The sequence below is a fragment of the Spermophilus citellus genome (assembly GCF_964194105.1).
Source record: "Spermophilus citellus genome assembly, chromosome: 11".
Classification (NCBI taxonomy): domain Eukaryota; kingdom Metazoa; phylum Chordata; class Mammalia; order Rodentia; family Sciuridae; genus Spermophilus; species Spermophilus citellus.
The window spans coordinates 98,577,425-98,649,513 of NC_138192.1; the positions used below are offsets into that span (position 1 = coordinate 98,577,425).

The 72,089-nt window shown below is 37.5% G+C and overlaps 1 protein-coding gene across 4 annotated transcripts; it reads right to left on the bottom strand.

The window, feature by feature from the left end:
* Nucleotides 1-10,786: 10,786 nt before the first annotated feature.
* On the bottom strand, nt 10,787-52,666 carry SF3B1 (splicing factor 3b subunit 1). Of its 4 annotated transcripts, XM_081261867.1 has the most exons (25): nt 52,518-52,666; nt 37,832-37,998; nt 36,612-36,716; nt 36,084-36,198; nt 34,169-34,248; nt 32,300-32,470; nt 28,441-28,678; nt 27,166-27,378; nt 26,812-26,933; nt 24,336-24,533; nt 24,142-24,243; nt 23,039-23,218; nt 22,312-22,398; nt 21,916-22,186; nt 21,475-21,620; nt 21,230-21,376; nt 20,953-21,078; nt 20,285-20,506; nt 19,584-19,766; nt 19,388-19,499; nt 17,670-17,790; nt 17,161-17,292; nt 15,504-15,776; nt 13,290-13,506; nt 10,787-12,489 (listed from the first exon to the last, which is right to left on the bottom strand). In XM_081261867.1, exons 1-25 carry the CDS (start codon nt 52,543-52,545, stop codon nt 12,331-12,333), a joined length of 3,915 nt encoding a protein of 1,304 aa, XP_081117993.1. In that variant the 5' UTR covers nt 52,546-52,666; the 3' UTR covers nt 10,787-12,330. The 4 variants fall into 4 exon arrangements, 3 of the variants coding, with proteins under 3 accessions (XP_081117993.1, XP_081117994.1, XP_081117995.1); XR_014018093.1 differs by lacking the exons at nt 10,787-12,489; nt 13,290-13,506; nt 15,504-15,776 and adding an exon at nt 18,196-18,265 and having other exon boundaries at nt 17,265-17,292; XM_081261868.1 differs by lacking the exons at nt 36,084-36,198; nt 36,612-36,716; nt 37,832-37,998; nt 52,518-52,666 and adding an exon at nt 34,555-36,036.
* Nucleotides 52,667-72,089: the final 19,423 nt, after the last annotated feature.

A 72,089-nucleotide genomic window follows, 5' to 3' on the forward strand; every position in this document is an offset into this window, starting at 1 on the left:
CCCAGAACTCTGACCCTGAGCACAGAGCTCACTTGTCCCTAACCTTTACAATGTTCTCTCTTGTTAGACTGGAGACACGTGAGTCGGAGCCTGACTGGGCAATTCTGGGTTCCAGAAAAAACTATCTTGGAAGACGCAGAATAAAGTGATGCTAAGAATATATGTGGGCTCTTGACACCAGACTTCCTGGGAATAAATGCGTGGGCTTCACCTCCTAAGGGCTAAGTGACATTAGATAATTCCTGGGGCTTCCTTCATGTGGTGCGGCATGTGAATTGCATCCCATGTGAATGGTACCCCTAGAGGTGTTCAGTATAGTTTTCTTGGGCATTCCTTGATCTCCTTGTGACTCAATAGTCCCACCTGAGAAAGAGATATAACACCACTTGCAAGGCTGTTGTGGCAACTAAATAAAATAAAACGTGTAAATCCTGACCTAGCAACAGATGCCCCCAAATGTCCTGTGCCCTTTGAGGACTATTTCCCTCATCCTCAGCCCCTTGGGTAATCTCCACACTCCTTTCTGTGGAAATGTTTGCTTTAGTGAAAGTCTTCCCTCCCATCGTCCACACTCTGTACAACTTGTGGGGCCAGGACACCACCTGATACTCACTGTAGCAGTGTGCCACGTAGCAAAGATCACACCATGTTGAGGCCTGCACCAAGTCAAAGCCTGCATGCTCTCTCTTGATCTCCATGATCAGGATTCCCACCCACTCAGGACTAATCCAGACCCCATTGATGAATAAGCATCATGAGTTGCTCCAAGGGAACCTGGGTTCTGCCATGAACAATAAGCCAGGTGACCAAACAAGCCCAGGACATGCTCTCTGTGAGTCTCATGGAATTCATCTGCCAGGAGAGGTGTCTTAATATCTGTCCTATCCCTTAAGAGAACTGCTATCTCTATAACAGGATGAATCATGTGAAACTGCTACATAAATGGAAAAAGAAAAGCATGAATTTCACGTAAGAGGTTCTGAGTTATTGTTAAAAGAAATGATGAAGCTCCTACTAAGTGACAAGAACCCAGTTTTTAAAATTGACCTCAGGGGTCTGGGAATGTGGCTCAGTGGTAGAGCACTTGCCTGGCAAGCATGAGGTTCTGGACTTGATCCCCAGAACTACAAAAAATTAAAAAACAAAAGTTGACTTCTGGGAAGTTCAAGCAGAATTTAACAGGGACTGGAGATAAGGATCTATCCACATACACATGAGAAAATGGAAAGATTCATGCAATGTGCCGCAATGATGCTGGGAAAAGGAACAAGAGCTGAACTACCCTGGTGGGTCTTCTAAACCAAGAGGGGGAAGGAACATCAGAACAGCTTAGGAGACCCCGCAGACCTCTTTGGTACTCACTTTCAAGCTGACTGTGTGGGCTGTCAACCAGATCCAGCCCGTCTGAATAGCCTTTACTTGTGCAAACCATGGAATATTGTCCTTTGTTGTACTCTTTTGAATAGTTTTACATAATGGAAAAGAAGCAAAGTTCCTGAAACCAGACATGGGGTTGGTGATCGTGGTTCTAAAGGCAAATTCCTCCTTTGAGTGTCTTTATGGGACAAGTGGATGTAATACATGACTTGGGGACTCCCCTGGGGAACTAGATGTGGTTGGACCAGATGCATTCCTTCAATTTCTCACATTCGCTGATACCTGTTACCAAATGCCAGGCCTATGCTGGGCAGTGGGCACAGAAAGAGACGTAAGGCATGAGTCCAGGCCTCTGAGGGCTCATGCTGTGATGGGTGGGCAGAGGGGACTTAGGTTCTGACTATTAGCTTCAGTTATCTCAACTTGCTTTTTTTTTTTTTTTTTTTTTTTTTTTTTGCGGTGCTAGGGATTGAACCCAGGGCCTTATGCATGTGAGGCAAGCACTCTACCAACTGAGCTACATCCTCAGCCCTATCTTAACTGCTTTCATTGTTTTGTTTTTTCTTATTTACTTTTGTCTTTCCCCCCAGAGAGGAAAGGGCTGGTTGAAAGTGAGGGAATGCATCTCGTCATAATTTATCTTATCACGACTGGAAATATTTCATGCTCTGGCAAGATTTTATGAGTTACTTGCAAAAAATAAGCACCTATTTTAAAAAATGTTTAATAAAACAAGAAAGATGATTATTTGTTTTGGTACCAAAGATTGAACCCAGGAGTGCTTAACCACTGAGTCATATCCCCAGCCCTTTTTATATTTTATTTAGAGACAGGGTCTCACTGAGTTGTTTAGGGCCTTACAAAATTGCTGAAGCTGACTTTGAACTCTGATCCTCCTGCCTTAGCCTCCTGAGCTGCTGGAATTTCAGGCATTGTGCCACCATGCCCAGCCTACTTATATTATTTTTAATGCCCTTTTAAAAAAAAAGAACATTTGGGGTGCCTTCAAAGAATATTAAGTTGATAAAAGTTAGCCTTTACATGGAAGACTTTATTCAACTGTGAAATTTATCAGATATCAAGGGCTGTTTTTTTCTAAAAATTGTGAAAGATCTAGCTCCAGGTTTTCAAGCCACCACTGGTTCAAAGGCACCAGCCTTCCTTTTCCTGGGTTCTGCTGCCCCCTGTCAAAAGCTAAGAGTAGTGGACTCAGATGTTTTGAACAAAGCTTTTCCCAGAACAGATGATGAAATAAGATATTCTCATATCTTGTGAACTAAGGCCAAAGAAATGTTTGTTTAGAAATATGCCTACGGGCTGGGGATGTGGCCCAAGCGGTAGTGCGCTCGCCTGTCATGCGTGCGGCCCGGGTTCGATCCTCAGCACCACATACAAAGATGTTGTGTCCGCCAAATACTAAAAAATGAATAAAATAAAATAAAAATATGCCTACTTGATTTTTTGCTTAGAAGTTCTTATGTAACTCCCAGCAGTAATAATTTGTCTGAAATAATTGAGGGTGCAGCTTTAATTTCCTGAGTCCCTCAGCATGTGTACCTGAAGAGCAGACAGGTGCTGGGGACCTGAGGATGAATCGTGGGCCCAGTCCCTTTCCTCAGGCCATTTAGAGACCATCAGGGAAGACACAAATAAACAGACATTCAACCAAGGTGTGAGTGACAAGCACAGTGTAGGTACCAGGTACTGGGGGAGCATGTCAACGCAGCATTTTAGTCAGCAGAGCCCAGATGAAGTCAAAGGAGCCCATTCTTGAAGCTCTAACAGTTCTACATCTTGAATATCTAGCCTGAAGAGAAAACCCAGTTAGCACCAACTGTCTAAGCCTCAGCAAGACAACCTGAAAGAGGACAATAAGTTCAGGCAGTTGCAAAAGAGGAACTGAACTATGTGGTGAGTCTAATCTGAGCCCCCCAGCTGCTACTCTTCTGCCTGATGACTTCTCATTGCCTCAGAATATGGTCATGTTGTCAGAGATCACAAAGCAGAGCAAAAGGGATCCCTGGGGTGATCAGATGAGAAGAAAAAAACCACTAAATGCTAGCATTGCCCTATGTTCTGCATGTGTACTGTCTACATACACAAGAGCTCCTTTTGTTATCTAATTGAAGATGCTATCTGAAGACCTGAGGGAAAGTGGGGGCTAGTAAACTAACAATAAAGCTCTGTACATAATCAGAGCTACTTTTCACAAGACAACAGAAAGAAACACCATGTGGGGAAAAATACCAGATCATCTATGGAACTGGAAAACTCAAACCTACAGGAAACACTTCAACTTTAGTGCCTATTAAGCTATTTCCTCTCAGTGTTGGACATATTGCTTAACTACACGAAAGCTATGTGACAAAAAAGTTTTGTACTCATCAAAATACACATGCACTGAGACATTATATTTGTCTATAATTTATCTCATATCCATTTAATGCCTCACTTTTCAATGAGCCACATTTGAAAAGCCTTTTAGCAAAATTTTTCTGTTTTTTTTTTCCTTTCCCATTAGTTTACTCTCTATCAAACATTAAATATTCACTTATTTCTATATTCTACAGTAAGGTTTCCCTCCTACTCTCCTGATTACTTCTTTGATTTTTTTCAGTCCTAGAAGATTTGGGAAAGAAAATTACCTATAAAAAGTGATATAAGCTGAGTGCGGTGGTGCATGCCTGTAATCCCAGAGGCTCTGGAGGCTAAGACAGGAGGATCACAAGTTCAAAGCCAGCCTCAGCAAAGGCAAGGCACTAAGCAACTGAGACCCTGTCTCTAGTAAAATACAAGACAGGGCTGGGTATGTGGCTCAATGGTTGAGTCACCCTGAGTTCAATCCCTGGTACCACACACACACACACACACACACACACAAAAAGGTGATATAGTCTCATTAGTATAGAACATCAGAGTCAAAAATTAATTTTGAAAGTTAAAATAGTCAAAAATAACACTGAATATGTGCATCAATGGAAAGAGATATTCTGGCTTGGAGTCAGACCAGCTATGGTTCAAATAACGGTCCTACAAATCTCTCAAAGCCCTAATTGTATCCTCTTTGTTTAAAACATAAGTATCTACTCCTTAAAGTTTTGTGAGCAATGATGCTAAAGCCTTTGGAAATTATGAAGCATGTATCATAGATAAAGTGTTGTTAAATTGCTTATGAATGTAGGTTTCATAATTTTTCCTTTGAACACAAAGGTTTTAATCATGATGACATTCTTTATTAGCCCACATCTCTCCAAAATTAGAAACTATTCTCTTCTTTTTGTTAGGCCCTAGTAAATTGATTCTTATTAAAACAACAAGACAAAAAAAACAGGCCACATTACATTCAAAAAGGATTTTCATGTAGGTTTTTAGAATCAGGGTCTTGCTGTGCTGCCCAAGCTGGCCTTGAACTTCTATGCTCAAACAATTCTGCAGCTTCAGCCTCCCTAATAGCTGGGGACTACAGACAACTGCCACTGTGCCCAGATTGCTCTTTTCTTTTATCCAAGGTTAAGTATCAATTGGCTATCACCCATCCCTTTTCATCCCACTCCTTTTCTGTTTACCTCAAAAGTCCAAATTATTTGGTACCCTTGATTTCACATAGCTCAAAGAGACTATGGAAAAACTTTCATGGACTGGACTCAGTAACTACAGCACAGGGGCTCAATAGCTTGAACCCCTTTAATAACATTTCTTGGATAGAGATGACTGATAAATTTAACATGTAATTACAAACTTGCACATATGAGGTCCTGGATTCAATCCCAAATATTGCAAAAAGAAAAATAAAAGTAGGGTCCATATATAATTTCATATGGAGATAGGTATATCTTCAAAATTTGCAAAGCGTTGTCCATTTTCCTTGCCTTGCTACAACATATACACGTGCTCTCTTGAGGTGGCCAGCCAGAGTGCTACAATGTCACACTCCAGGAAAACACTGGAGCAGCTCATCCAGTCCGTTCCTCACATGGAAAGTGTCCAGAAAGCCCTTCAGCCTGCGCATCAGATTAGCCCAGGTCTTTTACAACAGTTGCTATTTCACCCTGAAAAATACAGAACATTCTAGATCCCTTTGTAGTACCAAAAGTCAGTTTTCTAATGAACACCTCGTAGACCTCTGAAGATTAGACTTTTAGAGGGAAAAGCAAAGAAGCAATCATTTGAAGAACAAAATCAGTTTGCAATGTTTCCCTCCCACACTTGGCTCATGTTCTTGGACGGTGTTTGGCTAGCTTTGAGGCCATTCCAGCGGGATCACAGCATCACAATTAAGGGAGTGGGAGCAAGGGGCTGGGTTGGGGACATGATTTGGTTAGTCTGGGTGTCTTCTCTGAACTGATTCTGCTCTAGGAATGCTTATTTTATGTAACTCTGTTATGGATCAAGAAAATTAACTAGTGATATTTATTTTCCTGCAAGCACAGTTAAATTCATGCCATTTCTCTACTTTAAAAACTTCAGGGGCTGGGGATGTGGCTCGAGCGGTAGTGCGCTCGCCCGGCATGCATGCAGCCCGGGTTGGATCCTCAGCACCACATACAAAGATGTTGTGTCTGCCGAAAACTAAAAAATAAATATTAAAATTCTCTCTCTCCCTTAAAAAAAAAAAAACTTCAGTAGATATTTGTGGGATAAGTAAATGTCAAATAGTCAGTGGTTACCCATTACCTACAAAATATAAAGAATGGCCTATAGAGAGGCTTTTCATAATCTGAATCCACGTACAGGGAAGGTACTTTGGTACTGGAGGTTCAGATTTGAACCTGGCATATTCTGGCCCTGACTTTAGAACTCCATCTGAGTCTCCACTTTTCTACTCAGCTGCCCTCCAGCTCACTTTCCCACTTCCATTCCTCTACCAAGGCTCTTCACCTCCCTGTCAAGAACATACATACAATTCCAACTCTTCCCTAAGTTAAATCTCAGTGAAGTAAGCCACCTCCGCAGAGTCCCTCCTAATCACACTGGCTCTTCTTCCCCTCCCACATGAAGAATTGTCATGAACTTGCTCAGAGTTTGACCTGCACCCTTGTTTTGGCATTCTCTCCTCTCTAATGTTATTTGAATATTTTTTCTTCCACCGCTTTTCTAAGATACTTATAGCAGCTAAGTGCCTTATAGACATGTGGTACCTAGTTATTTGTCAAACAAATGGGTAAAGTCCTCATGGCTCAAGTGGTAGATACTATGTTTATACCCCAGAATACATTTCTAAAACTTCCTTAAACTCACAAGCCAAGTAGATAATTTGTTCATGATTACTCAGTGCAACAAACATGCAAGGCCCATCAGAAAATAAAAATGTATTGGATTTCATATCTCATTTAAATATTGTGGTCAGAGTCATACCACTATCCCCAGAAAAATTAAATTTGAGGAGTATGCTTCTGAAGTACTGAGTGACCTAGCTCCTTCCAAAGCAAATGAAAAGCAAACCCGCTTCCAAGTCTTCAAGTGCACTAACACCAATCCCTGATCTTTTTTCCTTCTTCTACACCTGCAGGATACTAAATCAAATGTTCTCCAGCCACCTGGGCTCTTAGGCAACACTGGAGAAGACTCTGCAATCCCTCGGGATTGCCAGGCAATCCTAATGTCCCTGTTGAGTTTCTTATTCCTCAAGCCACCTACCAATCTCTATCTACTCTGTCAGCAATGTCAAGAGATCTGTCTTCTCTCTCATGATAAAAATAATAAATGTGGGCTGGGGATGTGGCTCAAGCAGTAACGCGCTCGCCTAGCATGCGCGGGGCGCTGGGTTCAATCTTCAGCACCACATAAAAATAAAATAAAGATGTTGTGTCCACCGAAAACTGAAAAATAAATATTAAATATAAATCCAGGATTAACTCCAGAGCCAACTGTTTAAGCCTGTATTGTGTTGACTCCTTGTTCTACTTGGGGTAAATGCAGGGAGGATTCCCAACAGGTTGCCTGTTTTCTCAGGTCAGTTTACTACCTGAATTGAGTAAACTTCTTCCAGTTCAATGTTTTCCAACAATCAATGTCATCTAGTCAGTAGCAGGAAAAGTAATGCAAATGCACGCCTGAGGTTTATTCACTCCATCAACTGACCAAATTTCAAGTAATTTTCTAGGCACTGCTGCCTAAAGAAGCAAAACCCAGAAATTTCTCATTCCTTCCCAATCTCATTGCAGGTTTTTAAAGAACATCTTCCTGGAGGTGTTCTAACTACCTGTTGGCTGTGTCAATAGTCCCACCTGTTTACATGCAAGGCATTTCTGTCCCTTTTATCACTATTATCATCACCATATTGGGAGTGGAGTGGTATCCTTCCTATAACTTCTTACAACCTTAATGCACATAAAACCACCTGGGGATCTTTGTAAAATACAGCTTCTCACTAAGCAGGGCTGGGGTGGAGCCTGAGAGTTTATTTCTCAAAAAAATGTGACACTGACCGGGCACCGTGGCACATGCCTTTAATCCCAATGGCCTGGGAAGTTGAGGCAGGAGATAACAAGGTCAAAGCCAGCCTCAGCAAGTTAGCAAGATCCTGTCTCAAAATAAAATATAAAAAGGATTGGGGATGTGGCTCAGTGGTTAAGCACCCCTGGGTTCAATCCCCAGTATCAAAAACAAATCATGTGACACTGATGCTGATCTCTGGACCACACCTGGAGTATCAATAACCTAGATGTTTGGCACAGGAACAACTCCTCCTTGAAGATCATCTTGGTGCGAAGTCATTTTCTTCCCCAATGTTTATATTCTGATTAAAAGTATACACAGTATGAGTATCTAGTTATACATTATACACTTTACCAACCAGAGACATGGATATTAAAATAATCAGGGGAGGGTAGGATGGAAAAGTGGGAGGGAAAAGGGGGTAATCATGAACTGAATGCATTGCCATGCATTTCTGAGTTTGTCAGGATGAATCCAACCACTATGAACTATACAGCTCTAATTTTTAAAAATTAACTAGGTTTGCTGTTTGAATTCTTTACACAATTTACTTTGTCTACTTATTTAATATTTTTTTAGTTGTCAATAGACCTTTATTTTATTTATTTATATGCGGTGCTGAGAATCATGCTAAGCAAGCACTCTACTACTGAACCACAACCAAAACCCGATGTCTACTTATTTCTGAAGCACTAAAAAATATTTTAACTTGGAACACCCTGACATGCCAAGGACAAATTTGACTTACCTACATCACACTGTAATTTCTCCCTCAAGAAAAGATGATTCTCTTCTTATCTAAAAAATCTTTCAATTTCATCAGAAATTCATCAGGCAGTGATCCACTTCACTTAGTTCATCAGCCTCATCTATTTTACCTAGCCTCAAATTTCTCTTCAGTAATTGAAGATTGTTTCATGAGATTATACTAAATACTGAATCTAGGTGGAAGACACACCTGTCCTTATTATACTAGTCTTTAAACTTTTCAATAAACTTTAAGCTGGGGGGCGGGGGATAAGATACAGAAGTAAATTAACAATTTGCAAGCTTATTTCCTAGCAAAAACATATCCCAGGATAACTTCAGACTAACCCTAATCACAAAGCTCTCAGCTAACTTGTTTAAAGTCTCCTTCCCAGGGCTGAGAATGAAACTCAATGGTAGAATGCCTTATCTAGCACACTTGAGGACCTGGTTTCAATAAAAATCAAGGTCCCCCAAATTAATATTATTTGTTCAACGTAATACCCAACTATGTCTTTATAATTTTTTAAACCCAAACTAAGAAATTTTAGAACTCAAATTTTTCCAAAAGGAACACCATAGATGTCATTGTTTAGATGTTATTCTCTAAACTTACTCCCTCAGGTGTACAAATCCTAGCTGCCTTGCAAACCTAAATTCTCAACCAAATCACCTTACATTCTATAGCTTCCCATGCAAATGTCTTGAAAAGGGTCTCTAACCCCTCTGCCTGCCTTCCTTCCCCATATATCCGTTCATTGTCAAATGAACTGTGAGAACACATCTCCTAAGGATCAGCATTCTATGTGTCACACCCAGCTATTTCAGGTGTTGCACACCTATCTCCAACTTTGCCACAAGATGTTCTAGAACCAGAGGGGTCAACCCCTTAAGATGTTTTTGTGGCTTGCTTTCCCCAGGAATCATATGAGGAAACTACATACTCCAAGATAGGTAAGTTTAAATATTTGCTAAATACTATTTCAAGTAATTTCCTAGGCACTGCTCCTAAAATTAAAGACTTTGTACACCATACTTTTTTATCATATTTTTATCAGATCTGAGTCCTGCTTAAAACCGTATGAGGCTAGCTCCATGGTTCTCAACCTAGGGAGACTGTGCCCAACAAGGGACATAGATCATGCCTGGAGGCATTTTAAGTTGTCCTGGGTTGGGAGGTGCTACTGGAAGCTGTTCCTCCCACAATGCATAAGACAGCTCCCAACAATATATTCATCTAACCCAGGCTGAGAAACTCTAGGATAATTGTAGTTTTTGCTTCTTTTTGAGCCACTGGAAACCAAAGAGCCAAACAACTGAACCCACACAGCTGTAATTATCTCTTCTGTCTCTTACCACATATTTTTTTTTAAAAAACACTTAAGTTCCTTTGTTTGGAAAACAACCCAAAGAGCTCAATATTATTAATGGCACAACCACAAGAGGGCATAGTGTGGTGACAATACAGAGTCAACTAAGATTAAAAATTGGTCTACTAAGACTTTAGATATAATAAGTTTTATTTATCTGGTGGTACTTGATGCTCACACGGCACCGTACAACAAATTTTAAAAAATACAATATGAAAAAAATCAAACAGCCAAAGAGATTAATTCCATTTGAGGGCAATGGCCCACAGAAAAACCAACAAAAGCCCACAGAAAAACCCACCCTCTGTCCCCTTAACATTAATTTCTTCCTGCTTAAGTTTGGCTTTAAGAAACATCAAAACAAAGTGCAAAAGAAAAGGTCTTTGAGAAGAGTTAAAACTTCACATAGCGTCTTTCACTTATCACAAAATGCTTTCCTTATGCAATAATAAGCTCATAAAATAATCCAAACATCTGTGAGCCTCTATTTGGTCCCAATTTTTTAGGTCACAGCCTTCAGTATTTTTCTCCTCTCTAACCTCAAATTATTTTGTCAGCAAAAAGTCAGTCAGGGGTGTTAGTCTCCTTTGTTCCATATTTCCACTACAAAGCTTATTATCCATAAATAGTAAGAGGCCAAGCAAACTGAAGCCATGAAAATACTTGAATTGAAAATATAAATTTCCCAAGAGTTATTTAAAATCAAATTTTGGCTCTGTATCTATTTAATTCATGATTAATAATTACTCAGAGTCATTCAAAATTAACCATAGAGAAAACAAGATTTAAAATGCATAGGGTGGGAAGACAAGACAATTTTAAAGATCAGATATAGGTGATTGGGGAATTTGTTTTAATTTTACTACATAATGACAAATATTGTCATAAAATTACACCATACAAGGAATAAGAAGTTACACGTTCTGCTTGGGTACTATTGATGCTCAGTTTCAATTTTGTAAAAGCCAATTTATAAGCCTATTCTCATTTAAGCTTCCAAAGTAGGGAGCCCTACACACTAATAGTAGGAGTTACATACTCTAGTCCCCAAGAACTTACTTATAATAGCAGGGTCATTGTGTGCTAACACTGCTTGCAGAATTTCTTTTCCCTTTAGAGTTCAAAAGAACGTAGGGAGACCCCCACCCAAAAAACAAAACAAAACAAACAAACAACAACAACAAAAACAGCTATGGGTAGTAACAGGTCTAAAACCAAGAAATTTGGGGCCATAAAATAAAATTAGAAGTCAAGATGATTCTTAAAATATTTGCCAAGAACATTAATAACTGCCTCAATGCTTGGCTCCAGAATTAAATGGCATTTCAGTCGATGCCACACAGAGATCAATTTATCATCTAATTACTATACACAAAACTAAACAAACCAAGACTCATTAGCTGCAGTCATTGTGCAATGTCATAGCACCCAAAGACTCTTCAATGATCGTGAGCCCCCTTCCATTGTACTAGTTAGTAAGGGTAAAGGGAAGGTCATACCTTTGTATCCCCTGCATCTAAGCACAGTGGTATTCAACAGATACTTACTAAATACATCTTTGAATAGTGGCTTAAGACACAGAAAGAGCCCAAAGATTGTCTTCTTCTATTAGTAGAACTTAAGTAGCCTTGCTCCCAACAGGCAGAAAGTAGTTTTGAAATAAAGATAGCTTTCCCACAAACACAGACCAGTCAAGAGTTGGACATAGATCGCTTCCTTTAAACATGTTTGTAAAGCATTTTGAGAAATCATGAGGTGAAAGGTGCTATGTAAGTACAAAATAATAATATTCAAGACAGTTTAGCAAAGATGCTATTTTCCTATGGTAATGGAATCGTTGTGCTAGACTGAGGGGACACCCCCCCCCCCCCCGCAAAGCTACTCTTCTCACTGTCATCATCAACAGAACAATGGAATTTTGACAAAGATGCCATCACTTTATATACTTTGTATTCTGCTAAATACTTTCTAGAAACCAGGTGACAGAAAATGAAATTAAACCACTTAGTCTACACAGACCAATACTTTATCAAACTTCCGCATTTTACAAGTCAAGTTCAAAAAACACACACAAATTAGCATTTTGTACACAAATGTTTATTTCTCAATTAAACATTCCCTTTAAATACAAGGAATGAATTCTAAATCTTCATAAAGATGAATTAAAAATGAAATCTCTCCAGTATAGTGTGTGCAATCACTGTGTTCTTGGTCACTACTGGCATTTACTGTTTAACATCAAAAAACGAAGACAGGTTATTTAAAAATCATGCTACTGGATTTCTAGCTCTTCCTCTATGACCAGCTCTTACTGATCTGCAATGTTTAAAAGTTTATATCACCAAATCAAAGCAAGTTTAAGATGTGAAACAGCTGTGCATTAAACACAAAAACAAAATTACAAGATATAGTCAAGTTCATAACGAATATAGGTGTTTTTATCATCATTGTAGATTCTTGGATAATGTGCTATGAGAGCATCCTGTGAACCAATGTAGATGGAGTTGTAAATTTTCCAGTACACATCTCTGACTTTCCGAGCCGGATGAAAAAGACCCTAGAATAATTGAAAGATTCCATTATTTCAATTTCTAAGAATATATATAACTTGAACAGAATTTTTTAAAGGCCATAAAATTATGATTAAAAATATTTCCCTTTAAGAAATGCAAATCAAGGGGCTGGGGTTGTGGCTCAGCGGTAGAGTGTTCACCTCACACGTATGCGACCCTGGGTTCAATCCTCAGCACCACATAAAAATAAATGATATTGTGTCCAATTACAACTAAAAAATGAATATTAAAAAAAAGAAATGCAATCAAAACTACACTGAGGTTTTATCTCATGCCAGTTAGAATGACAGCCATCAATACAAATAAATACTAGAGAAGATGTGGGGGGGGGGTAGGTGGAGGAGGAACACTTTTTACACTGTTGGTAGGATTGTAAATTAGTACACTCACTATGGAAATCAGTATGAATGTTACTCAAAAGGGTCCGGGGAGGAAAAGGGGAAAGAAATACTGAGGAATGAAACTGAATTATATTCTTTTACTGTGTGCATGTATAACTGTATAAACACAAATCCCACATTATGTACAACTATAATGCACCAACAAAAAAAATTTGAAAAATATAATGAAAAACAACAAAACAAAATACTTCCCTTTAAAGGGGAAGAAAAAAATCTGGCAATTACACAAAATTGCAATGGGCAAAATCAAAATCTAATTCTCACCATATACCTATTTTCCCATATGGCACAATACACACACCCTATTGATAATTAGGAACGGTAACTTAATTCTATATCAAATTACTTTTCTAATAGAATAATCTTAAAAATCTTTAACTTACCTGTAAACAATACTGCAACATTCTGCATGGTCCAATAGCAACTCTCAGGCCTTCCAGGGCACCCATAACTGCCTGGATTACATGGGGAGATGTCTCGAAAACATTGGGCCATACATAGTTCAACAAGTGATTCAGGGAATCTTCACAACCAAATCCATAAACCCCAAGTGACATGTGCTGTACCACTGCACTAGCTGTCTGTCTGTGTACAAGGTCCCTGTAATGGAGGGCGGGGGGAGAGTTCTGTTAAGAAGCAAATCTTTGTTTTACAGAAAATATTCATCTGCCCCTTAGGAACTAAATCATTAATTCAACGTACTGACCAAATACGAAGTCATTCCAACACCTTATGATCTCATATATCCTTTATAATGATTCCATTTGAAATCTTTTGCTTTAATAACTCAAACCTCACAAAGTTTCAAAAATAATTCACATTTCCTAATTAACTTTTAAAAGGAATATGAGCAAAAGCCCTTAGTTTCAAAATGCTGCTGAAGTGGAGGCCTATGACTCTTACATACAAATGATTAACAGTAATATCTCATTTTAAACTATAGACTTAAAATGTTGGTAGAAATTCAGATGCTTGGGGCTGGGGTTGTGGCTCAGTGGTAGAGTGCTTGCCTAGCATGTGAAAGTCTGGGTTCGATCCTCAGCACCACATAAAAATAAACAAAATAAAAGTATTGTTTCCAACTACAACTAAAAAAAGAGAGAAAGAAATTTAAATGCTAGAATATAACAGATAACTAAATTAAAATTAAGTCTGTTCTCATGTAGACACTTTCATTTCAAAAACTCAACTTGGGAAGAGGAAGATGTAATTTTTTTCAAACCTACAGAAATAAGATCTCTTCATCTCTTGTGCTATCTGAATTTATGCTTATGATAAATCAATTGAATCATTCATTCCAAAGTTATTCTGAGTATGAGCCCAGAATAATACACATTGGGGTCACACACTTAGCCCCAAAGACAGAATAGTTCAAAGAAAAAAGATATGTACTTACTAACATCCTTAATTCTCTTAATGTCTAATTTATTCACCATAGTGAAGCAGTATTTCTCATTAATAATTTTCCAACATTGTTTCATTTAGTAATTTTCAATGGAGTTACTACCTCAACTTATTAGTACACAGAACATAATTTATAGCCACAGGTCATACATACCCATGACTATAATAGGATGCTCAGGAACTTCTCACTAAAGAATATGAAATGAGGGTGATTGATCCCCTCTTTGGCACAAGGAAGCCAGTTTTTTTGGCAAGTGGGTGGTGTCCTGGGGACTGTACCCAGGGCCTCACTCATGCTACGCAAGCACTCTACCACTGAGCTACAATCCCAGTCATTTTTTCTTTTGAGATAAGGTCTCATTAAGTTGCCAAGGTTGACCCCACACTTGTGGCCTCTGGCCTCAACTTCCTAGGGATTACAGGTGTGCATCACTGTACCCCATTGAGGTCAAACTTTTACAGAGCACAATTCTTAATATTTGTCTCCATGTTCTGTATATACACCTGGTGGTAACTTGATGACTCAATTAAGTTGCCCTTTATGAAGGTCATTAGTAATTTTAATCTGCCCAAAAGTAACTAAAATGAGAGTACTTATTTCTTCTGAAAACTAAAGAGCCAGTGAAATTACATGGACCTTGCACTTTTCCTTTATTCCTTCTTCAAGCAATCTTATGTTTAAGGCTGAATGTCAATCTAGATATCAGGAATTTTGACAAATAACTTGAGCAATATGGAATTACTGGTCACCATCTGAACCACTGGGTGCCTACAACAATAACAGTGCAGCTCTTGGTAGACGGTGTTCAGCAGGTTCAAAACCTTAAAAGAAATTTTTAATAGGTTCACTTGCACTAAAAAGCTAAAAAGATCAGGTCTCTCTGCCACACTGATTAACCCATGCTTGTCAATTCTTCTAACCATATTTGACTAACTTTTAAAGCAAAAGTCTACTGATTATGTTTTTAAAAATATATTTAATCTAACAAATATGAAAAGGAATTTAAATCAGGGAGGTCTTAAAGACAAAATTTTGGAAACAGCTACAACATATATATTAAAAAGTCATATTTACAGTTTTGTGTAAAAATCCAGGTTAGTACTTCTTTAAAATATCACAACAAATAGGTCATTTAATAAGTTCTAAAATGAAATTTATAATTATCTTCTTGCATTTGGCTTAAGTCACTTACCTATCCATTAAAGCATCTTCAAGTAATGGTGTTACAGCATAAATGTAGTCTTTTCCCATTTCACCGATATATTCAAACAAAAAGGAGAGTGATTTTAACACTCCATTTTGAACATTCAGTTCAGGAACTCTGTATTCATTCATTAAGGCAGGAAGTACTGTGAAGGGTGAACATGTTTCGGCAACAATAGCTATTGCTACAGTGGTACAAACTCTGTTCTGCCTTTCCTGAACCTTGAGGTTGTTTAAAAGCGTAGCCAATACATCATGAGGGCTGGGGAAAAAACAAACAAAAATTCCAAAATGTATCGGCAAGCTGTTATATTACAAGTCAAAAATTTTTCAGAGAGAAAGGGGAAAAATGCAAAGACATCAAACAATTAATCCCTGGGAATTCAGTAATACGTGAGTCAACAGCAATACTGTTTCTACTAAGAACTTCATACAAATTGTCAGTTTTTAATTCAAATGGATTAATTTTCAAATATAACTTTCAGTTTTTAAATTTTTTGAAATATAAAGAAATTTAATTAAATGTTTAATTCTTTGAGTGGTCAAAACAGACATCAGCGCTATGGAACTTTATGGGGGCAGTAATATCCAAAAATCTCATCTCCCATATTCAAACATACCTAGTTTGTTTCTCTTATCTTCCCTCCCACATACATTTACTATATCTGTTCTTTTTTTTTTTTTTTTAAATACTGGGGATTGAACTCAGAGGCACATACTTGACCACTGAGATACATCCCCAGTCTTTTGTTTTGAGATAGACTGGCCTTGAACTTGCAATCTTCTGTCTTAGCCTCTCAATAGCCTATGCCACCACACCCAGCTACTTTAAGGCACTTCTTTTTGCCACACCTTTGAGGAACACACTAGGGGGCTAAAAAGTTCACATAATAGTTATTCATTGCAAACTTCTTGATTATATCAACCACTAAAATAATTATTACTCTTACCCAAAAAATAAGAGGAAAAAGCATGTGTTTGTGCTGGGGAGAAGGGTGATGTTACCTAATTAATCTGATATTTGTGTATTTCTAGAAAATATTTTCTTAGCTACTAAGCTACATGTATGTGAAGTATCTACATTACTGATTCTCCTACCTTGGTTCTAATGAAGAAGTAAATAACTACAGATTATCAATAAAACAGTTATAATTCAATTAAATCTGTGGGTTAATCTAGAAATGACTTTTTTACATATCTTGTTTTATTTATCTTTATGTTGTGCTGAGGATTGTACCCAGGGCCTCACACATGCAAGGTGAGCGCTCTTCCACTGAGCCACAACCCCAGCCCAAGGAACAACATTTTTAAAAAACACATAAAGTACCAATGAAACATGAATCATGATGATGGTGATATTAAGAATTTGCCTTTTATATTTTATATAAAAAGAACCAAAAAAAAAAAAAAAACCTGAAATTATTCTGATAATGGAAATGCTTCCTTCCCTGAAACTTTTAAAGCTTCCCATCTATTTTAATTAAAAATTTAAGAAAATGTTTTAAAATTTGGTAAGCCCATAAAATAAAGAGTGATTACCCAACTGCATTAAGTGTAGTATATCTCAAGAGGTTTCTACATGGAAGCATTTTCCAACACTTCAATTGTTTATTATAAGCTAATAAAAAACTGAAAATAATACTTACCCAATGGCTTTTGCAATATAACCAAATGTGTTGACTGTAGCTCTACGAATAGCCTTTTTGTGAGCTTTTAAGAGCTCTAAAAGCTCAAAGCAAATCCTCATCCACTCTCTTGCAGAGACATATTCAGCTCCCCTAATTAAAAAGAAGATTTTTTTTGCAGTGTTGAGGTTGAACCCAGAACCTTGTACAATACCAAGTAAACGTAACTGAGGTAAGCCCCTGTTCTTAAGTTTTAATAGGTAAATTTGCAGGTTCAGTTCTAAAAACATAATTAACTCATTTTAATCACTAAATAAGTTATTATTTACTCTTCAGAAAAGTTGGTTGTGTTAGAACTATACTGCTACTCCCCATTACTAGCTGAACTAAAATTTGACTAAAAATATGAATATTGGATAGCCTGAACATATACACTTACACCAACACCACTAAACAAATTTATCTAACTGCAAAATGGTCAAATCTGAGAACCAATACTGCTTATAAAAATGTTTAGGTAATCTGCTTACCTGTCAGCAATACGTCCAACAAGATCAATACAGTTCTCTTGTACTTTTTCATGCCTGTTCTTTAAGATGGGGGTGAGTCTAGGCAGCAGATCTTTAATTGGTGGGGTCATCTTATGCATACCTATTTAATAGAAGTCAAAAAACTATCAATTAACATTTGAACTTTTGAACCGCAACCTTTGCTCATTTTTTCTTTTACTTTTCAATGTGATACACATGACTAGGCATAAATATAAACTTGCAGCTGCCTATGGAAAGAGAAAACCCCAGGTTTTGACCAGTCTCAGAATTGCTTTTAACTTTTTATTAACAACTTCTGATTATGCGTAGAAATGAAAGAAATCAGTGAAGTGAATTAAGAATGATGGATACTCAATAACAAAAAAAAATTTTATTTGGTTCTGAAATGTATTTGTACACTGACATTTAAATATGGGGACAGCTTATGTTCCGGCCATACACAACAATATAAGCCAGAGGTAGACATGTAAATTAAAGCAAAATTTTCCAGAAAGGGCCCCCTTACCCTTTAACTGCAAAACAAAGAGATCTCCAGTCTCCCTGCAATGCAGGGCATACTTGGATGGTATTTACACCTATGAAGAGAGAAAAAAGGAGGCAGCTGGCAGGGGCTCTTGCTCTAACTAGATTGCTTGTTCTGATTCTCTCTCCATTGTTTTTCCCATGTTTCCCTAACCAACCATACGGTTTATAACTCCCTGAAAACCAGAGCCCCACAGGTAGCCAAGTAACTATCTTTGGCAAGTCACTACCTTTGGAGTATAGAGGACTGGGATGAATTGGGAATTATATGCAAATACAATAGTTGAAAGATCTATAAAATAAATAAACCTGACTAAAATGAGAAAACCAGTGGCTATCACAGCCAGCTCCTTTGACCTCTTGCTAAGTTATTTCTGACCCGCTAAGCCCAAAAGGAATTACTTTTGGCATTATGTTCAATTACAAGGGGAAATAAAACACAAGATGCCAAATGCTTGCTTTATCATACTTCCCTAATAGAATAAAAAGCTTTGCTCTCCATACCCAAGATTATTTGTTTTTACTTGGATTAAAAAACCAAATGGAGTTTCAAAGACTTGGGTATAAAAAGACAAGATATAATTTAATCAGTTCACTTTTCTACCTAATTTTTGGTTTGTTTTTTGTTTTTGCAGTACTGGGTATCAAACCCAGGGCCTCATGATGCTAGGCAAGTGCTCTACCACTGAGCTATAAATCCCCAGTTTTTCCTAGTTATGTTCTTTGAACTGATGGCAAGCAAAACAAAAAACAAAACAAAATAAAACCCCAACATGTCACAATAACTGAGGCTGAATATTTAAAATTTCATTGTAAAACTAAATTCAAACTTCAGAGTTGTCCCCTCCCCTTGCAGAACATGACAATATTTTCAGCTAACAGACTAGTTCTACTAGGTCCTCTGCTCCATGACTTTAAGGCTTTGTGAGTTACAACTACTTCCACACCTCACTTACAGGCCCTAAACTTGCCCCTTTTCTCTTTTAAAGTAAAATATAAGTGAACTTAGAGAAGATTTTTGTGATATCTTCCAACTTAACTATAATCTTGAAGTGCTTTTAAAAAAAAGGTAACATAAAATCACCTAATTCCTAATATGTTTCCACAATTTACTTTCAAAAATACAAAGAAAGTTAAAAAACAACAAATTCTTACATGACCAGCAAATTTCATACCTATTACATTTACAATTGCCTTCAGAGCTCCAAGAATGCTGCCCAATACTTCAGGGTACTCTTCACCCAAATATTCATACAACACAACACCCAAGTGCCCCATCAATTTTTCCTATAATAAAAGAAATAACATTAAAATATTACTATTTACATTAAACTGCTTGTTTAAGAAACAAGAATCTGGTGCGAAATTTACCTCTTGACAAGTCTTCATGACCACAGCAGTTCGAGAAATCAAGTCAGCTGCCTGTTGCCTAACTTTTGCTGATTTGTTATTTAAACGCCACAAGACTGTACCACAGATCTGAGGCAAGTATGGTTTGACTCGTTTGCCAAGAGCATTGACGACTGTGCCAAAGCCATTCAACATTACTGAGTCCTGTAAAACAAAAGCCAATTTTTATATAAAAATACATACACAAGCACTGAGAACATGAATTTAGTTTCCTTGTGACTGACAGTTGGTACATAGTAAAATTCAACTTTTTCCAAATATTCAAACATTTGTCTTTTAAAAAATATCAAATCCAAAAACTTCAGGTAAAAGAATATTTTGGTAAATTAGAATATGGACATTCTAAAAAATGAAGCCAGGGGCAGTAGCACACAGTAATCCCAGCTACTCTGGAGACTGAGGCAGGAGGACTAAGACTAGCTTCACAACTTACTGAGACCCCACCTCAAAATTAAAAAAAAAAAAAAAAAAGAATTAGTAGTGTTGTTCAGTAGTACAGCATCCCTGGAATCACTCCCCAATACTGAAAAAGAGAATGAAAAACTTATTGTGAACTTAATTACGTTATTTTTAGGAAATTTGCTTGAAAAGTAAAAATGGTTTTGAAAAATCACTAGCAATTTTCCATAATAATTAACTTCATACTAATCAGTTATCATTACCTCCGTAGTCTGTTCTTGGAAAGCATAAAGAATGCCATCAATCAGCTGTTCTTCAAGTTTGTGATCAATATCTGCTGCTCCCAAGTTGCCCATAATTTTCTCAATTGTTTCCATCACCATTTTTCGGTACTGCTCAGCTTCATCTTTCAGATCATCCACAATCCTGGATATAATTTCTGCTGCACCTACTTTATTTGCCAACTCCACAGTAGTATCAACTAACTAAAAAGACAAATAAATAAATAAATCTACTGTTCAAGGAAATAAAGCAGTATAATGAAAACCCAATGTTCTAAATATACTACTTAGCTAATAACCACACTGACAATGATTAACTCCTACTTATTAAACTTCAAGAGAAAAGTGACTAAAAAACTTAAATGAGTCTAAGTCAGTCAAGATACTCAAGGCAAAATTATACCCATGTTTAAGCAGCCAGAAAAACCACTGAATTTACTAGACAAAGACATCAATTCACAGTTAAGTATTTATCTCAATGTAAAATCAAAGTGGAAGTTAACTGGCTTTTGAAAATGTATCTTCCTCCACAATCAAAAACAAATGAACTGTGAAATAAAACAAAAAATAATCTGTAACATGCATTTAAACTGACTAAAGGAACAGTCAAAAGACTTTTGACCTTTTTTTTTTTTTAAATAAAGGCTTACCTGTCGGTAATTTCTTCTATCCAAAGCCATTCTGTGCTGCCAAAAGTGTTTAAAGAAAGGAGGAAGGATCTCTGTTTTAATATAGTTTGCTTCTACACCATCTGTCCCACAACATTGTTTTACCACCTGAAAGGTTAAAAAATAATAATAAATCAAACAGAGTACTGGTGAAACCAACAATAAGTTTTTTCAAACAAACGCTAGAAAATTCTCTTTGACCATGAAAGAAGTCCAATTTCAACCCCTGCAATCTGAAACAACTATCTGAAATAAATACCTTCAGCACAATTTTCTTCATTTCTTCATCAGGAGACTGGAATTCCCGAATAAGGATTAACATCACTTCTCTAGTATAGTAGTTGGCATATTCTGCATCCATAAGAGGAATAAGATACCCAATAGCCTTTAAGAAAGCAGCCAAACCCTATTTTAAGGTAAAAAACATATAATTTAGTAAATTAGGTTTACCTTGCTTTAATGTTCAGGGGTGGCTATCAAAAACAATCTAATTAGTAGATTTACCTTTCCTCTGTGTTGCCGGATACCCTTCCATAGAGGCTTTAGTACAGAATCAAAAGATTCGATACCATAAGGAGTTGCTGCTTCAGCCAAGGCAGCAATGGCCAAAGCACTTATGGTCCGAACTTTCTGCTGCTCATCAACAAGACCTATAAAACCAAGCACAGATTTTTAACTATGTACCAACACTTAATCTCCACAATATCATCCATATTCTAGCAATATATTTAACCATTCAGACAAACTATAGAATCTCTTCACTTCAGATAAAATTGGGCAAAAGCCAGAATAAAGCAAGTGTGTTAGCAGATATTATTATAAATCCTACTACAAAACATGAGGAGTTTATATGTAGTTATAAGCCGTTCCATTATTTCCCCAAGTCAGTAGCCCAAATTTCAGGATAGCTATCCTATAAAAAACAAAAGTTATAATACAACTTACCATGCTCAATAATTTCAACTAAACTTCTGAGATGTGGTAAGATGGCACAGCCCATTAGAATAGCTATTTGCTGTACAATCTTAATACCGGTGTGTCTCGCTTGCCAAGACTTTTTACTTTTGCACACAGCTTTTAAGAAGGGTAATAAAGAAGGAATGCCCAAGGCAGAGGCTACAACAGCAAAAGCTCTGGCTGTTGTGTTACGGACATACTCATCCATGTTATCTATATCAGGTCTCATGGTAGAGATCATAGTAGCTAGACCAGCAGCCTAAAAGGAAAAGATAAAAGGAGTCTGAGTTGGTACATTATTCTTGATCATTTCCTTCTATAATCAAAACTCTCATAATCAAAAAAAGATGCAAACTTTTCTTCTCTAGAAATTTAACATATTACCTTTGCCAAATTAGAAATAATCTCTCGGCCTTCCACTCTAGCATAGTAATCTTCATCAATCAACAGTGGTTCAATGACCACAAGAATCTGAAAAAGAAGAAAAGGAACTACATTTTGACATCAATTACTGATGCCCCCATAAAACAAATAGGAAATTTATAGTTAGCAGGGCTTCATTAAACAAGGGACTAATTAAGAATTTTAAGTACAGAATTTCAACCCCCCTAATACAGATGAAAAACTGAGAATATGTTAATCATGCAGACTGACAAATATATCTTTTAAAACTTGCACATACATTAAGCACTTTGTAATTAAATTACTATCACGAAAAAAATGGTTCTTTACACTAAATATAATAGAAATATACCTATTTCTCATCATAACCTAATACTAATAATATGAATAATATAAACAACATGGTAAAGACGGCTAAACATTCCACCTACATGTACCTGTAACAGCTGTGTACATGTTACATCTGTAACATATGCCTCTGCAAAGAAAAAGATCTGGAAGGATAGGTAAATTTAACCTAGCTAGGTTAACTATGAGCATCTTTTACAGGGGTAAACTTTGGTTCTCTACTATGAAATATAAAGAATCAGCTTTTTTTTTTTTAAGCAACCTTTCCAGACTACACTAAAAAAATCCATGAATTCCTTTTATTCTTAAAAAAAAAATAAAAATATTGAATTAGAAACATTATTTGAGGAGAACAACAAACCTTGTGCACATACGGTCGTACTAAGTCATCAAGTTTGTATAATATTCTATCAATAACTTTCACAAGTAAATGACGCTCTTGATCCTCAAGTGTAGGAGACATCAGCAGGGGAAGAATCTGATTAAATAAAGGTCCAGCTCCAAATTCACGAGCTTTATCTGTAATCTGACGCAATGCAGCCTGGGGAAAAAGTAGAGTACAAGTTATGTTTACTTAAAAATCAAGCATTTTATTTTTTTAAAGAGAGTGAAAGAAAGAGAGAGAGAGAGAGAGAGAGAGAGAGAGAGAGAGAGAGAGAGAGAGAATTTTAATATTTATTTTTTAGTTTTCGGCGGATACAACATCTTTTGTTTGTATGTGATGCTGAGGATCGAACCCGGGCCACAAGCATGCCAGGCGAGCGCACTATGGCTTGAGCCACATCCCTAGCCCTAAAAATCAAGCATTTTAAAAAAGCAAATTACTCTAAGGAAGATATTCTGTAACTTAATATTTTAATGTGTACTTTTACAGATATTTTACATAGAATAGCATGAGTTCATTTCTGTCAAAATTACTCTGAAGTTTGAACACGAGAGAAATTCAATGTTTTTAATTAATTACAAAAGGGCAATAATAAAATTATAGAAGCACAGAAGTGTGTATGTGTGTCTGTGTATGCACCTTCATTTCCCCTAAGTCCCTTCTACCTTTGAAACACTTAAAGATGTTAATGCAGTTCTTCACATAACTTCACTAATTACCTTCAAGTCTTAAGCACATTTTAAAGCCACAAGAACAAAACAATTTTTTATTTTTCCAACTCCTTTTTAAAGTAGAAAGTTCTTTCACTAGAAAAAATGCTGGAGATGTAGCGTGGTAGTGCAGCACTTAACTAGCATGTGCAAGACCCTGGTTTCGATCCCACCACCACAAATTAAACCAACCAACAAAAAAAACTAAATCCTGTGATGGGGATATAGTTCAGTAATAGAGTGCTTCTCATACTACCTACCTTCCTTTCCATCATGCAATGCCCCGATAAAGATGAAGAGGATAAATATAAATTCCTTAACATACCAATATAATGAACATAATTAATGATTTAGCAAACTGGTACCTACCTTTCTCATTGGAGGTGTTCCATTCTTAATTTTTAAAAGCAATTTCATTATTTTTCTCTCTTTTTGTTCTTCTGGACTAAGTGTTGATTCATCAACATCAACCTAGTAAAAGAATATTTAAAGGAAGGTCAATATGTTATGATTTATAACTATGACACAAAAAATAGTAATTAATTTCTGCTATTACTACTTACCAATAGCTTATCAAAGTACTGAATATCATCTGGTTTTAAAAATGGAAGATTTCCAGATGGTTGGTCATTAACACTCTTCATAGTTCTATCTTCAGTTTGCATGTGGAATCCAGTCATACCACCCAAAGGTGTTGGAGTTGCAGTCAGTTTTCGAGCAGGAGTTCGAATAGGAACATAACCAGCTGGAGGGGGAAGTACCTAATAGAATTATAAAACAGTTTAGAATTTTCTTCACTTTATAAATTGAAGAATAACATTAATGAGTAACACTGCGCTTAAAATATTTTTGTTTATTAGCTAGGAAGCATTTTAGTTACTTGGAGAAACAAATTACCACCCATCCCACTGTTCTATTTTAATTAGAAGTTTAAAATACTTATGGCAAATATTCATATTTCACCAGGTATGGTGTCATACTCTAGTAATTCCAGGGACTTGGGAGGCTGGGGCAGTTGTAGGCTAGGCAACTTAGCAAGACCATGTCTCAAAAATAAAAAGGGTCAGGAGTATAGTTAAGTGGTAAAGCAACCCTGGATTCAATCCCCTTACCCCATCCCCACAGAAAAGCCAATTTTTTTTTTAATTCATAGTTCTCATCTGCTAATTAAAAATGAGAGTATAGGGAAATGAAAAATCTGAGGAAGGCTTATAAACTTCTATCATTGTCAAACATTAATCTAGCTGGGAGTGGTGGTACATGCCTGTAATCCCAACAATTCCAGAGGCTGAGGCAGGAGGATTCGAAGTCTGTGCTAAGTCAACAACTTAGTGAAATCTTTTCTCAAAAATTTAAAAAGGGCTAGGGATGTAGCTCAGAGGTAAAGTTTCCGTGGATTCAATGCCCTATAAACCACCCCCAACAAATTTATCTATAAAAACATGTTGATAATACCAAATTAAAAATTCAGAAATAATAAAATCTAAGTCAGTGATTTCCAAAAAAGCTGTATTAGAACAAATAACATATGTATTCACATAAATGGAAAAAAGCTCATATATAATGTATAAAAGGTTATACATAACTGAGTAATAAAATAGAACACTCACATAAACCCCTACACTATCAAAACAAAATTTTAAGTCGAAACTAAAAAATTAGTTAAATGCATGAATACTAAAACCAAAATATTTACTAGAGTTCTGTAAAACATACCACCTAATTAAATCTTTTGTAAAACCACCAGAATTTCCAAAATGTGGGCTAAAAAAGAAAAAGATTTGTTTTTTTAAAGCTGATACAAGAACTTTTTTTATACAACTTCCTGGGCAGAGCCAATGGGCCTTACAGGTCTTACCTGATGAGCCTAAACTAGTGTCTAAAAATGTCAATTAGTGGGCTGGGGCTGTAGCTCAGTGGCAGAGCGCTTGCCTTATACATGTAGGGTACTCAGCACCATGTAAAAACAAACATAAAATAAAGGCATGCTATCCCTCTATAACTACCAAAAAAAAAAAAGTCAATTAATTTAAGAGGAAATAATGTTAAATACATATTAATACTATCTACACTGCCTCAGAATCTTGAGCTGCTGGGATTACAGGTATGCACCACACACCCAGCTGACTAACCATTTTGTAAAAAATGGAATTTATTCTATGAAAGGCTTATGAAATCCATGTCATGTCCACAAACATCACTCTATTTTAAGGACTTAAAGATCTAATATTTTTAAACATTCACTAGTAAGGATTTTATTTCTTAGTAGGATTCACTAAGGACAATTTTCCTCTTATCAATACAAAGGATACCAATGACTACAACTGAGAAAGATACTCAGGGCAGTCAAAATTAGGTTGCCTATACTCACAGCATTATGTGGAGGTTACAAGAAGTTTTAAAGCAGGTATTTATACATATACGAAACAATCTTAATACAAACTTAACAGGGGAAACAAAACATGACAAGCATATATACAAATAAACTGTTGAAAGGAAGCAAAAGTCTTTAGCAGAAAGGCCATCAGATGATTTAGATTCCAGTTTGGGTTTATGGTATTAACTATATAACCACAGACTACCCTTAGACCAGCAAATATTCCAAGTGCCAGGGACTTAGAAAAGTTTATAGTTCAAAATAAACTTCAAGTTACTACAGTAAAGAGAATATTCTTTCTTCTCATTGGCAATCTATGAATTTGCACATACAAGTAAAACAACCATAATCTAATGTGAGCTTAATCCTGGGACTGCTGATAAACTAAAGGAAACTATATATTGTTAATATAGGTATTATCATAGCCATACTGTTAATATAGGTGTTTAAAGATCTTAAAATTTCCTACTAGCAAACATAAAACGTCATGTTATTTGTTTTCATCTATTATTTTTTGAAACTAAAATGTACTTGGAAATAGATAAAAAAGAACAGAATGCCACTGGTAAATCTGAGGAAGGTCAATGAAAACTGACCAATGTTCTCAACAAATACTTAAAAGAAAATTCACATCTTATTATGTTCACATGCATTGTTACTACCTTATATCCTTCTGGAAACATAGCATCTAGCTCTTCATCAGAGAGTGGGCGATTTCGTTCATCGATTTCTCTCTCCCACCGCCAAGCCTGAAGTTGTTCAGGAGTCATACTCATTATGTGACCTACCAAAAAGGAAAATTTTTATTAACAATCTACATTTTAAGACTTTATCACTATGTAGTCCTTGAAATATAAGACAGTTACTAACTCTTAACACTTACTTGCTTATATTATAAATGCAAACCAAAACTAATTTATACACCTTTTTTCTTGCTAAAAGCTGATGTTAACAACACACAGAAAACCACAAAGAAAAAACTATAATACAATTATTTCCAATTAAAGAGTTTCTACCTGGTGTGGGGGTAGCCATGTTCATTGCCGGTGTGCCAATTGGTGTTTTTCCAGGAGTCAGAACAGGAGTGCTACCACCCATCTGACTAGCTGGTGTTTCATCCCAACGTGACTTTCTTTTACTGGCTCCTGGAGTCGGTGTTTCACCAATTGAATCTCCACCTCGATCTGTTCGAGGAGTCTCAGCCCATCCACTTCCATGCCCAGGAGTATCTTTAAAGAGAAAGAGCCAATAAAATCACAATATTAACCACTGTTAGAACAACACTGCTGATTCAAATAGTTAATATATTCAACATTAATTTCAGAAATAGGACATTCCTAAAACAGAGACACATTTCAAGTTTTAATGTTCTATGTTATACTCTTTTTATTATTTCTTGGTTTCTTTTCTGCTGATTCCAAAAATATCCATAATAACTAATGATAAACAGGAAAATAGAGAATTTTTTTTTACCACCCATTATTTTACTATACAGAGCAATGGTTCTCTATATCTTGAGCCAATTTGTATATTTCTCCACGCAGTTGACAACTCTATACTGCTTCTTTCATTAATTACATGTTAAGCATTTCCCTGTATCATTACCAATTCTTTGAAAACTTTTAATATAGCAAATGTATTATTAAATCTTAGTTTTGCCACAGTTATTCTCATGAAGTCACTGAAAGATAGCCTTAGATCATCTATACAGAAAACAAGAGGCTTAGGCAAATTAACACTGTGCAAATACCTCATGCTAATAAATTTTATACTTAAAAACAGCTAAAATGACCTGAGTGTAGTGGTGCATGCCTGTAATCCCAGCACTGTCAGGAGGCTGAGACAAAAGGATTACAAGTTTGAGGCCAGCCTCTGCAACTTACCAAGGCCCTAAGCAACTTAGTAAGACCCTGCCTCATAACTAAACATAAAAAAGGCTGTAGCTTAGTGGTAAAGCACCCCTGGGTTCAATTCCCAATACCAAAAAAAAAAAAAAAAAAAAAAAAAAAAAAAAAAAAAACAAAACAAAAAACCAGAAACAGTTAAAATGGTAAATTTTATGTCAGGTATATTTAATCACAAGATTTTACTTTAGATTCTTCCTTAAAAAAATCTTAAACCTCTTCAAGAGGGAAAATTAGGCATTTGATCTATTCAGTTTCTTATTTATCTTCATAGCATCTGGTTATTTACAGGACCAGACAGGCCTAGAGAACAGATCTCAGTCTGATCCTACCACTCAAGTCAACATTTTACCCAAACACACATCCAGATTCCACTAGAAGTACTACCTCTTTCTGTTTTGGGGGTCTCATCCCATCTGTTTTTCCGAGCACTAGAAGTTGCGCCTCCATGGCCTGGTGTTGCATGCCCAGGTGTATCGCCTCGTCCAGGAGTAGCAGCTCCCGCAGGTGTGTGACTAGGTGTAGGATCCCATATTTTTGAGCCTGGGGTTGCTCCAGGAGTCTCACTTCCTTTTGCACGACCTGGGGTCTCATCCCATCTTAAGGAAGGAGTATGCCCAGGGGTCTTAACAAAGCAAAAAAAAAAAAAAAAAAAAAAAAAACTTATTCACACATCTACATACCCACAGAGAACAACCAAAAATTTTTAAATAAAATATTTTAATTCTAGTCTCTATATAATTAAAGCAAAAGTAGACTATCATTCTGTTTAAAAAAAGAGATACCCATTTTCTTGCAAATAGGTTTAAGACCAAAAACAATTTCAAGTATTAATCTGAAACAGTGAAAGTCTTGAATCTAAGTATGTGGTATGACTATGGTTTTTCCATCTAAATCTGCACTGAAAGACTGCCAGCTCTAATTCCCTCAGTATTTCCCAAACTGAAAGACATACATTATCAGGGGAAAAGAAAACCATAAATTCTAACAAATACTATTTTAAATAGTGTTCACTGTGCATGTATGTATGTCTAATAAATATTTTGGATTACCCAGATAATTATCTTTAAACCACATATACCAAACAATATCATCCAAGTAATGATGGCAAGATTGGGGGAGGGGGGATCAGAAGTAAATTTAAGTAACACTATGATTCCACAGCAGTTTGAATAAGAGACTAATAGGTGATGCAAGGCACCATATAGCATGAGTATCAAAAGAACTTCCACCAGAATAGACAATATCATATTAAAACAGTAGATGACTTAGAGTAAGCAAACGAAATTTAGACTTAAGCACTGCTCCATTAAATATTCAACAGAATTTGTAATATACTTTATACATTTATTTTAAAATGGGATCCTCCTGGAGACCCAAGAACTCTAGTTTTCTATTTGCAAATTTGCATATTATAAAAAATTAAGTTTAATATTTGTTCATTTTAAAAACCTCTATTACTCCAGGTTGGGAAATTCTGTATTGAGTAAAGAACATAAATTGCTCAACATCTCAATTTCTGGCACTTGTCTCTCCTGCTGAATTAGAAGGAAAGGTGGGAAATAACCCCTTCCTATTATGTATTCTAATTCCCAGTGTCATGATTAGGGTAAAGTTATGTTAAATGAGCAGAATGAAAAGAAAACATGGTCTGGATCTCTGCAGCTGTTACAAGAAAGACATTAACTCTTTGTCTATTTATAAGCCTATAGTAAACAGTTCCATCAGAACAAGCTTATCTCAGTTTTTAAAATTAAGCACTGAGGGGCTGGGGTTGTAGCTCAGTGGTAGCACACTTGCCTGGCACATGTGAGGCACTGGGTTGGATCCTCCACAACACATTTAAAAAAATAAATAAATAAGCCAGGAGTGGTGGCGCACACCTGTAATCCCAGCAGTCAGGAGGCTGAGACATAAGAATCGAAATTTCAAAGCCAGCCTCAGCAATGGCAAGGCGCTAAGCAACTCAGTGAGACCCTGTCTCTAAATAAATACAAAATACAGCTGGGGATGTGGCTCAGTGGACTCGGTGCACATAAATTCAGTCCCCAGTGCTCCAAAACAAACAAACAAATAAAAATAAAGGTATTGTGTCCATTTATAACTAAAAATATTTTTTTAAAAAGTAAGTATTGAGGGGCTGGGATGTGGCTCAAGCCTGGCATGCGCGGGGCACTGGGTTTGATCCTCAGCACCACATAAAAATAAAGATGTTGTGTCCACTGAAAACTAAAAAGTAAATATTAAAAAATTCTCTCTCTTAAAAAGAAAAAAGCAAGCACTGAATGTCAACCATGGCATTAGTTAATAATTAATCATATTCAGCAGAACTGAATTCTCTCACAAGCAAATGACAGAAATCCTCAGGATCTATCTATCTTAAATTTTATGGAAATTATGTGTTGTATTTAATATAGTCTAATTTTGAGAATGTGAAAATACTGCCATGTTGTGAGGCATTTTTTTTCCTGACATATGAATAGACAGACTACTATCTACAGTAATCTAAACTACAGTAAACAGTGAATTAGGTGTCAAAAAAGTGGATAGATACTGAATATATTTAAATTGCCATGACATTTGGACTTTCTGGCTTCAAAACTGTAACCTAAAAAAAAAAAATCCTCTTTTCTTTTTAAGTTTAGGAAAAAAAATGAGGGGCTGGGGTTGTGGCTCAGTGGTAGAGTGCTTGTCTAGCATGCGTGAGGCACTGGGTTCAATTCTCAGCATCACATAAACAAACTAAATAAACAAAATAAAGGTACTGTGTCCATCTACAACTTAAAAAAATATTTTAAAAAATGGTTTTGAAATGTATGTTAAGGGCTGGGGATGTGGCTCAAGCGGTAGCGCGCTCCCCTGGTATGCATGCGGCCCGGGTTCGATCCTCAGCACCACATACAAACAAAGATGTTGTGTCCGCCGAGAACTGAAAAATAAATAATAAAATCTCTCTCTCTCTCTCTCACTCAAAAAAATAAAAAAAAAAAGAAATGCATGTTAAACAAGTAAGTTTGTCAAGTTAAGACACATATAAGCCTAAAGAACAGAAGCAGGGGACAAATTCATAAATTTGCCAGCTGTTGTATAGATGGTATGTAGAGACAGAAATAAAATACTAGGAAATGAATGCAGTGTTAAAACAATTTGAAGGATAACCAGGTATGGTGGTATACATCTATAATCCCAAAGACTGTGGCTGAGGGAATGGAGTTAAGGAAGCAGGGAATGGAGGTAAGGGGTAACTCTGTGTTGGTAACAATTAATAGGGGAAATGGAGGCTGATTCAGGAGAAAATAAAATGATAATACCTTCAGGACATTTCCCCCTCCTCCACCAGTTCCTGTCTCTAGGGATTTTTCCTCCCTATAAGGGGCTGTTAACGAATGCCTCCTGGGGGGATACTCTGGGCTGCTCCTTTCCTCTCCAACCCAGGAACTCTACCTTTTGGCTCACCTCTTGGGAAGAGAGGCAATGAGAATAAAGGAATTCTAAAAAGTATAAAAGGGGCAGAACAGCCCCACTTCCTCGGATACCCAACTCCGGGCAGAAGTCTATCTCTGTTCTATCCTTTAAATAAAAATAGCTTGACACTCGTGCTTGCCTGTTTTTTGGATGTTCATTGCCTGTTTTTTGGATGTTCAATCTTCACATCTAGGGAAATGAAACTCAGCCCCAATTGATTCTCATCGCCGGCATCATAGTGAGGATCATAAATTCAAAGCTAGCCTAACCAACCTGGCAAGACCCTATCTCAAAGTAAAAATGAAGAAAAGCTATGGTAGGTGTAGCTCAGTGGTAAAGTACCCCTGGATTAAACCTCCAGTACCATGAGGTGGCAGGCAGGGGATTTGAAGGATTGATCACTAAAGCACTTAAAAGTTTTAACAGAGGATCCAGCAAATATCCCAAACTGATGTTGCCATTCCAACCCCTAATGTGACTGTATTAGGAGATTAATCCTTTTGGGAAGTATTTAAGGTTAAATGAGGTAATAAGGGTGGGGTCCTAATCTGATAGAACTAGTGACCAAAAAACAGAGAAAAGAACTTGTGAGGACAGAGGGAGAAAGTAATCATCTGCAAGTCACAAAAAGATGGCTCACCAAATACCTACATGCCAGCACTCTAATCTTTGGACTTCAAAGCCTCCATAAACTGTGAGAAAATAAATCTGTTTTTTATACTAATATATTACATAATTGAAAAAAAATTTTAAATAACAATGAAAAATAAAAAACAACCACCTCTGCCTGATCCCAACTTGACAGCTTTTTGGGAGTGGCACCAGGAGTCTGATCAGCTGTTTGATCCCAACGGCGTTTTCGTTTTGAGGGAGGCTGGGATGCTGCTGCTCCATTGACGACTTTTAGTTCTCCAGCTTTAGCTTTTTCTGCTAACTGTTGCCTAATTTCTCTCTGAAAAACATTTGAAAAAGCAGAAAACATTTATCTTTAAAATGCTTTCATAAGGGTTGGGGTTGTAACTCAGTGGTAGAGCACTTGCCTAGCATGTGTGAGGCATTGGGTTCAATCCTCAGCACCACATAAAAATAAAGGTATTGGGGCTGGGGATGTGGCTCAAGTGGTAGCGCGCTCGCCTGGCATGCGTGCGGCCCGGGTTTGATCCTTAGCCCCACATACAAACAAAGATGTTGTGTCTGCGGAAAACTAAAAAAAATAAATATTAAAAATCCTCTCTCTAAATAAATAAATAAATAAATAAATAAATAAATAAAGGTATTATGTCCATCTACAACTAAAAATTTAAAAATTCTTTCATGAGCCCAGGGAGGTGGCATATTCCTATAATCCCAGTCAATTCAGGAGGCTGAGGTGGGAAGATCACAAGTTTGAGGCCAGCCTCAGCAACTTAATGAGACCCTGTCTCATAATAAAAGGGACAGGGATTAGATCAGTGGTAAAGTGCCCCTGGGTTAAATCCCCAGGGGGAAAAAAAAAAGAGTGTTTTTAATTGTAGCGTGTTTGCATACCATACATGAGAATGTGGGTTAGATCCCCAGCACTGCCCAAAAACAAACAAAAAATATTTATTTTAATGCCATTAATATAATCATTTCCATTTAATATACTACTTTATACTTTGTTCACTTTACTTTTTATGTTACTTGTTATTACCATTCCTTATTCTAACTCTTTTTTTGTATTTCCAGTTTTACAAAATGCCTTTCTTCCTACACAAGCAAACACTGAATTTTAACATATAACACCTTGCTTTACATAGTTAGTTCAGCAAAATCTCAAGTCAAAAGTGGGAACCAAAACACTTTCACTGAAGAGTAAGTTTTTAGCTGGGGAATGTAGCTCAGTGGTACAGTGCTTGCCTAAGCATGTACAAGGTCCTGGATCTGGTCTTAAGCACTACATAAAATGAAAAATTAGGGCTTTTTAAAACTCTCATAAATAGCAATTGACACTCTACAACAAAACAGATGGTAAAAAATGAAAATATCAAAATTATGTTTTATTTGTATCTGTAATTACATAAATCCTATGCATGATTTAGTCATAACAAATATTTAATTCATCCAGATTTTAAAATGGGTTTCCAGTACCCCATTTAAAAATCACATAATAAACAACTCTAAATATAACAAAGGCATGGAATTAACTATTAAAACAAAATGGACTTGGATTCAATTCCTAGGACTGCAACACACACACACACACACACACACACACACACACACACACACCATTTATTCAAAATTCTCCATCCATATGCAAACTGAATCTTGTGGGAAAATTAGGGATTTTTTCAAGAATAACATGACCATCTGGCCTTTCCCTAACATAATGGCTTTAGACGCATATCATTAACCTTTCTCTCACATACATCCAATCTACTCATAGATAGATATATACACATTCACACCCAAAAAGTCCTGGATGAGAAAAGGACATAGAAATATGAAGATTAATTTGAACAGTGATAGAATTGGGGAGTCATTTTTTTTTCTCATTTTATTTTTCATTAATACTACTAAAAATATTACTTGTATAGCAACTAACAAAATGAGAAATATGAAAGCCTCTCAATCTCAATTTTTTTTACATTCTTTTACAACCATTAAAATATGAGGCAGGTTCACATACCTCTTCTTTAGTCAAATGCTGTTCTCGCATTACATCCATATAAGTCCTAGCATTCATTTTAGGATCAGGGGTCTTCCCTCCTGCAGAAAAGAACAGCAACAGGACAAGAGTACAATAAATAAAAAATAATTAGGTTCAAATGATTTATCTGCCCTGCTCTAATGTTATGTTATTCCAAAATCATTTAATTTATTTTTTGATAGAAAAACTTTAATAATTATACATCTTACTTTTTATTGAGTTTGCTGATCAATTTAACCTGTTTGAACACAAACATATCTACAGCAGTTTAAAACAAATACTTTAATGCATATAAAAACAAAATGACAGCACAGTTTAGTCTTCAGAAGTGATGGGTTCCTGGGTTGCTAATCCGGAATACGTACACTTTCGTGCCTTTGTCTCCATCAGCAGTTCTGACTTCAAGCAGCAGAATAGAAGCCTAGAAAATTATCTCTTTACCATTAGTAACACTTTGGAAAGATATTTATATTCAAAACATTACCTGTTGCAAGCTGTTAAAATCCTGACTACAAATAACTATGACTAGACAAGTTCTTCATACAGTGTTCTAAAATATTTGTAGTTTAGAAAATCTGATTTTTAAAAATATACCTATAATCTTATTCTGATGTCACGTTACTAAAAAGGGCTTCGTGTTTTTAAAAGTTTCCTTGACCCAGAAACATTTTTCTTAGAAACTATAAATTACAACTGGAAACATTACTTAAAATACATTACTTCTACCAGTTTTTAATGATGCACACAGAAGAAAAGTGCTGTACAAAGAGATGTGTTAGTCTCTTGGTTAAAGTTTCAGCATTTGCTTTTCAAACTTTGAAATATCTTAAAGAAGCCCAAATAGTACATTATAAGATTCACAGAGGCACACTATGCTTCAGAAATGTGATAATTAGCTATACAAGAAGTATAGCATCATAATTTAGGATAAAATAATAAAATTCTAAGACATTTCCTAAGCTGAAGATCATGCCCAATTGGCAGTGTCATTCTTTCTGACACTAGTTCTGATAAGACTTCCTTTGGAATACTTTTTCACCATAATCTAGAGAGGATGTGTTGAACTGCACCCTTAAGAATGCAGACAGGACTGGCATATAGCAGTACTGCTGTAGGAAAGAAATTAAGGACAGTTAGTATGGGCCTGTGAATTCTGACATACATGTTTAAATCAATTACAATTATGCAAGTAAAAAAAAAAGAATATCCCTACTAATTCATGCAGGCTGAAAATCTAATTTGTAAACCTGCAGCCAAATCTAATTTTAAGAAACAGGCACCTAATTTTGACTGTGAAACTCAACTCACCTGAGGAAAGCTTCCATCAGGCTCACTATGCCCCTTGTGCTGACTTGCACACTAAAATTAGCAAAACAGACTCCAACTATTAAAAATATCAAAGTCTTTGTATACACACTTTTGTTTTAACTTTAGGTATGCTTAGAGCAAAGTAGGAGCATTTACTAAGCTATATTTAGAACAATATTGGGGGAGCTCTAGTGTGAGAAACAGTTTCTCAAAAGTAGCAATCCTAAAACTCTAGAATTTGGAATGAAAACTTTCAATAATTTGAAAGTATATTGAGCAGAAAAACACATTTGTTCAAAGTATAGAAAGAGTACCCAAAACAAAAGTAAAAGAAAAACCTTTAACCCTTTGCGTTTCTATGGCATTGGCTCATTATTTTCTTGTCCTTCTACCTGGAAAGAAAACTTGCATTATAAAGATGAAGAATATGGCATCTGTGACTTCAACCAAATCTACACAAATCTATAATAAGGGGGATTTTAAAAGAAAAGCAAATTCATAAGCATGCCAAAAAAAATCAAAGGGCTAAAGACAACTTAATACAAATAAATTTCTGAATACTTATAGAAAAGTGGGAAAGAATTACCATCTGCAAAAGGATCAAGACGCTCTGGGGAAATTATCATGGTCCTCCTGTGCTTTTTGTATTCATCTTCCCGGTCTGCAATCTTTGGAGGCCGGTGCTCAGCAAATGGGTCATACTAAAAAGACATAAATCTCACTTAAAACCCACTTCATTAAATAACCAAATAGAATATCAAACACAAAAACCATAGCATTATAAAACACAAGGTTTAATACATGACTACTGATGAAAGAAATAGTCTCTAACATTTCATAAATCTTAATATGGAGAAACAAGGCATAGGGAAATTGTGTGTGTGTCTATGTGTGTGTGTATATACACAAATATATGTATCTCCACATTTTCACAGTTCAATGCTTCCAAAAATGATTACCTTTCCAAAATAAACTAGGTGTTACTTCTAACTCAACTCTACTTAAAAACATTTTAAGAATTGATTCCTAAAGTGTATTGGCTTCCATAGAAATTCAAACATTCACTTTTCTTCAGCAGAATAAACTAGGATTTTAAAACAAATAAAAAGGTCACCTGTTCTGTTGACTGTGGTATATCATTAAGCAATGCCACAGGGGCATGATATCCTGGCTTCTTCTGACCAAGCAAACTTGTAGATGATGAGTAGTCATCGTCATCCTGCAATAAAATCCCCAAAAATAAAACAAAGAACTTAAAAATTAGCATAATGAAATTTTAATTTCAAATTTGGCAGCTACAAACAGCTTATTTGAACATTTTCCTATTTCCTTAATTTTTTTGACTACTGTTTTTAAACAAAGGTTTGTTTTGTGGTCACAAAATAAGAAGTAATTTTAAACGTATGTTTCCTTAATAATATATTTAATAAACAGTACACTGTCACATACTAGTGTTAGTCTCAATTGTAAAAAAAAAAGCAACAGCAGGTACTTCTGAAGATCTTAAGGCTTCTTATTTTTTATTTAAAAACGAAAGGACAACTTTCCCCTTAATTTCTGGAACATATAGCCATTACTCTTTTACCATCAGACTGAGAACTCAGAATGCTAGTCCCTTGATTGGCTTCTAGAAAATTTCACCTTTGGTATTTTTAAATTTCTTTCAAGGAAAAGAAAAGGCTCAAACTGCTAAGTAAAACATGACCTGAATTTCATAATAACTAGTTTGACTAATTAGTTTGAGCATCTAAACACATAAAGTCTGTCTGTTACAAAAATCACACAAAAGAATGGCTGGAAGGGCTGGGGTTGTGGCTTAGTGGTAGAACACTTGCCTAGCATGTGTGAGGCTCTGGGTTCGATCCTCAGCACCACATAAAAGTAAATAAATAAAATAAATGTATTGTGCCCACCTATACCTAAAAACATATATATTAAAAAAAAAAAAAACAGCAGCTAGAAATTTAACCCCATCTATATGTTTGGGATGGTGGGATAAAATATAAGCTTCATAAAATATATATATTTTTTTAATATTTATTTATTTTTTTTAGTTTTCGGTGGACACAACATCTTTGCTCATATGTGGTGCTGAGGATCGAACCCGAGCCGCACACATGCCAGGCGAGCGCGCTACCGCTTGAGCCACATCCCCAGCCCCATAAAATATATTTTTAAAATAGTGATAATATTTTCATAACAAGAGGTTGTCATTCTCCATAATAACCAAAACAGATTCAAAAAGCCTATGACTATTCATGTTTCTTGCTTTCTCATGGGGAGGGAGTTAATTAGGGGAGGAGGAAGCTTGCTCTTATAGAATTTGTAACTTACATCTTCAAGTTCAGTTGCAGCAATTGATGTCACATATCCAGCAAATCTGCTATCACTTCCACCATAAATTTCCTGGTCATAATAACCAGTGGAATCAAGGCCCACTCCTTGAGCTTCATCAAGAGCTGCCTTCTTGCCTTGAATTTCTCGAATCTGTGCTTCAATATCTATAAGACAGAAAACAGAAACGCTCTTAATTTCATTTTTCCAAAAAGGTATCAACATAATGCAGACATTTAAAATAACTGCCACATATAATGGGTAAATATGATTGTAACAGGCACATAATACATTTAATACATCTCCTCACCTCAACAAACTAATGCAAAGAGCTGTTCACTATCTCAACAACTGCAAATTATCCTCACCCTTAGGATGGATTGCCAAAAATATTCATAAATTATTGAATTTTAAACCTTTCTCACTGAAAGATTGATGTTATTGATATTGATTAGGAGCCAGAACTACACTCAAGATTTTACTTTTTCCCCCATTTTTGAATGCTGGAGATGGAACCTGTGGCCTTCCACACAGTCCCAGCCCCCACTCAATGTTATTTAATCTCAACACTACCAAGGATGTAAACAAAACAGTACTGAGCTGGGTGCAGTGGTATACATCTGTAGCTCCATTTACTGGGGAAGCTGATCACTTGAGCCCAGGAATTCATGGTCAACCTAAGCAAGAAAGTAAGACTATCTAAAAAAGCAAAAGTGCTGTGGAGTTATTCAAACTTGAATTACAACAAAATCACCTACAGATTTTATTTAATGTGGTAGCCTGGGTCAGACCCAAGTGTCTGCATTTCTAACAAGATCCCTCCCCTCATGTAATGTCCTGGTCAGCTGGAACCAAACTCTGAATAATAATACAAGAGCAGTCTAAATTCTTTAGCATGGAGTTCAGGGCTGCTATGGTTTGGTTATCATTTGTCCCCTGAAGATTCATCATGTACTTAATGGAGGCTTGGTCTCCAGTGTGGCAGTGCTGAGATGGTAGAACTTTTTAAAAGGTGGGGACTAGAGGAAGGTTATTAGGGTAGCATTGCCCTAGAAATTAATTAACACTGGTCTCACAAAGTAGGTTATTTCTCCAGAGTGGGTTGTTTTAAGAGATCATGGCACCTCCCCAACTATCTCTTGCTTGTCTTGCCATGCAATCTCTTCCTCCTAAACATAATTCATGATGCTACGCACCATGTTGTGATATAGCCACAAGACCCTCACCAGAGGCTAAACTGATGGGTGTATTCAATCCAGAACCTTTACCTTCTAATACTGTAAGCTAAATAAACCCTCTTTACTGTGTAGAATACCCAGCCTCAGGTGCATTGTTATAGAAATAAAAAACAAAGACAACAGCCCTACATGATTTGGCTGCAATCAACATCTCCTTAGTTTTGTGATTAAGTTTAATTAAGCTCTGGAATCAAAATGTCTCCCTTCAATACCTTCAAATAATGGCTCTCTCTACTGATTAATAATTAACTTAATCTATGAGTATAGTTTTCTACAACATAAAAAAAATTTAAGGATTAAATGAGACAATAAACATAAATGCTTAAGTACTCAATAAATGAATTAACTCTTGCTACATCTTATCCTTTTTTTTAATGTTTCTTTTAGTTGTAGTTGCACACAATACCTAATTTATATGTAGTGCTGAGGATCGAACCCAGGGCTTCGCACATGCTAGGCGAGCACTCCACCACTGAGCCACAACTCCAGTCCCTATATTTCATCCTTTAAACACTTAAGCCATCGGTCTGATATTTAGATGATGCATATCTGAGACCAAGGGTGTAGCTCAGTGAAAGAACACTTGCCTAGCATGAGCATGGCCCTGGATTTGATCCTCAGCACCACAAAACAAAACAAAAAAACCCTCAAAAACAAAAAACACATCTGGTGAATGAAGCATCAATTTTTCTCAACTGCTTTCCAAACTTCCCCTAATTTTTATTTATTCATTTATTTCAATGCTGGGAATCAAAACCAGGGACTTGTAAGCAAGCTACTGTTGAGTTATACCCCTCACCCCACTCCACCATATTTCTCCATCTATTATTATTCATCAATTGTTTCTGTATGAGATAAAACAAATGTATGTATATATGTAAATTTTGCAAAAACATTTAAAACTAAGTTACAAAGGGGATGGGGTTGTGGCTCAGCGGTAGACTGCTCACCTTGCATGTGCAAGGTCCTGGGTTCAATCCTTAGCACTACATAAAAATAAATAAACAAAGGTATTGTGTCCAACTACAACTAAACAATAAATATCTTTTTAAAAAAACTAAGTTGGGGCTGGGGATGTGGCTCAAGCAGTAGCGCGCTCGCCTGGCATGCGTGCGGCCCGGGTTCGATCCTCAGCACCACATACAAACAAAGATGTTGTGTCCGCCGAAAACTAAAAAATAAATATTAAAAAAAAATCGCCATTAAAAAAAAAAAAACTAAGTTACAGATACTTTACCCTTAAAGATTTCTGCATATATTTCCATGTTTAAGACACTGTCCTACATAACCACAACAGCATTCACTTTGATCTCCCCAAATGCCCTAGCAGCATCCAAGATTAGAGATGATTTTGTTTTATGGTTTTTGTTTTTAAATCCACATCCAGTCAAGAACCAGGCACTAAGCCAGGCAGAGTAGCACATGCCTGTAATCCTAGTGATTAAGGAGGCTGAGGCAGCAGAATCACAAGTTCAAGGCCTGCCTCAGTAACTCAGTGAGATCCTATCTCAAAACAAAATAAAAGAACTGGAGAAGTAGCTCAGCTGGTAGAGCACCCCCAGGTTCAATTCCCTGTCCCACAAACGAAAGAACCAGGCATTGCATTTTGTTGTCATTTTCTTTAGTCTTCTTTAAATATAAGACTAGTTTTCCATCCAGTTCTCGCCTGATCCTGTGTGATACCAGGTAACTTTAAATTACAAGTTAATTTCGTTTTGATAACTTAATAATACATAGATGTATAAATAAATAAGTTTCTACTGCAAATTATTTTTTTTAGTTGTAGTTGGACACAATGCCTTTATTTTTATATGGTGCTAAGGATCGAACCCAGCACCTCCCAGAACCGAGCACTCTACCACTGAGCCACAACCCCAACCCCTGCCAATTATTTTTTAATATTTACTTTTTAGTTATAGGTGGACACAATATCTTTATTTTATTTGTATGTTGTGCTGAGGATCCAACCCAGTGCCTCACTGCTAGGTGAACACTCTACCTCTGAGCCACAACCCCAGCCCTGTAAATTATTTTTTTAAGGCCTAACAAAGAGTCACAATTCTTGCTAACCCTTTGTCCAACTGAATTAAGCCCCCTTTGATACCAGGCACTTTTAAAAAAGCTCATTCACTAGCTGCAAGAATCAAAAGATTCTTGGCATCATGTAGCTGTCCAGTCCCATTCCTCCCAGCTAAAAAAGAAATCATCCTACAGTTCCTTAAGATGGTTGTGGTAAAGAAAATGGGGGATGGGGATGTGGCTCAAGCGGTAGAGCGCTCACCTGGCATGCGCGGGGTGCTGGGCTCGATCCTCAGCACCACATAAAATAACATAAACACGTTGTGCCCACCAAAAACTGAAAAATAAATATTAAAAAATTCTCTCTTCTCTTTAAAAAAAAAAAAAAAGAAGAAAATGTAACAACTTTATTCAGTCCAAGGCACAGGTGGGCCACATTTCCCCTTATGAAAAGGAGCAGGAGCAGTTTTAAGGAATTCAAAGTAATGTAATGGGTTTACTGCCAAACTCAGCAGCCTCAGTTCGTTTGTTTTTTAATCAGATCTCAAAATTCTTACAGTGTGTCACATCACCATCTCCACTGGTATTACTTTTTTCCTGTGTCTCATCTCTCAAAACCATTACAACAGGGCTGGGGCTGTCGGCCAGTAGCATAGTGCTTGCCTGGCATGTGTGAGGCACAAGTCTCAGCACCACATAAAATAAATAAAGGTATTGTGTGTGTCTATCTATAATTTAAAAAAAAATTACAACAGGCAGGCAGAACTACTTCACTTGGGTAGGTGATTCCTTTTGCCCTTGTCTCTAATTTTGTTTCTGTTTAAAGTTTTTATTTAAGGGGAGGGGGGCGTTGGATATTGGAGGTGTGTGTCAGTGGTGGAGCATGCACTTAATATGTGCAAAGCCCTGTATTCAATTACCAACACCAAATTTGAAAAAAAAAAAAAATTAAATCCCCATTTGCCCCTCTACCCACTTGTACCACTTTTTTATTCCCAGAGGAACAGAAACAAAACCACTCCAACATTAGAAAAACTGGCTAAAGGATAAGTGATAATTTACTCATTTTTTTCCCTTTCTAGAAAATCTGAGGCCTCCACATCCACCTGCAACGTGCACATACTATTTTTAACTAAATGGATTGGGGGCGGGGGTTGTTTTTAATGACTGAAAATGCTACTTTCATCAATATTCAGGCAGAAGACATGAATGGGTTAGTCAAGCCAGCCAAACAGTCTGCATTCTCTCCTCTACAGCATTACCACCTAAATCAAAATGACTTGATACACAAATTTAAAAGGTGAGGTCCTAGACCTGATGTACATTTAGACAAAACTTTCAACCCAAGAGCCCAGTTCATTAACAAACATCCCAGGAAACTACTTTACTTGGCCCTTCAACCCCTCCATTTCCAGCCCCAGTCCACCAAATATCCAATTTAAAATATAATTTTAAGGCTGGGATATAGCTCAGAGTTTTCAGTAACTAGCCTCTCTCATTTGAACAATATATTTACTCAGAAACTTACCTGTTTATTTTATGTACCTGCTAATAGCAAGTTTTCTAATTACAAAGGCTCAAAAAACATTATATGAAATCCAGGCATTGTTTTCCTTCTCTGCTTGAAAGCATGAATAAAAAAATTTTAAAAAAAGCCTAATGAGTTTTGTAATGCATCATGAACTGCTGCACATTTATACAGACATCTTATCCACATTATTAAGATATCAGATTCCTTGAAGCTCAGCAGCTTGTTAGGCAAGTTAACAGAATAATTAAAGACTAGAAAGCTCATTAATTATTTAATTAACTATGTGCCAGAATATCAAACATGATACACTCAAATATTTATAAGCAAACAGGTTTATGTCATTACATTCATAAATAAGGTAACCTTTTTTCTTCCCCTTTTGGTATCGTGGATGCTTAACCACTTGAACCATATTTCCCAGCCCTTTATGTATTTTTTTAGTTAAAGACAGGATCTCACTGAGTTGCTTTTTTTTTTTTTTTTTTAATTAAAGACAGGGTTTTACTGAGTTGCTAACTGCCTTGCTAAGTTGCTGAGACTGGCTTTGATCTCCCAATCCTCCTGCCTGAAGTCTCCAGAGCCAGGTGAAATAAGGTAACTTTATATCTTAAGTTTCACTTTCAAGATACTAAGTAGAAGAGGTAAAGCAATGGAAGGACATTAAAATCGGAGCTATGGGTTACAATGTTCATTAGGTTTTGCCCTGTATTTTCTTGTATATTAAAATATTTCATAATAAAAAGGTAACTTTCCACCAGGCACAGAGACACACGCCTGGTATCAGCAGCAACTTAGGAGGTCAGACTAGACAGCTTAAGCAAAACCCTGTATCAAAATAAAAAGGGGACATAGCTCAACAGCAGAAGGCCCCTGGGGTTCAATCCTCAGCACAAAACAACAACAAAAAAGGTAACTTTCCCTGAGTCTAAGGCTGGCCTCAGCAATTTAGCAAGATCCTCTCAAAATAAAAAGGGCTAGGGATGTAGCTCAGTGAGTGGTAAAGCAGCCCTAGATTCAATGCCCACTACTGCTAAAGCCAGGCCGGGGGGGGGGTGGGGGGGGGTGGGGTGGGGGGGGTGTCATTAAGAACTTCTATCCCCCATCAATGCCAGCAAAGGCTTATAAAATTCCACTTGAGGGCTGGGGATGTGGCTCAAGCAGTAGCGCGCTCGCCTGGCATGTGTGCGGCCCGGATTCAAGCCTCAGCACCACATACAAACAAAGATGTTGTGTCCGCCAAAAACTAAAAAAAAATAAATAAATATTTAAAAAAAATTCCACTTGAAACTTTATGAACATTTCTGGGATAGGAAAAAGAAAGTTGTCTTTAACTCCGTATTTTCAACGTTAACAACTAAATTATAGCTACTGGTGTTAAGTATTCCTGTAGTTTCTTAAATATGAAAATGCTAATCTCTCCCTACTTCAATTTTGACCAAAATAAAACAAATCCACGGTTCCAGCCTAAACCCATTCCCTTAGGACTCACTGTAATCCAACACATTCATATGTGAAGACAAAAAAAAAAAATGTGTATATACACACACACACACACACACACACACACTCTGCTAAGTGACTGGGTAAGAGGAGAACTGGACCTCTTAGTGGCTACACATAAATAACAACTGCCAAGAGCTAGCACTTTAACCCATCTGAATCCATAAATGTGCCTATCACCATATTACTGTATATATCAATACTTTTGCTACTGGGGCTGAGGATGTGGCTCGGCTCAGTGGTAGAGCATGAGCTGTGCACAAAGCCTTTGCTTGATCCCCACCACTGCAAAAGGAAAAAAATAAGTTTGTGCCTTTTTATTAACAAGTAGTATTTCATATATCATAGTGTTTATCTTCTAGTAGAAGTAGATTTATTTGCAATCTGAAATGATTACAAATAAGATTGCTATAAATATTCTACACCGGTATATGTGAACATGGTTTTTATCATCACTTAGGTAAAACCTTAGGGAATGGTATTGCTGGGTTCTATTCTAAGTAAATGTTTAATCTTGTAAGAAACAGGCCTTTGGGAGGTTTATATTCACAAGATTAAGACAAGAGCTGAAGTACTCCACATAATAAAGGAAGAATTTTGAAAGATGAAATGGAGAAGAAGAAAGAGGAGAGATTAGGGAACAAGATGAAGAGAAGCTGGGACAAGTTTAGATTATAAATTCCATAGTAATAAGGTGTTAGAAAGGGAGGCTCTTAAGGGAGTGGAAATATTTAACATGGATTTCTAAACACCTGACATCATTTCTAGTCCCTGCCCCAATACTCATCTCACCTCATCTTCAGTAAAACATACTAATTGGGAGTAGAACAGGGATACATGGTAGAACTCTTAGCTAGAAATTCTGAAATCATAAAAAGGAAGCATGAATAAATACCCAGTCTGTCGGTGATTTAAAACCCCAAAACTGAAATTATGGGCAGTCCTTCAAATCCTGAGTTGTCATAGTCTAAGTGTAGTTTTTAAAAAACGACTTAAGACAAGTGAGGTGCATGGTACATTGCCTGTAATCCCAGCAGCTCTGGAGGCTGAGGCAGGAGGAGACAGAGTTCAAAGCCAGCCCACCAGCCTCCTCAACTTCATGGGGCACTTAGCAACTCAGCGAAGTCTCTAAATAAAATATTAGAAAAAGGCTGGGGATGTGGCTCAGTACTTAAGCACCCCTGGGTTCAATCTCTGGTACCAAAAACCAAAAAAAAAAAAAAGTCTCAGACAACAGATCAAAGTAACAGTTAAGAACATGAGATTATGAGATTTTTATTCACCAAAGAACCTGCAAGAGACATGCCAAAGGCTTGAAGTGAACTGTCAAGAATAAGGTCTTTCTTCTAGTTGGCATGGTGGTGCACCTCTGTAATCACAGTAACTATGGACACTAAGGAAAGGGGACTGCAAGTTAGAAGCCAGCCTAGGCAACTTAGAAAGACCTTGTCTCAAAAAAAAAAAAAAAAAAGGGGGGGGGGGAGGCATCGGGAGCCAGACACAGTGGCACATGTCTATAATCCCAGAAGGATCGGAAGTTCAAAGCCAGCCTTAGCAACTTAGGAAGACCCTGTCTCAAAATAAAATAAAAATTAAAATATAGGGTTGGGGATATGGCTCATTAAGCTCTCTGGGCTAAATCCCTGGTACCAAAAAAAAAAAAAAAAAAAAAAAAAGGTCCAGTTTGTAGCTCAAGAGGCTGAGCACCCTTGGGTTCAATCCGTAGTACCAAAAAAGTAAATAAATAAAATAATAAGGTCTTTCTTAAACTGCTACTCTGATTTTAAGATATGAATATCACTGGGCATCATTCAAAACTATTTCAGGTAGCAGATAAGCTGTTAGAAAACTGTGAGAGTAGTTTATTGCCATTTAAATTATAGTAGGAGACAAACCAGAATATGCAACCCCTTTGTTAGATTTCCTTCCCAAGGCTAGTACAAAATAAACCTGAAGTGTGATTTGAAAAATGTACTCATTCCTAGAAAAGATAATTTTATTGGTGTTTCCCTTGTTTTGTAGGCCCCTGACATCTTTTTTTTTTTTTGACACAATATTTTATTTATTTTTTATGTTGTGTTGAGGATGGAAACCAGCACGCAAGCACTCCACCAGAGACACAACCCGAACCCCTGTACGGCCCCTGACATCTTCACTGCAATAGTACTGAGCGAAATCTAGATGTTTTTATTGCTGTCTTTCCCCTTTCTCTCCCGACTGTATCAAAACATGGGACAAAGGTGTTGCAACAAATCAACTGCAAGGGGGAAATAAAAGGATGGGTGAATAACCTATGGATTGAAAAGATTTAATAACAGATATATGAATCACAATCTACAGGCTTTATTGTTTTCATATTTTTCTGATTTGAACAGAAAAAAAAAGTTTATAAGACAATGGGCAAAACTGAACACTAACTGGTTATTTTGTCATATTAATTTGAGATATAATAATGGCATTAATTTTTTAAATTTTCACATTTTAGAAATACATACTGAGATATTCACAGATGAAATGATATCTACGACCTGCTTTAAAATAATGGGCGGAATGCAACTCGAAATCTCACTATTACGTGTAATTACAATGCATCAATAATAATATATTAAAAACTAAAATTATATTGTATTTTTAAAACAGGTGAAAAGGACTAGTGGATGTATTAAACAAAATTGGCCCTAAATCTAAAATTCTGGTGAGAACCTGGGAGTTAATTTCATCATTCTCTGTACTTTTTCTCATATCTGAAGTTTTCAGTTTAAAAAAACTCTTTCCCCCCCCTTTTCTTTAGCATGACTTTCTTAAGTTCACCTCTTCCTTTCTTGGTTTTCTCCTGCATTATCCTGAAACCAAGGCCTCTGACCCCATGCCACAAAAAATAAAAACTTATATTCTCTTGAAATGGAATCCTCTATTAAACATAAATAGAATTTTTTAGCTTTTACATAATATCCTAAATCTTAAATGTTCTAACTTCTCTGAATCCCCCCCCCCCGCTTTTTGGAGGGGGCTTCTGCTTCTGACATACTTTCAATTATCAAAAAATAAATATTCTGCTAGAAGGTACAGAAGACAGATGTTAATTAACAGCATTAATATGTTTATGGATAATCTAGGGGACTAGCATATTTGACTTCTCAATTCATTAAAAAACAGAATAGGCTGAGAGTATAGATAAGAAGTACAGAAACTGCCTAGCATGCAAAGGCCCTGGATTCAATCCCCAAAACCACATTAAAAAACAATAGATTTCCTTTCTCAAAATAATGATAATAAAATTACAAAAACTTTACCTGACATAAACATCTAATATTTTATCTGGGAATTATTTGACATCAAAGATATAACCGAAAACCCGTTGTTTGTATTTTAAAACTAGGACCTGGTGTGGAGCTACAACTCAGTTGGTAGAGTGCTTGCCTCACATGCACAAGGCCCTAAGAAGGACAGAAGGACGGAAGGACGGAAGGAAGGATGGAAGGGAAGGAAGGAAGGGGAAGAAGGGGAGGAAGGGGAGGAAGGAAGGAAGGGAAGGGAAGGTAGGGAAGGGGAGGAAGGGAAGGAAGGAAGGAAGGGAGGGAGGGAGGGAGGGAGGGAGGGAGGGAGGGAAAGAAAGGAAAAATAAAAACTAAGACCTAAAGATCTAAGCTCTAAGAATTAAACTAAAATAAAAAACTTACTGAGGCTGGGGTTGTGGCTCAGTGGTAGAGCCTCGCCTCTATGTGAGACCCTGGGTTTGATCCTCAGCACCACATAAAAATAAACAAAATAAAGATATTGTGCCCATGTATAACTTAAAAAATATTTTTAAAAAAACTTATGCCACTGATATAACTGTTAACTGCTTCCCAACAATTCTGGTTTCCCCTCCTGTGCCTTTTCTTCTATATCTCACATATGCCCCAGCTTATAGCATTTCTTCCTCCTTGATGCTTCTTCATTCCTTGTTTTTTAATTTGGACAGTTATTCATTCATTCCTTCTATCATAAACCCACAGGCACTCTGCCACATAGCTATACCCCCAGCTCTTTTAATTTTGAGACAGGGTATCCCCTAAATTGTCCAGACCAGCCTTGAACTTGTGATCATCCTCTCTCAGATTCTCAAGTATCTGTTTTTTCGGGTCACCATACCTACCTACCAAGCAGGATTATTTTTGATGCACTATTTGCTGTTTATTACATGTTATAAGACAGCTCTCAGATGTTAAATTCACTAACCCCTTTTTGAGTGTCCCTCCATAAGTGAAATCTATTTTTATCTAGCCAGAAACAAGTGGTGACCAAGTATTTCCCAAACATAAGACTTTTGGGGAGGAGATAGGAATGGGAATTGAACCCAGAAGCACTCTAGCACTGAACCCTGGCCTTTCTAATTTTTATTGTTAGACAGGGTCTTGCTAAATTGCCCAGCCTCTGGAGTTGCTGGGATTACAGGTGTGTGCCACCACATTCAGCTTCAAATGAGATTTTTAAAAGACATCCCCCCCCCAAAAAAAAAAAAAAACAGGAAATGTATTCTGCAACCCAATTCTCAGGCTTTTCATTAAACAAAATCCAAATAAGACAACTAACTATAGTGTAAATTATTTTACTCAACACTATAGAAAATACTGGAAAATCGATTCTTAAACAATTAGTTCTACAGGAAGAAAAAAGTCTTTCTAAACCTGTAAGCAAATTTTACTTTCTCCTTTTTAATTTTACTAGCATATTCACACCAGAAATCTGTAATCAAGACAACAACTAAATAAAGGAAAACAAAAAATCACAGCAAGATTCAGAATAATAAAACTACTTATTCCAGTCATTCCTCAAGCAAAAAATTAAGGAAGAAACTTTTTCAGCTTTGTGGTAACCCAAATTTTCCAATTCAAGGAATTAATGGTAAAACAAGCCAATATATGGAATTTTTTGCTAAACCATCTTTCCCCTTCCAAAACAGAGCAGTGAGTGGTTTTCTTTGTATATAAAATCAGCTCAAATACTGCTAGATGCACATAAATTTATTTTTTTGGTAATGTTGGGATTTGATCCCAGCACCATATGCATGCTAGGTAAATCACTCTACCACAGCTATATACCCAACCCAATTATACACACTCAACACAAGTTAACATGCAGAAAAGGCCCAAAACATTTGATTTGAATATGTCTAGCTCTTTTTATCTTTCAACTCTGTGAAGTATAAACCTCCCTAACCAGGGTAAAAATTAATCAAGTTGATTAAAGAGGATGTGAAGGCTGATCCTAATAGAAATATTTGTAAAGGCTATGACAAGCTAGTTGCAGTGACAAAACACCTGTATCACCTGTATCCCAGCTACTCAGAAGACTGAGGCAGGAGGATCGCAAATACAAGGCCAGCCTCAGCAAATTAGAGAGACCCTGTCTCAAAATAAAAATAAAAAGGGTTGGGAATGTGGTTCAGTGCTTAAGCACCCCTAGGTTCAATCCCAGGAACTTAAAAAAAAAAAAGCTATGACAGTAAGGAGGGGGAAAAAAAAGTTTCTGGATGGCTCAATGATGGGACTAGCCTATGAAAAAAACCATGCAGTAAAGTACTATTGTTGTACTATTTCAGTCTGAAAGCAGTATTTACTGACCTCCCAAGATGCAAGCACAAACAACTGATGCAGCCATTACATTAAAAACATACTAGCTGAGGACATACACCTGTAATCCCAGAGGCTCCAGAGGCGGAGACAAGAGGAACAAGAATTCAAAGCCATCCTCAGCAACTGTGAGGCACTAAGCAACTCAGTGAGACTCTGTCTCTAAATAAAATACAAATTAAGGCTGGGGTGTGGCATAGTGGTTGAGTATCCCAGATTCAATTCCCACTACCTGCCCCCCTCCCCACCAAAAAAAATACATACTAGAAGGTACAACAAAGAAATGTCTTCACCAGCAACATTATTTAGGATGAAAAGATCAGATAATCTTTTTTACTTAAAAAAGCAACATGATGAACTCTGAAGTAAAAATTAAGTATTATACAATTTTAAAAGTCACTCTAGTGAGGTTCAAATCCAAGTCCTCCTCTCAAATAATCCAACAGCCTAAGAACGGTTGTTGCTCTGCCTTCCTTTAATTCATCCTTCACCCCACAACTGGTGACTTTCTGGAGCAAACTGTTACATGGAAGAAGGAAAAGGGAATTTTATTTTCTAGTTATTGGAAAGCCAAAACCAAACCTTGCAGTGTTCAAAACCTACAAAAAATTGATGCTAACTCAACATTTCTTCCTTTCAGTTCAGGAGTTTCCCAGTACATAAATAAGTCTGGTTCTCATCTATCCAAGCCAAAGAGAAGTAGCAAAGCCTACCAAAGATAAATTTAAATGCGCTCTTTCTGGCTGTGGATGTAGCTCAGTGGTAGAGTGCCAGTAGGTTCAATCCTCAGTACAGCCTTTAAATAAAAAACTTTATTAACTATTTGTGCATGTATCGAGCCCTGAGGATATCAGGGCATAATTCCCATATGCAATAATCTCGAAATAGAAGGAAAAAAATTAACAGACTGCTAAGTAAACATAATAAACATTTATACTAAGATCTACAGTAGCACAACCTTTAAAAAAGAAAGCAAAAAATTAATTCTACTCAAAGTTATAGAAATGACTTAACAAATAAAAATAGACTTCTCCAGGAAAATGCCAAGACAAAAGGAGCAAGAAGCCATGTAAATATGATATGTACTTGTAAAAATGTATCACTCTGATCTATCTATCTCACAGTAATGAACAATAAATATCTTGCTTGCAAACAGTAATCAGATACTAAAACCAAATCTTCCAATATCTTCTTTTGCACCACTTAATTCACACTAATAATCCCAAATAAAATGGCAACTTTGGCCAAAAAATGCAATCCACCAAGGCTTTTAGCTGGTTTCTAAAATGTAGGGAAACTGGTAACTCCTTCTGATTTTCCTGACCAAGGGTATGTTATAGTTAAGAAACCAATAAACAAGTAATCAAAGCTACAAAGTGCCCTCATAGGAATAATCTACCCCAGAAAAAAAAACAAAAATAGCAACATCGTCCTATTTTCTATTCAGTTTGCAAAAGATACATTAAAACGGTCCTTAAGACAAATGAATAAGGCTTAAGAACACTTGTAGGTTTAAAAAGTGTTGGGATTTTCAGTTCCTCAGGGTATCCCAACTATTCAAAGCCATTCAACTTCTGGTCCTAACCAATCTTTCCAGATTCATCTACGGATTTTCTCCTTGAACCCTCTTTTCTTGCCAGAGCAGACTACCCAAGCACACCTTTCACAACTCTTTGCCTTGTTACATGATGTTCTCTCAGGCTCAGATGTTCTTCCCTAATTTAAATCTGATTGATCCTTTTAGACCAGGGACACGTCACCACATCTGTGAAATAACTGAGCATAAATTAATCACTCCGTTACACAAAACATGTTGCTTTGACTTCTATTTATGCACTTATTTGGCCTCATAAAATAATTACGATATATACGCGTCTATTTCCCCCACCAGAATGAAATTTTGATAGCTTTAGTCTGTTACACTCACAGACTAATACCACACACCTAGGAAGGACTGTAAAATAAATGTCTCTTTCTCGTTAGCTTCGTGTTCAGTGCAAATCTTGAATTCTGAGTCAGAAATCAAAAAAATGTTGTTCCAACTTCCCATGCCCCATTTCCTGGCTTATCTGAATACTCCCCTCATGGACAACATTTTCCTTATTTTGTATACCACAGAACGATCAACTATCTTGAAAGCTTCGGTCATTAACAAAAGTACTATGCCTTTCCCTCTTCTGCCTGCACCTCCAACAATCACGCAAAGGAAAACACAAATATTACACTAGACGTGATTAAGGGGGAAAACTATCAGATTTTACGTCCAAATCATTTCGTGCAAGAAAAATCACGTAACCCGGATGCCTGAAGACACTCCCCGGGTTAGGAGTAACGGGCCTCGTTTTAACCAAACTCGATTTAGTGCAGCCGGAAAAGCGGCTGCCGTGTTTCAGTGCTTTTCTGGCTCTCAGATGCACAAACTATGCCCACGACAGTGCCGAGAGGCGGAAGAGACTTTCCTCCCACGCCCGCTTCCCCGAACCCTTGCCTTGGAATCCTCCTCAGCAAGCCGCCCAAACGAGGCCCTCTGGCCAGAAAAGAGAAGCAACTGTGAAGCAGCAGCATCCAAACACGGAACAAAGCGCCTGTCGGGGGTGTAAGAGTAAGGACGCCATTACGCGGGGCAGTGGCCTGCACCGCTGACGCCAAAGAGTCGGCCCCGACCCCGAAGCGCGGGACCGGCCCCTACTAATTGAACTACAGGAAGAAGCAGAAACCTAGGAAGACAAGGTCTTAGCACGTTGTCAGCGAAAAAAGCCTGTAAGTAGGGAAAGACCGCTTACCTTCGTGAGTCTTGGCGATCTTCGCCATTTTGTCCACTCGAACACACAGACGGAACTGGCGCTCCCAAGAACTTCCGCTCGTCGCCGCCGCCACGGAGAAAAATAGCGGGCATGCGCCAAGCGGGAACGCGCTGCGTCGGTGACACGTGATAGAGCAGCCACCTAGATGGAACCGCGAAGTGCATTGTGGGTGTGGGAGGAGCCAGGGTTCGGCTGGGTGGCGACTTTGGTTGAGACCCTAGAAAAGCACAGGGTAGGCGATAGAGGCTATAAGTAAATAGCTTTGTTTGTCCAGGAGAAACCAGGGCGAGAAAGACTGGACGCTGTGGAAACACTACAATTTCAGGATTGGAAGAGACCACAGACCATCTATCCCCTTTCTCCACATTCCCTGGAAAGCGTCTTGGGGCTGAAAAAAATGAATTCTTTAGCGCGTCTTAGGTGTTGGAGTGCTCAGGGATGAGACAGTAAACACAGTCTCATCCTCCGCGCTGTATTCAGATTCATTTTTCTTTCGATGATTTTCATTTGGGTAGGCGTTTTGCTTACATTTTGTTGTAAACAAATATTGTTTGTGTTTGTCCCAAACATTGTTGAACATCACCAATAGCCCATTAAGATAGGTAAGTTAGCCGGACGCGGTAGCACATGCCGGTAATCCTAGCAACTCCTGGAGGCTGAGGCAGTTCGAGGGCAGCCTCAGCAACTTACCCCTGTGTCAAATAAAAAGACATTTATTTAGAAAATTAAAAGGGCCGGAATGTAGCTCAGATTGCCCCTGGGTTCAACTCTCTAGCTACACACACACACACACACACACACACACACACACACACACAGCCCTATCTTCACAGGTGAAAGGATTGTCAAAGGATTGTCTGCAGTACAAAGTTTTCCAGAGGTCTCCTATACTAAGGAGACATCAGATTCTACCTACCCCAGGCTTGAAATAAATTTCATCTGCCTTTTAGTTATGTCTCAAATTCCAAAACTAGAGTTTTATTTCACCTAGCCTTACCATACTCTGCTCAAAGAAACAGTGCTGGGTTGTTCTCCAGGAAGAGAGAGGCACCTAGCCATCTATCAAAACCTGTCCTGGAATATAGGACCCCCTACCCACACACAACAGACTATTTTTTTGCTAAGTCAAGATTCCTTCTTTTGGAAATATGAACTGGAAGTATGCTATTGAATCAAAAGAATCAGAAGAGAATATTGCTTTAATAACATTACACAGAATGAAAATCCCAAACTTCCGCCCTAGACCCCACAGCTACCTTGAATCCTGAACTACCTTCAGCTACAAGCTTCTTAAGGCTAATCCTTTAAATAATAACTACTTTTCTTGAACTCACCTCTGAGTGGGTTTCTGTTTCTTTCAACTAAACTAGGCCCAATTAGAAAATACAGCAATAAGTTAAAATATTAGTGCTAATTCATTTACTAGCTACTTTTTCTACTTAAAAGTCTGCTGAGAACTGACTTTGATTCATAATGAAGAAATGTCTAGATTCTGAGAAGGTGTCCCAGAAGTATTAGATGCACAAAATTCTATGATGATCTTATGATATGTCAATCTACCTAGGCTATTGTCCCCAGTTATGAAAGCTTTGTTAATGCAATTAAAGTCCATAATAATTGACTTTAAGGGAAATTGTCCTGGATAATATGAGAAGGTCTGATTCAATCAATTGAAAGGCCCTTGAGCAGAACTGAGACTTCCTTCATGAAAAAATTCTACCTGTGGACAGCAGCTTCAACCTGTGCCTGAGTTCTAGCCTGCCCTCGCTGAAAGCCTTGCCCTACAGATTTTAGATTTGACTAGCCAGTGACCACAACTGCAAAAGCCAATTCCTTGCAATAAATGTCTTTATGTGTATCTACTATGCTCAGATGCAAATGCCAAAGGTTAATTTCACTACTCATTCAAAAAATATTTATTGACGACCTGTCATATGTCAGAAATTATTTTAGGTGTTGAGAACACAGTGTTATACAACACAGTATCCTCCTGTAGTTTATATTCTTTCAAGGGCAGATTAAAAATAAAAGTGGTGTGTGTGTGTGTGTGTGTGTGTGTGTGTGTTACTTCAGGTACTGTAAAGTGCTATGAAGAAAAATAAAAGATAATAAGGTGAGTATGAACAGAAAAGGTGAGATATCTGAGATGAGATTTGAGCAGATACCTGGATGAAGTTAAGAAATGAGGACTTGTGGGAAGAGTATTCCAGACAGAGCAAGTATGGATTCTCCAAGGTGGGAATGTTCTAAGAAGTGTTCTAAGAAGAAGATTGGTATGTCTAGAGTGGTGTCAGCTGGTAAGAGTGGCAAGAAATGAGACCAGAGAAATAAGCAAGGCAAAATCATCCAGGATCTTGGAAAGGCTTTATATCTTATTCAGGTGTAAGAGAAACCCACTAGAGGGTTTTAAGCAGAAAAGAAATGTGATCTAATTTGTGTTTTTTTAATGTCCATTTTGGTGCTCAATAGAGAATATATTGTGGGTTATCCTCTGTGTGTCTAGCAGGCACTCAGGGAAATTTGAATTAGGCCTGTGTAAGGAGACAAAAGCAGATGACTTTTTAAAAACTGCATATTGGGCTGGGGTTATGGCTCAGTGGTAGAGTGCTTGCCTCACCCTGGGTTTGATCCTCAGCACCACATAAAAAAATAAATAAACAAAATAAAGATATTGTGTCCATGTATAACTAAAAAATATTTTTTAAAAAATGCATATTGCCTCAGGTATGACTTTTACAAATTTTCAATCTAGCCCTAACCCTCTCTTGAACTATCCTGCTCATAAGGTCTTTCAGTTGATTGAATCAGACCTTCTCAGATTATCCAGGGCAATCTCCCTTAGAGTCAATTATTATGGACTTTAATTGCAATAACAAAGCCTTCATAACAACACCCAGGGTTGGTATTTATTTGAATAACTGGGGACAATAGCCTAGCTAGATTGACACATCAACTGTCTACCCTTGTTTCATAAATATTTCATATCTCAAATTCAGTGTGCCCAAATCTAAGCCAGATTCTCTTCTAATAGAGATCTCAGTGAGAAAAAGCATCATTCCCTAAGCCTCTTGGATAGAATCTGTTCCATCTTTTCACTTACCGCCCTTCCCTCTAAAATTACAAGTTACCAATATCCCTTCTTCATATCTCTTAAATCCATGACCATGCTTTCATTTCTCCTAAATTATCTTAGTTCAAGCTGTTACTAATTCCTAGTTCATGACAGTACCATTTTCTTTTTTTTTTTAAAGAGAGAGTGAGAGAAGAGAGAGAGAGAGAATTTTTTAATATTTATTTATTTATTTATTTTTAGTTCTCCACGGACACAACATCTTTGTTGGTATGTGGTGCTGAGGATCGAACCCGGGCCGCACGCATGCCAGGCGAGCGCGCTACTGCTTGAGCCACATCCCCAGCCCGACAGTACCATTTTCTCTGCTCTATACCTCACTGCTGCTACTCCATACCTCCATTCCAGTCATCTCTGGTGCTTTTATCTGCTCTTGATAAAAGCTAAATCTGTTCATGTTTTCACTTGGATTAAAATCCTTCAGTAATCTTACTTGATACCATTGAATACCCCAATACCTGCTATTCCTTGTGAATGGAATGCTCTTTTCTTCTTAAATTGGTTAATGCCTTTCTGATCCACAGAGTGAAACCTAAGTGCTAGTTCTTCAGGAAGTCTCAGATGCCTTTTTCTGAACTACATAACACAGCGGGTATATAACTTCATCATAGCCATTATCACATTGTACTAAAACCTTTGACTTTCCTATCCATTGTTTTAATTATAAAGCCTACTGAATTTTTTATTTTTGTTTTGTTTTGTTTGTGGTCCTGGGGATTGAATCCAGGGAGTAACACATGCTAGGCAAATGCTCTACCACTGTACTATATCCCTAGCCCTTCATTTTACTTTAGAATGCTTAGGGCAGAGATCTTTACTATTCAGCTTTGTAGCCATAGTGCTGAGCCCACCTTGCCCAGAACCTGGCAACACCACATTGCTGAATCAAAGTATCAGATAATGAATACTGAAGGAAAAAAATCTTCCAAGTTTTCCTGCTAGTGCTTCTACTAGCTGATACATAAACCTGTCACATTTTTGTTACTGGATTCTCAATGATAGAGGTATTGTCCAAGAGCAGGAACATTATTACCAATGATTATTATAATTATCAATAAATAAACTAAGAAACTGGTAGAAAGTAGGGTAACATAGGATGTTAGAACCAGAGAAGAAGTAGGATTTCTGAAAGAGGTTCAGAAATGTTGGGTAGCTTCGAATGCTTGAATTATTAATGACAAGTGTTCTGTTATAGGCAGCATTGACCTACATAAATTGGTGATAATAACAATAGCAACAGTACAAAGCCAGCTGTTCCTAATGCCACCCAGAATCCAAGAAGACCTAATAGACATATTGCTTTCCTCTTAGTAGTGGGAAGTATTAAATGCAAAATTTGTCCTTTATTTTTGAGGAATTGTCCAGGTACTAGTACCAGGCTATTGTAGCCCTAAAACAGTGGTTCTCTACTAGGGGATGATTTTTTTTCTCACATACTTCACTATGTCTTGAGATTATTGTGATTGTCCCAACTCTTTTTTGTTAGAGTCTTATTTCTTGTTCTTACCAACATCTCCTCTACTCCATTTCACCTAACTCCTCATCCTCTAACAATAGTCTGCTGTTTGCTCACCAGGAAATCTCACCCTAGGAATGAGATACAATTATAGATAGAGTTTGTTTGTTTGTTTGTTTTGTGCTATGCATCTGAAACACCAACCAAAAGTCTGTAACTACATTGTAATTGTTTCCATGAAAGTTGTTCTCCTTTAACGGGATTGTGATATCTAAAGCTGTTACAAAGAAAAGGATAACATTTAGAGAACAGGAATCCTATGATGCACAGGAAAGCTCCTTACAAGAATTATCTGTGGTGGTGCATACCTGTAATCCCAGCAGCTTGGGAGGCTGAGGCAGGAGGAAGAGGCTGAGTTAAAAGCCAGCCTCAGCAACTCAGCAAGACCCTAAGCAACTCAGTGAGACCCTGTCTCTAAATAAAATACAAAAAGGGCTGGGGGTACTGGTGATGTAGCTCAATGGTAGAACATTTGTCCCGCATGCACAAGTTCAATCCTTAGCACTGCAAAATTAATTAATTAATTATTTTTTAAATATATATATTTTTAGTTTTAGATGGACACAATATCTTTTTTTAAAATTTTTTATTGGTTGTCCACAACATTACAAAGCTCTTGACATATCATATTTCATACATTAGACTGAAGTGGGTTATGAACTCCCAATTTTACCCCAAATGCAGATTGCAGAATCATGTCGGTTACACATCCACAATTTTACATAATGCCCTATTAGTAATTGTTGTATTCTGCTACCTTTCCTATCCCCTACTATCTAGTTATAGAATTAAAGATTTTTTTTAATTCCAATTCATCCTGAGGATAGTCCACATTTTGCATTTACTATCCCTGCACTGAATCATGAAGGTCCTGATCAGAGATATGAGTGGAAAGTACTCCCTCAAGGGATGGCTAACAGCCCAACTATGTGTCAAATTTATGTTAACAAAGTAATCCAGCCACTTAGAAATAAAAATCCTGAACTACAAATATTTCACTATATGGATGATGTATTATTAGCACACAAAGATAAAAACACATTGCTAGAATGTTATGCCACACTTACAAACTTATTAAAAAATTATAATCTAGAGATAGCAATAGATAAAGTACAATTAAATTTTCCAATTAATTATTTAGGAGTTCTATTATCTTCAACCATGGTCCTTCCACCAAAAATTCAAATACGAGTAGATCAACTCAAATCACTTAACGACTTTCAAAAGTTATTAGGAGACATAAATTGGATAAGGCCTTATCTAGGTATACCAATAGGAGAGTTGGGACCTTTATTTGATATCCTAAAAGGTCCATCAGATCCAAATTCACCCCGAATGTTAACGCCTGAAGCAAGAAAGGCATTAAAAATCATTGAAACATATATGGAAAATATGCATTTGGATAGAATTGATATAAGTTTGCCTTTATTATTTATTGTACTACCAACAAAAAATATTCCTACAGGAGTATTTTGGCAAGAAGGTCCATTATTATGGATACATTTATCTTATTCTCCTAACACTATTCTTACTAGGTATCCTGAGGCTGTAGGACAATTAATACTCAAAGGAATAAAAGCAGCAAAGGGAGTGTTTGGAATTTCTCCCAATAAAATTATTACTCCATATACTATGAATCAAATTGATGAGTTAGCTAATGAGTTAAATACTTGGGCAATAATCATGTGCATATCTAATGTTTCATTTGATAACCACTTACCATCTAATCCTTTATTATCTTTTTGGTCATCGCATCCTGTAATTTTTCCAAAAATGACAAGAAAAACACCTATCATGAATGCTCCAAATATATTCACTGATGGGTCAAATAATGGTACAGCAGCAGTAGTTACACCTGATCAAACTTTTACATTTTTAGTACCCAAACAATCAGCTCAAAAGGTAGAGCTTAATGCAGTATTACAAGCTTTTGTGATGTTTAAAGATTCTGTATTTAATTTATTTTCCGATAGTCAGTATATAGTTAATGCTATAGTATCCCTTGAAGATGCTGGTAGGATTTCCCCTTCCTCTACTGTTTTCTCTTTGCTTTCCACTATGCAAAGTCTAATCGGGGACAGAAAAGATCTGTTCTTTATAGGACATATCAGGGCACATACAGGATTGCCTGGAGCCCTTAGTTTGGGCAATGATTTAGCAGATAAAACTACACATGACATACATATTTTCTCTACACTAGAAGAAGCTATAAATTTTCATAAAAAGTTCCATGTCAATGCTAATACTTTACAAAAGCGTTTTAAAATAACTAGGGAACAAGCTAGACAAATAATAAAACAATGTCAAAATTGTGTGACCTTTTTACCACAAGTTAATCTTGGAGTCAATCCTAGAGGACTGATACCTAACCATATTTGGCAGATGGACGTCACACACTTGCCAGAATTTGGAAAATTAAAATATTTGCATGTTACAGTTGATACTTCTTCTGGATTTTTGATGGGCTCTCTTCATGCCGGAGAAAAAACTAAAGATGTTATAGCTCATTGCTTACAAAATTTTGCCACTGTGGGCGTTCCAAAACAGTTAAAAACAGATAATGCCCCTGGTTATACTTCTACCTCTTTTAAACAATTTTGCTCATCATTTGGCATTACTCATATAACAGGAATCCCATACAATCCACAGTGACAAGGCATAGTTGAAAGAGCTCATCAAACTATTAAAATGTACTTATTAAAGCAAAAAGAAGGACTTGGGAAGGGGTTATATTCCCCAAAGATAAACTTAAAATAACCCTTTTTACTCTAAACTTTTAAAATTTGGATTCATCAGGACAGTGCTGCAGAAAGGCATATGTGTCCAAAAAATGTGCATAAGCCCAAGGTACTTTGGAAGGATATTCTAACAGGACAATGGAAAGGTCCTGACCCAGTAATTGTCTGGAGTCGAGGGTCTGTTTGTGTGTTTCCACAGCCGATTTGGATTCCAGAGAGATTAACTAAGGTCCTGACCCAGTGATTGTCTGGAGTCGGGGGTCTGTTTATGTGTTTCCACAGGGAGAACAGCAGCCGATTTGGATTCCAGAAAGATTAACTAAAGCGATTTCTACAGACCAAAAACAAGATGATTTGGCTCAAATCCATAACAGCTGATATCCAAAACTCCAGTTTGGCTATTCTTACATCTGGCTGAACCAGGATGCTTTTTTCAATATCTACTTTATTATTGCCCTTTGCCATATCATGAAGTTCTATTTTGTTTTTTGAGCTCATACAGACCTAGGTTAATGTTTTGCTGATCAGTTCTATTTTTTGACTATAGAGTTTTTAAACATTGCAATGGAGATTTCACCTGTAAAAAGTTATAAGGCCTTTACTATTATGTTATGTGTTGTATGTATTATATTATGTGTGCACACTTGTGTTTTGTGTTATATGTTTGAATGTACATATGTCCATATATCATATATGATGAGCGCTCATGAAAAAATGGATCCAAATATTTTTTTTTTATTCACGTGATTTAAATGGTTTAATTTAAATTGGGTAAATAACTATTAAGAATTGTTTTAATATGTAAACAAAAAAGGAGATTAACAGATCTGTTTGTTTACTTTCACCTTTCCTTTTTCATTATATTTAATAATTCTCACCTTACCTTTTCATTATATTTAATAATTCTCTTCAAGATAATGTAAATTGTTAAGAAAATTGTTTTCTTTTAGTGCCTTCTGGAATGTTACATAATTTTTTCTTTAGCCATTATTGCCAGAATTCCTTATCTTCATCCCAGTGCCAGTGAAGACAAAGATAAAACCAATCTACAGCTTCTGCAATAGCCATCACTGAACTGCTTGCAGAACTTGCCTGGACTATGTATCACTTGTATGCATTGTGAACTCACTTGTATGCATTGTGAACTATCTGTTGGTGCAGCGACTTGTGGTAGTGTTGGGGTATTTTTGCTGATGGTGTCATAGATGGTAAATTTTTCCAAAAGGAGCCGTCAATTGGCTTGGTGAATCTTCCTCCCTTCTGCTTGTCATGGTCGTTCAGCTAAAATTTGGGGGCCAACAGAGGTGAGGCAAAGAACCTCACCCCCCTGCTGGTACAAAGACCTATCCACAGGTGTGGCTGTATACTGGACCGGTAGTCAGTGACGGGTAAGATCCAATTGCAATGGTACCAATCTAAGGAGGCTGATGCCTTGAGGTCAGCTCATCCGATGACGGGTAAGGACCATATGTACTATTGGACAACCTAAGGCAGGCACGGTCCCTAAGCCACATGCTTGTTGTTTAAACAGAGAGGGGGAGATGTTGAGAGCCACAGCCGAAGGGGCCCCAGCAAACTTTCAGACTGCCAGCTGATGATTGGCTCACAGCGGCCCCAGCAACTTCTAGCTGATTGGCTCCTCTGCGGTGATGCTCATTGGGCTGTTTCACCGCCCTTTCAGACTATGGAGCTGCTCATTGGGGGACTTTTTTGGCTCCGCCCACTCGACCCAGCCAATAGGCCTCAAGAGCAGGAGGATTGTGGGAGGTGGAGAGGCTGGTGGTTTTGGGAGAGGCTTATGGGAAGCCGGTGGTGGCAGTTGGGCTCTGAAGGTTTTCCTGAGGAGCTGTTTCGTTTGGCGTGTGTGGTTCTAAAAATAAAGTTCGTTTCTTTTAACAAGTGGCTCCTGAATTGTCCCCAGTGAGACTGCAGCAATCTGGAAAGCTAAGAACAACTCCTTCAACTATGTTGTCACACTTTGTGGCCCTGAGTAATTATACCGTTTTCTTCTCAAATTTCTGGTTTTGAGGGGCGGGGCATGTAGCTCTGTGGTAGAAACATTTGACTAGCATAGGTTTGATCCCCAACATCTCACACACACACACACACACACACACACACAGAGAGAGAGAGAGAGAGAGAGAGAGAGAGAGAGAGAGAGAGAAAATCCTAGTTTTGACTCACTTGATTTTTTTTTAAAGAAAATGTTGTTAGTATAACAAGGTTGCTGCTGCTGCTACATTTTTCATTAAGTGGTACAGTTAGAACATTCTAACTCAATCAGAAAATGTGGATTTGCTTGTTATCTCTGTGTGTTTTGGTCAACTTTTTCATTGCTATGACCAAAAGACTGGACAAAACAGAGTAGAAAAAGTTTATTTGGGGCTCTTGATTTCAGAGGTCTCAGTCCATAGATGGCTGACTCCATTGCTTTGAGCCCAAGATGAGGCAGAACATCATGGTGGAAGAGTGTGGTGGAAGGAAACAGCTCAGGACTTGGGACCAGGAAGCAGAGAGACAGACACAGACACACTGCAGAACTGCAGACCAGGACAAAATAGATATCCCAAAGGCACACACCTCCAATGAACAACCTCCTCCAGCCACATCCTACCCGCTTACAGTTACCACTAAGTTAACCCACTCAAGTGGATTAATGTACTGATTAGGTTAAGATTCTTATAACCAATTGTTTCATCTCTAAACTTTCTTGCATTGTCTCACACGTACATTTGGAGAGGACATCTCATATCTAAACCATAACACTGTGCTTCCTTCTAGTTGGTATAAGTTACTTAACATCCTTAAATTTCAGTTGCCTAGGTATGTAAATGTGTTCTGAAGGACTGAATCAAAAAGACCTCATCACACCCTCTCAGATGGCCCACTATCAGCCAGTGCTTCCTCTTTGGAGATCTGAGTCCCAGGCTCCAGGATGTTTGGGGATAGAGGTTATGCCTGTTCCATGCTTCCTAATGACTAACACTAGCCAAGCTGTTCCCATCAGAGATCTAGTTTCTGGCGCTGTGGGGCCCTTTCCTCCAAGTTGCTAATAATAACCCCAACATCTTCCATAGGTTCTCTCAGCCCTGATGGTATGTGCAGAAAAGAGTAGGCCTGTTATCCTTTGAAGACCTGCTTAAAAGGTTTGTCCTTGACGCATCTGGCAACTTCGTTTTGGGGAGGGTTCCCATTATTCACAGAATTAATGAACAGCCCTATCTCCATAAAATAGACCCTTTTCTGGCTCCAAATTTTTTTGGAACCCATATTGAAATGCAAAGTAGGGTTTTTTTTTACTGAGAGAACCTGGAATCAGAAAACCTCTCCCAAAGTAAAGCATCATTTATTTTTTTTCATATAGTATATTGGCCCCAAATCCACAAGTATATGTTTTTTAAAGAATTTTTGAGAGGAAAATAGCAATCCTCAGGCAATAAGGAGGTTGGTACTGTTAAGATACCGAAAGATTGGAGGTATTACTTTGTGAACAGAAAGAGGCCTGTGGGGAGGGGGAGAATTTAAGAACAAATACTCTTTCCGAGGGGGTTTTTATGCATCTAATTAATTGTATAGGAAAGAATTCCATCCTTCCTCCCATTCTCTCTCTGCTGTGGTAAATGTCACCTGGAATGTCCAGGAGCATAGTGATATATTTAGAAATCCCAAGATAGAATTATCAGATGGAGTATAGGAAGAATTTTCAAATCAAACTAGAAATTCCAACAAAGCATTCATATGAAGCTTACTAAGCCAAGAAAGGATCACAAAATCGTAACTGATCTAAAACTCTGTGGCCTGGTTCTGAAAGCCCTCCTACCATTCTTCTAAAAACAGTTGTTCTATTTTTTTCTTTCTCTCCTTCCTTCCTTCTTTCTTTCATACCAGGGATTGAACCCAGGGATGCTTAACCAGTGAGTCAATCCCAGGCCTTTTGTGTTTTATTTTGAGACAAGGTCTCACTAAGTTGCTGAGGCTGGCTTTGAATTTGTGATCCTCCTGCCTCAGCCTCCCAGATCATTTGGATTACAGGTGTGCGCCACTGCACCCAGTTCTCAGTTGTTCTACTTCCTCTTTTTTTTTTTAGTTGTAGTTGGACACAATATTTTTGTCTAAGTTGATTTTTATTTATTTTTATGTAGTGCTAAGGATCAAACCTAGGGCCTCAAACATGCTAGGTAGGTGCTCTACCGCTGAGCCACAACTCCAGCCCAGTTGTTCTGTTTCTTGATTGGAAAATGATTTCTCATATTGCACTCGGAGGGACATGGTGTAATTTAAATATTTCCAGGCTCACAGGGATTATAGTTTCAAGTGATTTTCCTCCACAATAGGTAAGTTAAAGGCAGAAGCTAAAAGTTGAACATTTCATAGGGAATGGAGTGTTCCTAATTCATAGTAAGGTCATAAGAAGTAAGGAAGACCATGGGAGATGGGTTTCTTGAGCTAATTTTCTAAGGTGTCTTTTGAGAGTATCTTTGGTCTTTTCTACCTTTCCTGATGCTTAGGGTCTTTAGGCACACTGCAAATGATATTGTACGTATAGTGCTTTAGAGATTCTTCGAGTGATAGTTACCTTGAAGGAAAGGGCACTGTCGCTCTGTAAACTTTGGGAATTCCAAACCTGGGTATGATTTCAGAGACACAAACTTTAATTACTTCCAAGGCCCTTTCCATCCTGCAAGGGAAATCTTCCACCCAATTGATGAAAGTGTCTACCCAGACCAGAGATATTGCTCTTTTTAAAGAAAGTTTATTTATTTATTTTAATTAGGTATATATAACAGAAAAATGCATTTTGAGTCACTTTACACTTGCATGACTCTTGACATTGGCACGTAAGGGAAATCTAGTTGCCAGTCTTCCCCAAGATATTTACCTTTAACATTGTATACCAGAGGAGCTACCTTTTTGTTAAGGCAATTTTTCTTTTGACAAATTTCATAGGCTGCAGTGATCTGTTGAACTGTCATCAAATTTTTGCCTATAAATAGCTTTTTATTACCATTACCTTTGTTTTGTAGAGAGATCCCTTTAGCTATGTCATGTAGGGTTCTCTTGGTAAAGTTGGTTAGGCTTCCATGTGCTACATTATATCTTTTAGAGGGATAAATATCAGGGCTAAATAATCACACCACTGAAAAACATATTGAGCCTACCTACGTAGGAATTTAGGAAGATCTGTAAATTTTGAACTGACTTAGAACAAACTGTGACTCTGACAGAGCCTTTTGTAATAGTTATCAGGCACTTCTATATAAAAACAAAATTCTTTTATAACCTCCCAGTTTTACTTACCCTTGAAAGGACTGACACAGTGTACATCTTGAGTTATACTAAAAGAACCATTGTCTTTTCTTTCTCAAAGTCCATGTATGGCTGTGCTTTGGTTGTTCTTTCCAGCCAGGTGTTCAAGAGCAAGTTGGTTAAAAATTGACCTTGTTTCTATCTACTGTTAAAGTCAGCTGAGATTTGCCAGAGGGTCACTCTTAGGAACTTGGGAGAAGCTCTTTGATCCTTTAGCTTTTCTTCTACCAGCCATGCCATCTATCAGGATGGGTCAGGGTCATGCTGACCACATGTGGCTTCCCTTGGAAGCATCAGAGACATTTCCCTCTCCAATAACCTTCTTTTTTGCAGAATTTGCACTGGTTGGCTTCCTGTCCTCTAGGGCTCTCATGATCCCCCTGATCAGAAGTTTGGGTGACTCACCAGAATTGTAGGGCCCTTATGAGTCCATCATTTCCAGGGTTCTGGCTGACAAGTACCAGAATATTGGCTGTTTTCTTTTTCTTACCTTTTAGTTCCTTAACTTTTGTCTCCAAGTTTTGGCTTTAAATACATAGCAGGCCAGTTTCAGCAGTCTTAAAGTAGGAGTAATGGGTTTTAGCTTTAATGTCTACAATTTGACAGTTACCCCTTTTGTTTAATTAGGGTCAGTATCAGTACTGGAAGACAGCATTATGTTTTCTCCCTCCTGTAGGTGATGGCTTATTGTCTTAACTCAGTTATTTTGTTAGGAATAGTACTTCTGCAAAACATTGTTAGGCAACAGTTAAAAAGTTTTATAAGAAAAATGCTAAAGAAATTAACAAGGGAGACAGCATTGATGATCAAAAATAAACTTATCTGATGTATAAATGTACCCCATTTTTGTAATAAGACACTATGTACCCAAAAGAAACCAGACAAGCCAGGTTGTTCCCCCACCCCTCATGGGGGGGAGGGGCACGGGGAACAAGGAGTGAACTCTGGGGCACTCAATCACTGAGCTCTACCACGCGGCCTGCGCAGTGGTTTCATTAATGAGGTTCTGGCATTAAGTTAGTTAGAAGAGATCAAAATAAAACACACAGACAGTACCTTATTTTACATTGCTAGGTCCGAGACGGCTCGCCTCCCTGGTTCCCCGCCTCCAGCCGCCCAGCAGGGCAGCGAGGATTACTCTGGGCTAGCAGGAGAGAGAGAGAGCGAACACGCCGGGGAGTAGCCTTTTATTTGGGGGGACAAGAGATTCAGGGGAGAATTCCATCCAATGAAGGTTGAGGGGGGGCTGTACTCCAAGGTCAGGGTCAGTGATTGGGTCTCCGGGGTCAGTGGTCAGGCACACCCCCACACAGATGGGCTCTCTCATCAGGAAAGGGTCGGGATAACTCCGACACAGCCAGAGTGCCTCAGGCCCTTAACGGGAGTCACCCAATCACGTGTCAGAATGGCTCCCCACACTGAGCCACATCCCCAGCCCTGTTTTGTATGTTATTTAGAGACAGGGTTTTACTGAGTTGCTTAGCACCTTGCTGTTGCTGAGGCTGGCTTTGAACTCGTGATCCTCCTGTCTCAGCCTCCCAAACCTGGGATTACAGGCATGTGCCCCACACCTGGCTACAAGCCAGGTTTTAAAACGGCAGTGTGGGCTTTTGTGTCAGATACAATATATAAAAGTCAGCATTTATTAGTTACCTTGCTTTTATCAAACTTACTTAAGGTCTTATTTTACAAACTTTAACAAAACACTTATACAAAGTTCAGACAAACACATTTAGTTATCATACATGAGTATCTATAATCACATTTATTTAGTGTGTCAACTATAATGGAATAACCTATGTTATTAGACCTTGAATCAGACTTCTATAATCTTCTAGAATTTTATTTAGCAGTTGATATTTATGTATCTTAATATTGCAAATTAAAGTATCTTTTAATAAACATGTATAAAAATATTAGTCCCATTTATGTTAAATTTAATTTACCCATGAAACCAAGATATCAGACAAGCCTAGTTAACATTTTAAGCCATTTTTTACCTGCCAAAGAAAATTCTTAAAAGCAATGGACATTACACTTTATTGGTAAACATTTTATAGAAAACATCACTCCATTGATTGGCTGACCACTGGCTGATCACCTAGAAAAATAGGTAGGTTAGTAATTTTAAAGATATGTTTATTGGACTGGGGTTGTGGCTCAGTGGCAGAGCGTTTGCCTAACATGTGTGAAGCAGTGGGTTTGATCCTCAGCACCATATAAAAATAAATAAAAGTATATATCCATCTACAATTTAAAAACTATATAAAAAGATATCTTTACTTTTCCAATTAAATTTATCCTTTTGTTAAAAAATTTTATTTAAGTCACATAAACTAAAAGGTATTTGGATACTTTTTAAAAAATTTATGAGTATCCATTTATCTACAAGTCAATTTTTGGTAACATGTAAACAATGTAGGTACAAGTACATATGTAGACATGAAATTCAATACACAGGTATGCACAATGACTCAGACATGGAGAAGGCCTGCGCAATTGGGGATATTAGGAGTAGAGTTTGTCAGCCCTGGTGGATGCTGAAATCCAAGGATCAGCTGGCCACCTGTCCTGAATGGGGGCAGACTTATTCCCACTATTACCACTGTTTATCACCCTCCTTAGGATTCTTTAAAGGATATCTCTTTTTCCAGTGTATTTGAGAGTTAACCCTTGAATAATTGTTCTCTGAATAGAGCAGGAAAAGTGAGGGCTAAAAAAACACAAGTTAGATAAGACTAATTGGAACAAAAAGATATATTAATTTAGGCATGCAGGACCAAAGGTGAATTCACCAGAGACCTTGTGAGCTCAAAAAAAGAGATGTTTTTGGGGGAAAAAAATGACACAGTCATAATTATGCTAGTAAAGGAGCACATGGAATATCTTTATCAGACCAGAACATACTTTTGGATCAGATTAGAGTCCCAGATATAGGATCTTTTCATTTTCCTTCCTGGTGCCCACCCTGGAGAGAAAAGAAAACCCCATGGGAATTAGGGTATTTCCCGACATTTCAGGGCCTGTCATGTCAGTTTTCTGAAGCTAAGCACCTGTGATGTTGTCACAAAAGCAGAATGTACATCTCCTCAAAAGGTCTGGGGCCTTTACAGAAGGCCATTCCATCACTCCATTTCTTTTGCATTTGGGGAGGAATTTGCTGAAATAGAATCCCAGAGTACAAGAAAATATAAAACAGCCATTTATGTCCAATAGTGGTTTTGATTTAAAAGTGACACTTTTTTTCCTCTGTTCTCAAATTTGGGGCACTTGTTCATGCATCCTACATCCCAGATGAATATCCTGCATGCAACTAAGGGGCAAGGAAAGCTGCTGTTTTGAGCATGAGAGGCACAAAGCTTGTACACAGAGCATTTCTGACAAGCCAGTTGTAAAAAGAATGTGTTATAGTTTATGCTTCCCTTGAGAGGACATTTTTCTATCCTCCAGCTTATATTCAGGCCAGGTTTGGGTGCAGAAAAATATCAGGGATTTCTTTTTTAGAATTTGTGGATTAAATTGATCCCAACTATTTGAGATACAGTCTAAGTGTATGTCGACATCACAGGGAGTATTTCCCATCTGTAAGACAAAAAGGAGAAGAACATGGCATTCTATTATTTTTCCTGACCAGGGAGGGCATCCCTTGATGTTCCTTCCCTTTCTCATGTGAAGAGTTGTGGCCTACCAGAGTATTCTCCTTGCATCTTTTAATTCCCTTATATTCCTTCCCTTTCCTCCATGAGTGACCTTGATAAAGGGTTGTGGCCTATTGGAGTAGTCACCTTTACTGACAAGGCTTTGCACGTCCTGTGATTCCCTGTCCATTATGATAAACCCTGGCCTGCCTGTGTTAAGCCTACCATCAGTTGAAAGACTTTTGGCGGGGAGAATTGTGCCTCACTCCATAGGGAGGAAGTTATCATTCAAGCATTCTCTTAAGTCAAACCTCAGTGCACTGACACAAATTAGAATCCAACCCTCCATATGTCAAATCAACAAGTTCCTCCCAAAATCCCAATCTGCTTGTGTCAAGACAACCTCCTACATCAGCCAGGCTGCCACTACTCAAGCAAACTAAGTCCCAAAGAATCAGAACCTGCACCTGTTCCAAAGTCCCCCAAATGACCACCTCATAACTGGCCACACGATTGTCATTCTAGGCCACCACAATACAACCAATACACCAAATATATGTAACCAGGTACATGCACACACCTGAGAACCATACATGCCCACTTGAGAGCTCTAAGTTCCAATGCAAAAGTCTGTAAAATGAAAGCCCATGTAGGTTTAACACAGGCGTGGCAACCATCCTGACTGTACCAAGTCCATACAAGTCCCCACTCCACAAACTCCCACATCAACACTCAGACAAACCTCCCTGACAAACACACCCAGCTCCCAGTATACAGTCAGCCACACACACCTAGGAAGTCAACCATACTGCAACAATCCAAATCAACACTCATCTGTTCAATCTGTCATGAAGCAGACATTCAAAAGACCCCCAAACCAGTATGAACTCCAACCCCCTAAGACCCAGCCTCCCAAGCAACCAAATCCCAACAGAAAGAAGAAATCATCCTGACAATGCTTCAAGAAAACCCCACTGATCCAAGACATAGAGAACTCTGGCCTGCACCAGCACAACAAAACTTGACCCCAGAAAAAAAACTTATACCACCTTAACTGACTTTACAATTTATAGCCAATTTAACAACATTCACAAACTTTTTGATATTTACCTTCCACAAACTATCTGCAACTTTCTTAAACTCTCAACAGCTTGTTTAAATTCCCAATAGCCTTATTTATCTATGAGTCCTAGTGAGACAGTTGGGGTTTGGAGGAGCATATCAAGAAATCTGGGTCTATATGAGATCTACAGCAAACATGAGAGAAAGGCATTTTTAGTAGAGTAAAGAAAGCTTGGCTCATGTTTTGGGGATTAGTGAGTTGCCACTTTCCCAAAGAGCTTGAACCAGGACTTGGAAATATATATAGCTCAGTTGGTAGAGTGCTTACCTTGCATGCACAATCCCCAGAACCACAGGGGAAAAAAAAAAGAGAGAGCTTGAATCGGACTAAGACTTTGTCTCAGGATCCAAAATATATTTGGTGAGGGCACCCTGCAACATTGAGCCAAGTCAGTCAGAAAGTGAAAGGAAGATATGGATGTTTGAACTGGTCAGGTCAACCTGGCTTGTGTTCCAAGGGGAGAAGCTGAAGCAGAGCTTGACCAACAGTCCTCTGTCAGAGACAAAGGGGATTGATCCAGCCTCCTTAAGATTTACACCTTTGTCTTTAGATTGGTGGCTACATTAACTGCTTTTAGCTGGCTGACAGATGCCTGATATTTTTTTTTTTTTTTTTGGACTGAAGCAGAGTTTTCTAAAAGAACTCCAGAAAACAAGAGTGATGGTTCTGTTGGTCCATTTTACTCACCCATCTGATAATCCTGATAATCTGGATGATTCCAGATGACCATGGACAACAGAGAATAAAGTAACAGAATTAATTTTATTTTTTTAATTCTTTTTTAGTTGCAGTTGGACACAATACCTTTTTTTTTTTTTTTAATGTGGTGTTGAGGATCAAACCCAGGGCCTCACCTGTGCTAGGTGAGCGCTTGCTTTACTGCTGAGCCACAACTCCAGTCCCAGAATTAATGTTTTAAAGACAGGAAGTGGAGCTCCATTAAGAGAGGAGTTCCAAGCGGTTGTTGCAGAGTTGCTAAGGGGTTAAAAGGTATTTGCTGGAGGTGACCTTTAAAACTATTGGCAATTACTTTTAGGGAGAGGAGTTTCTACATCTAGAGTGTGACACTCTGTGATCATGCATCCATGTGTCCAATCAGGATGTTGATCATGTGCTTGATATCGTGCTGTATGGCCTATCAGATACTTTGTACATGGAATTATTGTGATGGAGGTCCCTGCCCTGTCTGCCTGTTATATTTCTGGCTCCTGCTCTCAGCAGGCAAATGCTCAACCACTGAACTATACCCCCATCCCTTCCAAAACCTTTTAAATAATGGCTCATATTTAATATAATTTCTGTTTTCCTGATTAGTTCCTAACTCAATAAAGATGAACTGTCCAGTTAATCTCCTTTGTTATCCTGCTTTTTTTTTAATATCAGAAACTAACATCTGTATACTACTAACCTCTTATTACTCAGTTCCTTACCTAGTCAAGGAAGGTATTCTTTTTTATTTATTTATTTTTTTTTTTTTTAAAGAGAGAGTGAGAGAGGGGAGAGAGAGAGAGAGAGAATTTTTAATATTTATTTTTTAGTTCTCGGCAGACACAACATCTTTGTTGATATGTGGTGCTGAGGATCGAACCCGAGCCGCACGCATGCCAGGCAAGCGCGCTACCACTTGAGCCACATCCCCAGCCCAGGAAGGTATTCTTTAAATCAGAGATTTCCCAATAAAAATCTCAGTAAATATAAAATAATTAAACATTTTGTGAAGTTTATTCTATTGATCAAAAATTTCCCAGTAATGAAATTATGTTAACTTCAAAAAATTTGCTTTTAGCCAGGTGTAGTTGTACATGCCTGTAATCCCAGCTACTGGGAAGCTGAGGTAGGAGGCTACAAGTTCAAGGCCAGCCTGGGCAACTTAGGGAGACCCTGTGTCAAAATAAAATTTTTAAAAAGTTGGTGTATAGCTCAGTGTTAGAGTGCTTACCTAGCATGTGCTAGACCCTGAATTCAGTCCCCAGCACAAATAAAAACATTGCTTCATTTTAGAAAAAACACATGTGATGTTCACATAAAGGTCTTGTTTTGTGGTTAAAATTCATCCTGTAGCTGGGCACAATGGTGCACACCTGTAATCCCAGCTGCTG

What these genes read in the sequence shown, in the direction of transcription:
- SF3B1 (XM_081261867.1), bottom strand. Translation starts at nt 52,545, where the DNA reads ATGGCGAAGATCGCCAAGACTCACGAAG. An exon ending in TGAAGAAAATTGTGCTGAAG is followed by an intron (nt 21,079 to 21,229) that starts GTATTTATTTCA and finishes TTAACCTTTCAG; the next exon opens with GTGGTAAAACAATGTTGTGG. An exon ending in TATATTGCAAAAGCCATTGG is followed by an intron (nt 15,777 to 17,160) that starts GTAAGTATTATT and finishes TTTTTTCCCCAG; the next exon opens with CCCTCATGATGTATTGGCTA.